The sequence below is a fragment of the Pelophylax lessonae genome, assembly GCF_965119305.1.
Source record: "Pelophylax lessonae genome assembly, chromosome: 3".
Taxonomy (NCBI): domain Eukaryota; kingdom Metazoa; phylum Chordata; class Amphibia; order Anura; family Ranidae; genus Pelophylax; species Pelophylax lessonae.
This window is the reverse complement of record NC_138770.1, coordinates 151,163,943-151,236,031: the sequence shown is the minus strand read 5'-3', so window position 1 is coordinate 151,236,031 and position 72,089 is coordinate 151,163,943.

The following is a 72,089-nucleotide window of genomic DNA, read 5'->3' as shown; positions in this document are numbered from 1 at the left end:
GAAAAAACATCAGAGTGGGCAACGACATGGCAAATTAGGTTTAATAAGGAGACGTGTAAGGTTGTGCACTTGGGGACTAAAAACATAAAAGCACAATACACTTTAGGGAGGGAACCTTTGGGGGAATCAAAAATGGAGAAAGATCTGGGAGTCTTGGTAGAGGATAGACTAAGCAATAGCATGCAATGTCAAGCAGCAGCTGCCAAAGCTGGCAGAATATTAAGAAAGGGATGTATTCCAGAGATAAAACTATAATCCTTCCACTTTATAAAACTCTGAGTATTCTGTCCAGTTCTGGTCGCCAGTCCTCAGGAGGGATGTGTTGGAGCTGGAGAGAGTCCAGAGAAGGGCAACTAAACTAATTAGGGGATTGGAGGACCTTAATTATGAAGAGCGTCTGCAATCACATGATTTATTCTCCCTAGAGAAGAGACGCCTGAGAGGGGACATGATAGCAATTTATAAATATCTCAATGGTGATCTCAGCATAGAAAAAAAGCTATTCAGTCGAAAGGATTACATGAGGACTCAAGGGCATATAATGCGATTAGAGGAGAAGCGTTTTAACCTCAGGCAACGTGGGGGGTTCTTTACTGTTAGGGCTACAAGATTGTGGAATTCTCTACCACAAGAGGTGGTTTCTGCAGGAAGTATGGTGGCTTTCAAAAACCTCTTAGACGTACATCTCAAGGATCAGAACATTCAGGGGTATGAGAGATGACACACACCTACACAGGTTGAACTGAATGGACTATTGTCTTTATTCAACCTCACCTACTATGTAACTATGTAAATAAAATTATAAAAAATAATACAATTAAAATACCGAAAAACAAAAACTACTGACACCAGTGGGTGAATTTTCAGGATTGCAAAGATCACACTCGCGACAGGGCCCTGGCATTCCACCACCGTGGGGAGGCCCCAAAATGGCAAGAAGGGAGCCCACTGCAGAACTTGTGAAAGCGTCCTGCAACGAGAGTAAAGGGCCCCACGATCAGTGGAAAGAGCCCTAGGTTCGAAGGGAAGGGCCCGGCCAGGGGTCCGGGGGGCCCTTCATGGTTTCTTGCACCGGGTCCCTGAAGGTTCTAGTTACGCCTCTGGTATAGAACATCTTAGTATTTACCTCATCTTCTGACTGTGGGATTATTATATTCATTTTTATCTTGCTGTCTCCTCTTTCCAGTCTGACTGAATTGTCTGCTCTCCTACCTGACCATAGGGGCGTTTAGAACTTATATTCTTACTCCCTGCTGTGTGGACCCTCAAAGTATTTGTATGCTTGTATTTCATGTCTGGATTTTTCCACTGTACCACTGCAGACAGTGCAAATACTAATTCATTATATATGTATCCAACTTATGTTTGCATTTAGTTAATGTGGGGCTTCCATCTGGGGAGGTATATGTCTGGGAGGATTTTTTACTCAAATGTGAATTCAGCAGGAGACTTATTATTTTAACTGTTTTTTTATTTTTCGATATGTAATCATTTTGTAATAAACTTTTTTTTTAATCTATTGTTATCATTTTCTAGCACCTCGAAACACAATTTCTTCCTTATTGAAGTTGTGCCCAGTGAAGTGATTACTATCAAGTGACACGCAGAGATTAAACAAATCCTCTTACATAAGTTGTACCTGTTTATCTGCTGCCACCTCCCCTCTACAGCTGTTTAAAATCCAGAACTTACATAGGATCTCTCAACTCTGAAAAGCAGGGGATAAGGATCTGAAGTCTCACAGTGTAGATTTCAGTGAAGAGAGCTATGAGCCCTGACTGGAGGGAAGGCACACCCCTCCCCCTCCTTCTCACAGTACACAGAGAACATGCAGAGCTGAGGATATCAGTCACAGGCTGTGTGCTGGAACTCTCTTGCCCCTTTAACTTTTTATCTCTTGGTGTTGTGAAAGGCTGTCAGAAGTTACTCATGCTGATAGCAAAGGAATGAGGCAGCAGAGAGGAATCACACTCAGTGCTTTGGATAGAGGCAAGTACACCGTATAAAAATATATGCTATGTTCATATATCATGTCTGAGGTTTACAGCCACTTTAAAACAGAAGGCACAAAATGTAAGCAAGTCATTAATATAAAATACATAGCAGAATACTGATACTAGTATGAATTGCCTTATAGGGATCTGGAAGAATTTTTTTCCTCATTTAAGCCTTTTTGGACCATGCTTTTTAAATGTTTTCTTACCATTCTCAAATGATCTAGAGCTTAGGGGTTCGAGGACAGGAGGTGTTTTTTTAACCTGATGGATGTGTATCTTTTTTTAGAATATGTAATTATGCATACATTTAACAATACCTTATGCTTTGTTTCCCTGTGTATTTATTCTGGGCCAACACAATACAATAAGTCTTTTTTTCCTATTTGTTCTTAGGACACAATCAGCACAAAGCATTTCAATTAGTTACCATTGGTTAACTTTTTAATCCATTATATGTCAGCCCTTTCTTTTCTTCTCTTTATATTTTTCATTTCAGTTTATCAGATCCCAGAATCCTAATTATCATTTCTCTCATTCTTTTATCTTGTCACCTATGTGATTCCACTGGAGGCATTTCAACAATTCCGTTTAATAATCTTTGTTAACAATGCAGAACACTATTAGCATAATAAGCTTTTTCCATCTGCACAAATGAGAATCTGTTTAATCAATGGGAAAATTAAGTATCCTCTACCAAAATAAATACATTTCATGTTTAACTTTCAAAGTAGATTAGAGAAGGGCATGTCAATACACTGAATGAGATACTATTTACTAATATTCTCCACCATGTAAATAATAGAGGAAGGTCAATGTATGCAGCTTTATATGGCACTGAATAACAAACAATTTAGTCATTAAGAATTAAAATATCAGTGCTTTCTTTTACTAAGCCTAAACTGGTAAAGTGGCATCATGTCAAAGAACATAAAATACCTGCCATGAATATGTATGTGAAACTACTTATATATGTGCAAAAACAGAGATAGATGACATTTATTTAACTTTGCCATGCAGCGTTTTGTTTTATGCCTAATAGCTGCCGTGTAAGGTAAAAGGAAGCACAAAGTGATATTTAATAGCTATTTTTTATTACAGGTAGAGGATTTCCACTGTGTTTGAATATGGTGTTCCCTTTTATAACACAGTATTGCTAAATATCTCCTGCTTTGATTGTTTTAAATATTTAGATATTAAAAGTGGATTCTTCAGTAATTTGCAGGTTTGTATTAATATGTTCTTGACATATCACAATACACAGCAACAGTAGAATTTTCAAAATGCTGTACTAGGGATAGACCAATATGGTTTTTTCCAGGGCCGATACCGATATATTGGTCACAACGTATCGCTATCGCCCGATATAGGGCCGATATTTTGTACATCCTATGTCAGGGTCCGATACTAGTCTTCTTCTCCAATCATTAGGTGGTGATGCTCATGTAAGGGTAAAATGATGTCACATAGCATAATTCCGTTCACAAATGTTTTTGAAAATGCCACTCAAATATGTACAAATTAAAGATATAAGCAATTCCACATTAGCACGTGACCTCCGAGACGGAGCAGTATCACCCGGGTGTCACTTAGGGCAAGTGGGTGAGAGACAGATTGGTATTGGATGGGTTGGAGATGGAGTGGGTGAGAGACAGAGCAGTATTGAGTGGATGCTGAACAGAGCGGTATCACCCGGGTATCACTTACGGCAAGTGGGTGAGAGACACCGATCTGCCAGCAGATCTGCTAATGTGGAATTGCTTATATCTTTAATTTGTACATATGTAAGTGGGATATTCAATAACATTTGTAAATGGAATTATGCTATGTGACATAATTTTACCCTTACATGAGCAATATTTGGAATATCGGCAATATTGGCCAGTTCCGGGGCCGATACAGATACAGTATATCGGCAAAAGTCAATATCTGCCCTCCGATAATCGGCTTTGCCGACAATCGGTCGATCCCTAAGCTGTACCTTTTATTATTAAAAAGCCATCTTTGAGTTCCAGTCCAATGACTTTGCCCAAGCAGAGAGGATATGATTAGTCTGCCACAGGCAGGAGGAAGAAGGTTCTCCTCTTCCCCCCACCCCCATTGATCATACTGCATCATTGTAGCTTTGTGGCCTAGTCACAAGGGGGTTGATTTAATAAAACTGGAGAGTGCAAAATCTGTTGCAGCTGTTCATCGTACGTATATAATTACATAGTAGGTGAGGTTGAATAAAGACAATAGTCCATCCAGTTCAACCTGTGTAGGTGTGTGTGGCCGTAATCATCTCACATACCCCTGAATGTTCCGATCCTTAAGATGTACGTCTAAGAGTCTTTTGAAAGCCACCATACTTCCCGCAGCAACCACCTCTTGTGGTAGAGAATTCCACAATCTTGTAGCTCCAACAGTTAAGAACCCCCCACGTTGCCTGAGGTTAAAACGCTTCTCCCCTAATCGCAATGTATGCCCTCGAGTCCTCATGCACTCCCTTCGACTGAATAGCTTTTTTTCTATGCCGAGATCACCATTGAGATATTTATAAATTGCTATCATGTCCCCTCTCAGGCGTCTCTTTCCAGGGAGAGTAAATCAAGCGATTGCAGACGCTCTTCATAATTAATTGTCCTCCAATCCCCTAATTAGTTTAGTTGCCCTTCTCTGGATCCTCTCCAGCTCCAACACATCCCTCCTGAGGACTGGCGACCAGAACTGGCAGAATACTCCAGATGTGTTCGGACCAGAGTTTTATAAAGTGGAATACATCCCTTTCTTTATGCATGCTAATATTCTGCTGGCTTTGGCAGCTGCCGCTTGACATTGCATGCTATTGCCTAGTCTATCATCTACCAAGACTCCCAGATCTTAACGTGTATTGTGCTTTTATGTTTTTAGTCCCCAAGTGCAAAACCTTACACTTCTCTACATTAAACCTCATTTGCCATGTCGTAGCCCACTCCGTTATTTTGTCCAGGTCATTCTGTAGGATATCTGCTTCATGCTGTGCAGTTATTGCCCTGCCCAATTTTGTGTCATCTGCAAAAACTGATATAGAACTACTGATCCCGTCCTCAATGCTGTTTATGAATAAATTGAACAAGGTTGGTCCCAGGACTGAGCCTTGGGGGACCCCGCTTACCACCTCAGACCAGTCTGAGTATGCGCTATTTATTACCACCCTTTGGACACGCCCTTTTCGCCAATTCCGTATCCAAGAGCAAACCCTGCGGTCGATACCTGCAGACCATATTTTATAAATTAAGCGCTTGTGGGGAACTGTATCAAATGCCTTCGCGAAATCCAGGTACACCACATCCACTGGTCTGCCCCTATCTAGCTCACAGCTCACCTCCTCGTAGAATGTTAAGAGATTGGCTTGACAACAACGCCCATTTGTAAACCCGTGCTGTTTACTGCTGATGAAGTTGTTGTCTTTAGCAAACTATGATATAGTCCCTTATCATCCCCTCCAGAAGTTTACATACTATCGATGTCAGACTGACTGGCCTATAATTACCCGGGACATGCCTCTGCCCTTTTTTGAATATCGGTATCACGTTAGCTTTCCTCCAATCCCCTGGTACATTTCCTGTCATAATACTGTCAGCAAAGATCAGGAACAGTTGTCTAGATATAACCTTACTGAGTTCTTTGAGTACTCTTGGATGTACGCCATCCGGGTCCGGTGATTTGTTTGTGTTAATTTTATCCAGCCTTTCCCTGATTTCACCCTCTGTTAGCCATAGCGGTAAGTCCTGTGTAAAACTACTGACCATACAGTCAGGGCTGCTGTTAGAAATCGCGGGGCCCCGTACAGACTACCTGACAGAAAATATTAAAGATATATTTTGCTAAAATTACAACAAAATCACTATTATCAGACACAAATATAACATAACTTGCATAATTCCTGCTAAATCTAACAAAAAAAAAAAACTATGTTAAATAAAAAAGAAGTTGAGATGAGAAAAATATACACGCTGGGCAGTTGGAGCTCAGTGATCAGAGAGTCAGAGAGAGAGAAACAAAGTTACAATTTACAAATAAACTCCTGAGCAGAGATACGTGCTGGGAGGGGGGGCACACACAAGGGAGGGGGATTAGTGAGGGACAACTGTCTCTTTCTCAACAGATACAAGCTGATAGCAGGGAGAGGGACAGATCAGATTCAGGTGCTGGAGGAAGATTTCTGTATTTGTTGTCCATCACTAATCCCCCTCTCTGTGTGGGCCCCCCTGTGTGCTTGGGCCCCCTACAAGAGGACTGGTGGTCCCCCCCTATCAGCGGCCCTACATACAGTCATGGTCGGTTTACCCCTCCTTTTCCTGAGTAAAGACTGACGAGAAAAAGACGTTCAGCACGGTTGCCTTTTCAGTGTCCTCTGTAACCATCCCCCCATCTTCGTTTATTATGTGTGCAATATGCTCTGCCCTAGCTTTTTTGCTGTTGATATATTTAAAGAATTTCTTTGGGTTCTTTTTACTATCCTCCGCTATTTGTCTCTCAAAGTTGATTTTAGCCATTTTGATTTTGTATTTACTTTTCTTATTTGCCTCCTTGTATTGCTCGAAAGCCGATACTGTGCCCTCTGATTTATATTTCTTGAAGGCCATTTTTTTTCCCCTAATAAGTTTTTTAACATTACGGTTTAGCCAGCCAGGTTTGGCCTTGTCTCTTCTAAATTTATTTCCCATAGGAATGCACTGCAAGATGCATTTGTTTAATATGTTCCTAAAGCATTCCCATTTTTCCTCCGTAGTCAGTGATCCCAGGGTTTGGTCCCAGTTTACCCTTTCCATCAATGAGCACAATTTTGGAAAGTTTGCTCTTCTGAAGTTTAGGGTTCTTATGTTCCCCACTTAACTTGTTATATTGTTATTTACGCTAAATATGATCATCCTGTGATCGCTAGAGCCCAGGTTGTCCTGGACTCCTACCTCCGAGATTAGGTCTGGGTAATCAATAGATCAAGGACTGCATTTTCTCTAGTAGGAGAATCCACCAACTGTGACATGTAGTTGTCCTGTAAGATTTCCATGAATAGACGGGCCTTTTGTGAGTGTGCAGTCCCCTCTTCCCAGTCAATGTCGGGATAATTGAAGTCCCCCAATATGATGACTGATCCCAGTTTTGCCACCTAACCCATCAGTGATATAAATTCCAGCTATACCTCCTCCCTTTGGTTGGGTGGCCTATAACAAACCCCCACAATTACTTTTCACTTTTCTACTTCCCTATGGAGTTCTACCCACACCGATTCTAACTCCTTACTCATCCCTTCCATAATATCATTCCTCTCTATCACTCTTACATTATCCTTGACATAGAGACATACCACTCCCCCTCTTTTTCCTACCCTGTCCTTCCGGTACACCGAATACCCTTGGATATTGGCAAGCCAGTCATGTGAGGGGTCAAACCAAGTTTCCGTTATTCCCACAAGGTCTATGTCTTCCTCATGTACTAACATTTCCAACGCATCCATTTTATTAGCTAGGCTCCTGGCATTAGCATATACCCCTCTTAGTTTTGTGAAAGTTGATCGTGAATGGTGATTATGTTTATTCCTGTTTGGTCTGATTTTTCCCACACAGACCCCCCAATTGGCGTTATGGAACTACTGTCGCTGCTGACTCTACTACTGCCTTCTGTCCTTTGCTCCCTCCTCACTGACTCTACTTCTGAGCCCTCCCCCCGTCTCCTAGTTTAAAAGCCCCTCCAACTTGGTGGCCATTTTTCTCCCCAAAAGAGCTGTACCGTCCCCATTAAGGTGCAGCCCATCCTTACTAAAGAGCCGGTAGCCGACTGAGAAGTCAGCTTCCTACACCAATTCCTCAGCCACTTGTTAAGTTCCCTAAGCTCCTTCTGCCTTTCCTGTGTGTCTCGAGGTACCAGCAGTATTTCAGAGAAAACCACTTGGAGGTCCTATTCCTCAATCTATTACCTAATTCCCTGAAATCGTTCTTTAGGATCATCCACCTTCCTTTTACTTGGTCATTAGTGCCCACATGCACCATGACCGCTGGGTCATCCCCAGCCCCGCCCAATAATCTGTCAACCGATCCGCGATGTGCCGAACTCGAGCGCCTGGTTAACAACATACTGTTCTGCTACCGCAATCTTTTCGACAGATTGCCCTCTCTATCCTCTTGATAATTGAGTCCCCAACTACCACAGCCTGTCTAACATTTCCTAAGTCACGGCCCCCCTTCTTCCTGGAGCCGCCGCTCCCCTGGGAGTTGGGGGAGGGAGCCTGCTCCAGCACTGCCACCCCTGAGCTGATATCCCCATCAACCTGCAACTTGGCAAATTTGTTAGGGTGTACCAACTCAGGACTGGCCTCCCTGACATTCATCCCAATACCCTTCCTAACGGTCACCCAACTGCCTACCTCTGATGCCCGCGTCTCCTCTACTCCTCCCTCCTCTATGCTGGCCCCTGCCAGCGCCTGATGGGTAATGTCCAAGCTCCTTTCCAGGTTGTTGATGCTACGCAGTGTTGCCACTATGTTTTCTAGATCCAGGATCTGGGCTTCCAGAGAAACAAGTCGCACACATCCTGCACAGCAGTATTCGCCCTTGATTGGTTCATCAAGGAACGCATACATGGTAGCCAAACAGCTTCTAACTTCAGCTTGTTCAATTAAGCTTTGACAAAAAAATCTGAAAGCATATTGGTTTCTATGCAGAGCTACACCATATTTTGCTCTCTCCTTTTTTAGTAAATCAAACCCTAGGTGAGAAGAAGAACTGCACAGGCACTGGGAATTGCATTACATTTTAATTGATAGTGTCATCTCTTAGGCAGGCCATACATTAAACAATTTTCTTGTACAATTTTCCTTTACCAAAACCATATAATATAAGGCCAAACCTAAACACATTCAGTTTGTATGCAATCAGGCATTACCTTGCACTACATAGTTGAAGGTAAAGCTAAAGGAAATTAAACAAGTAAAATGTATAATGTATGGCCAGCTTTAGCCAGGATTTCAGTCCAGGTAGAAAATGGTCATCCTAGGGGTGATACCTAAATAAAGGAAAGCTGATGAAGAGAAGTTCCTATGTTCTCTGGAAAGTAATATGTGTAACTGTGTTAAGCCCGGTACACACTGACAGTTTTTTTCCGCTCAACCCAGCTGGCTGAACAAAAAAAAAAAATGGAGGCGCTGACGAGAAGCTTGCTGTACTAACTATGCAATGTTAGTACAGCAAACTTGCAAATTAACTATTGTGATCTGACAGGGGCACTGCCTCCCCACCAGAACACACCGGACATCGCTCACCGATCAGCTGCTGTTTTTCCAGCATGTCCTTTTCACAGAATCCAGACATTCAGTCGGTTCCTGTCGGACTGGCTGCTGTACACACAGGTCTAAAGTTCAACAGAAACCGGATGAAACCAGCAGATATTTTGCCCATGTGTACCAGACTTTACTCATAACTTAGCAGTAGCACACATGCACAAAACATGGAAAATATATTTGATGCTATGTTCTTTTTAAACTGTTTGCAAAAATCATCTTATAGAAAAAAAAAAAAACTGTTTTATAGACCTTCACTGCATTCAAGGTTACTGTTGAATAATTAATTAAAAGCTTAAAGGTTACTCCATTTTCGTGGTTAAAAAATAGCAAATAAAGAAAAAACAATATAGCGTATACAATTGCGACACAAGTCATATTGTAATTGAATGTTATTAAAAATGACCTTTCCTTTTCAATCTGCAGCTGTTGTAATTTTCTGAAAATGCAATGCAATATGGCTACCTGGAGCTGTTCTGTTCAGAGAATGTATACTGACCACACCCAAAACATAATTTCCTGCTTGTGTGATTGGCTCACCAATTTTCCCAGAAGTCTGCCGAAGATACAAGCCAGATTTCAGGCTTCCTGTGGAACAAAATTGTAATTTTTGGTGGGATACGACCAATTTCCTTATTAGTGCTCTGCCGCTACACAGCTGATTGATAAGTATGAAACTACTCCCATTAGACTCACTTAGCACAGGGGAACAGTGGAACAAACCGTGATTTCCTCAGAATAACAAAAGGTAGGAATCTGCAACAAAGGTTCTTATTTTTTTGGTTCAATAATTTTTATTGGGTTAGATCACATGTGAACAAAGAAATAACATACTAAACAGTGTCTGTTATCCAGTGGTACAAAAAAGTAGAAGGCTCACAAAGTATGAATGTTCAACATCTCGTAAGTAGCATTTGAAAATAATCATGTGATCAATTCTTGGTATCAAATATAGAGTGGTTGGTTTGGCCCGACCTCTCCAGACACCCCGGTTGGGAGCATACTGTGTCCAGAAGGGGAACAACCCAGTCACCCACTATTTCAAGTATATAACTCAGTACAAGATCAACGTATATAAGTGAACATACTTGAGCATGCTACCAAATGAAAGGAAGGAAAGAAGGGAAAAGGAAAAGGAGCAGGGGGGGAAATGAAGAGAAACTCGGTTATGTTGGTACGTTTGAAACTTCGTAGATAATTTCTAATTGCCTAACCAGATACTCCAAGATGTTTGAAAGTGGTTGTAGAACAGAGAGTTATTAGCCAGAGATTCTTCCTACTGGTAGTTTGTGTTGACACAACAACAAAGGTTCTTATAATCCTTGCAAGGTACATACATCACCCAGAGGGGAATGCTTTTTTCTCAACAAAAGTGGAGTTTAATGTGAAATTGTCAGTCATTTTAGGGTAATCGTTGAAAAGGTAAGTCCTGCCTTAAAGAAAGGCTAGAAAAGTTTCTTCACATTTCTCTTTGTTATAGGAGTCTAATTTCTGGGCTTTGCAAAGTGCATCTGTAAACCAGGACAGAAGTGGAGAAGGCCAATGAAATTTCAGGAAGAACTCCATTTTTAAATCAGATCCACCTGAAACAGAAGGACACCCTGAATGTTTTAAATCCTCTAATGCTCTTACTGGTACCCATGACATACTGTAAGCCCACCTTTCCCAAGCAGGACAGGGAATACTCCTCTTGGAGAGGAAAGCCTCTAAGGATGACTTTAGGAAAGATACCACAACAATGCAAAATAAAATGTTTTATTACAGAACACAGGATAAAAAGGTGAAAAAATTAGATACATCTTTGTTGAAAACCATTTTTGCCTGGGGATAAGCTTTAATTTATTTCTCATTCTGGGTTTTTTTTTAAATAAAATCATATTGAATATCCAATTATTTTCCTTAAATCCTATGTACAATTTCCAGTGGTACAAATCTGTGTCTTCCAAAGAGGCTGAAATGTAATTGGCGTGGATTTTATTATCTATTCATAATGATAGCTGAGGGCATTGTAGAAAAAGAAAGGGTTGTAGGCTTTCTGCACAGCAATTAATTCTATTATTAAATGCAAAGAAAAAAAAATGAGGCTGCCAGCTGTAGCGTTATAATGTTTTTTTCAGCAATAACAATGGCAGCGCAGTTATTTTGTTTGTATAATACCCAAATGAAGGAACCTTTTTCACACATATAAGACAACTTATATAATATATGACAATGTTCTAAGCAGCAGCATTGCTTGAGTCCTAAAAAACCCAAGGACATCTTGGCCATTCCTTCTTGGAAGAATGGAGTGCCTCTTAGAGTGCCTCACCAAACACTGCTAATAGCTGTTTCCTTTAGTTTATTTATTTATTTATTTTTTAATTGTAAAAGTTTAATTAACATACGTTGGAAATAATGTTGTTGATCCAAGATGTTAAAATGACAAACCTTTCTACCTTTGCCACCAACCAAACCATCTTTCATGAGCAGTAACAAGAAGATCGGAACAAAGCATTTTCATGCCTCCATATTATCACTTAAGCCGACCATAGATGGAGCCATTTTCTTTCTTGCAATTACAGGTTGCAGGAAAGAAAATCCCTCAATTCCCCCATAAACACAGGCACTACAGAGTCGTTGTGCAATCCCAGCGGCCGCTGGGAGGGGCTAGCGATAATTGCATGTAAAATCCGACAGGCTGGTCGTACCCAAGCTGATCGATCAATCCCCTTGGGTATATTAAGTCTGTCCATACATGGTTCGAATCTCGGCTAGTACATGCTGAACCAGCCAAGACTCAAACCGTCTTTGGCCTGGCTTTAGTTTTTAGCAAAAGTCACCTGCAAAAATCTGACAATAACAGACTGAACAACAAAGAAAGAGAAGTTGTAATTAATCTAAGTTTGCAACATGAGGGGATTTGAATAAAGGCACACATACAGAGAAACTGTCATTTAGGGCAAAGTGACAACATGTTTCTTGAGCCCCCTCCCCATTATACTCGCCTCTCTCTCTTATTCCTCCACTGCTGCCAGATAGAAGATGGCGTTTCTAGGTGTGGGGAACATGTCACCTACCCCCATTGACAATGCACAGGTCTAGCACCCTTTTCACTAGCAGGTATGAGCAAATGTGTTTGGGTTTGGCTCATGGGGGGGGGGGGTCATTAAAGTGATATTAAACCTTCTTTTTTCTTAAATTAAAATTACAAACGTGTTATACTTATAGGCTGTGTGAAATGATTTTGCACTGAGCAGCCTGGATCCTCTTCTTCTAGGGTCCCCCGTCACCTCTCCTAGCCCCTGTTCTTTGGTGAGAAACCCGCTTTCCATGGGGGCGCCCATGTGTGCTTGATCCCAAGCTGCCCTGTCTGTGTCTATTGACACAGAGCGGGCCCTGCCCCCCACCCGCTGCTCCCTTGTCACGACCTTTGATCGACAGCAGCGGGAGCCATATCAATCTGCCCAATAAGTAGAGAGACAGTGACAAGTGACACTGCTCTCATGTACATGGCTGGATAAGAGTGGGCTTAAGCAAGAAAAATGTTTTTCACCCTAATGCATGGAATGCAGAAGGGTAAAAAACCTTAAGGCTTTAGAACTCATTATGAAGTTTAAAAATTGTAAACTTTAAGGCTAAGTTCACCTTTTTTTTTTCTTTCTAAATTCCATCTCCCCTATGTACCAATATACCATTAATGTACTTCTGTTTATCCTACACAGCTCTTGCCTCAGTGTCCAGCTTGTTGTATAAAAAAAAAATTCTTCATAACTTCTACATTACTTCTTTAGAATGTAAAAACTGTTAAGACACATGAAGGAGCTCACCAGCTGACCTGATTAGCACACACTTTACATCTGCCCTCCCGTTCTAGGAGATCGCTCCCATACACCTCCTCAGGTGCATGGTTTTCCAGAGTGATCACAGTGTGCATGAACTGAGGGATCAGATAATAGCCAATGTGGATCAGAGGTGTAGTATTGGTATATACTGGTGTAGCCGGGATTGGGCTACTAAAATATATATACATTTATATGCTTATCGTTACTGTTGGAGTTGTTTGTCTGCCCCTTTAAGACTGCTTTTAGCGGAGGTCAGCCTCTCACAGGAAGTGGAAGAACTGGATTGTGGGAGATTTGGTTCTGACTTAAGAGCAGATTGCTGGGGGAACTGTTCTCCCAAGGAGCAACAGGGAAGCGAAGGACCTTGGGAGAGACTATAAACCTATCTGCTCCACAGTGTGAACACTCTCTTGCTTCCAGGACCCAGTGAGTGTGGATTAGCCTGTTGTGTGCGTACAGGACTGGTGGTGGCTAAGGCCTAGTAAACGAGGCCTAACCCGCGTGTGGAGCTCGTCCTCAGCAGAGCGGATGCTAATAGATACACTGTGGATGCTGTCACAGTGTAGCTGAATAGCCTGACAGCCTGAGGAAGCAGAGTATTACTCACTCCCAGACATCGGAGCGTGGGAGAGCGCATTGCCTGCCTTATAGGACCCTCATGAATGGACATCAGAGAGAGAGAGGGTGCCTGTGTGGAATCCTGACTGCAAGTATAACCTTTCCCATCAACACACTGACCGCAGACACTATTGCACACATCACCTCCCTTGGGATTACAAATGATCACTTTGGACAGTGATAAGAGCTCCAACTGCCGGTGAAGATTTAGCAAGGCCTTGCAAGGGATGGGGGTGTTGACATCTGCTACATCTTAAAGGGGACACATTTGATTTGTTTATAGCATTGCTAGTTAAAACATTAATAACACTAAGATAACTCTAAGTTTTCCTTTAAGCTAACAATTATAGCATTATTATAAAGGCCATCAGTCACTGTTTCAAATCTTAGAGCAGGGATCCTCAAACTACAGCCCTCCAGCTGTTGCGGAACTACACATCCCATGAGGCATTGTAAAGCTCTGACATTCAAAGACATGACTCGGCATAATGGGAATTGTAGTTCCTGAACAACTGGAGGGCCATAGTTTGAAGACCCCTGTCTTAGAGTATTGTTCTACCACTCTTCATTGATATTGTAACTCTTTATTTGTTATTTCTTTATATCAGTCTCGCTGAACCCTGTTGGTTTAAGAGGGATTCGGCTGACTGATAGAGTTGTACCTGTTTATCCTTTAAGTAAACAGCAAAATCTAATTTATCTTGTGTCACTGTGTTCTTAAAGGAATACATATAATGTCAGAACCTAGTGTGTCAGGTGGGTTGGGCAGTTCACTGAGTCACAGGAGTGCTGAGGAATACCCATCAACCAGCAGCCTTCAAGGGGGCAGTGCTACATTGGGTTCTGTAAAACTCAATATACAATTTGATTGTAAAATCAATTTTAGGCCTACTATAAACTATGTAGTGCAAGTGCCTGTCTGACTAGATACAGGGTGATTTAGATAGATGATGTGTACTCCTATTGTATAAATTTGGTAAATCTAAAGGAGATGGTATAGAGATTATACAATCAGATTGTATAGTTTATGGACACCTTTATAAATCTATGTTTAACTAGTTGAGCTTTCAAAGACATTATTTGTAATGGCACCCCTAACAAAGAAACAAACACACAAAAAGAGCGACAAATGCAACAAAAATGCGACAAATGCAAATGAAACACGCCAAAATGTCCCATGTGCTACTTTGCCACGTTAATGCCAGCCCATTGAAGTAGAAAACACTCCAAAACGCCCAAAAAACACATGCGAGAGCTTGAGCTCCTGCTACAGCTGAGAGTCTCTGTCCACTCTGTCCTGCTATGAACTTGTATAAAAACGGCCATACACTGTGCAATCTGATTGTACAATCTCTTTACAATTTCCTTTAGATCTACCAGAACTATGGAATAGGATAATCAACCTGAATAATCCATTCAATTAGTATCAAATCAGGCAGGCAATTGCACTACATAGCTGATGGGATATCCAAAGGAGATTGTACAGACAGTGGGTGGAAAATAAAAGTGGTGGTATAGTAATGAGAGACATGTGGTCCAAAGTGGTTAACATGCCCCTATCAGTAGTGATGGACGAACATCGGCCGGGCGGTTCGCGAACGCCAGCCGCAAATTTTCTCAAAAGTCGGCGAACCACGGTTTGCGGGGGGGGCCCCATTGACTTTAATGGGAGGCGAACTTTAAAAACCTTTAGGTCATATTTGCAGCCACAAAAGACGTACTAGCTGTGCACAAATAGTCCCAGCACATGGATAATGTCATAACAGAAGTATTGCAATTAAAAAAGTTGCCCTCAATTTTTTATTTTTTTTTTTACAGCAAAAAATATATATATATTTTTCATAAATCAGCCAGAACTGACAGCAGCCGGTAAATACATTGTCTAATACATATAGGGTCCATTCATACATCTGTAAAATGGGTCCGCATCCATTCCACAATTTGGCGGAACCTTTACAGACCCATTGTTTTTCATTTCCAGTCTGAAAAATTTGGCATTCACAGGATAAAGAAGTAAGTGTCGGCCATTCCAGGCCCCAAAAATTAGCCCACATGCATATACCTGACAGCTAAGAACGTAGTATTCTGTGGCTGAAGGTACATTAGGCATTCACATGATACAGAAGTAAGTGTCGGCCATAAAAGGCCCCAAAAATTAGCCCACATGGGTTTAACTGACAGCAAAGAACTTTGTTTTTGATGGCTAGAGGTACAGTAGGCGTTCACAGGATATATACGTAAGTGTCGGCCTGTATAGGCTCCAAAAATTAGCTCACAGGGTTTGAACTGACAGCAAAGAACTTCATTTTTGATGTCTAGAGGTACAGTAGGCGTTCACAGTATACAGAAGTAGGTGTCGGCCTGTATATGCTCCAAAAATTAGCTCACATGGTTTGAACTTACAGCAAAGAACTTAGTTTTTGATGGCTAGAGATAGAGTAGGCGTTCACAGGATACATAAGTACGTTTCGGCCTGTATAGGCTCCAAAAATTAGCCCACATGGGTTTACCTGACAGCAAAGAACTTTGTTTTTGATGGCTAGAGGTACAGTAGGCGTTCACAGGATACATACGTAAGTGTCGGCCTGTATAGGCTCCAAAAATTAGCTCACATGGTTTGAACTGACAGCAAAGAACTTAATTTTTGATGGCTAGAGGTACAGTAGGCGTTCACAGTATACAGAAGTAGGTGTCGGCCTCTATATGCTCCAAAAATTAGCTCACATGGTTTGAACTTACAGCAAAGAACTTCGTTTTTGATGGCTAGAGATAGAGTAGGCGTTCACAGGATACATAAGTATGTTTCGGCCTGTATAGGCTCCAAAAGTTAGCCCACATGGGTTTACCTGACAGCTAAGTACGTAGTATTCTGTGGCTGAAGGTACATTAGGCATTCACACAGTATGCAGAAGTAAGTGTCGGCCTGTATAGGCCCCAAAAATTAGCCCACATGGGTTTAACTGACAGCAAAGAACATAGTGTATTTGATGACTGGAGGTACAGTAGGCATTCACAGTATACAGGAGTAAGTGGCGGCCTGTATAGGCTGCAAAAATTAGCTCACATGGGTTGAACTGACAGCAAAGAACGTAGTATTTGATGGCTAGAGGTACAGTAGGCATTCACAGTACACAGAACAGTAAGTGTCGGCCTGTATAGGCTGCAAAAATGAGCTCACATGTGTTGAACTGACAGCAAAGAACTTAGGTTTTGATGGCTAGAGGTACAGTAGGCGTTCACAGTATACAGAAGTGGCGGCCTGTATAGGCGGCAAAAATGAGCTCACATGGGTTAAACTGACAGCAAAGAACTTAGTTTTTGATGGCTAGAGGTACAGTAGGCGTTCACAGTATACAGACGTAAGTGGCGGCCTGTATAGGCGGCAAAAATTAGCTCACATGGGTTGAACTGACAGCAAAAAATGTAGTATATGATGGCTAGAGGTACAGTAGGTATTCACAGTACACAGAACAGTAAGTGTCGGCCTGTATAGGCTGCAAAAATTAACTCACATGGGTTGAACTGACAGCAAATAACGTAGTATATGATGGCTAGAGGTACAGTAGGTATTCACAGTACACAGAACAGTAAGTGTCGGTCTGTATAGGCTGCAAAAATTAACTCACATGGGTTGAATTGACAGCAAAGAACGTAGTGTATTTGATGGCTGGAGGTACAGTAGGCATTCACAGTATACAGAAGTAAGTGTCGGCCTGTATAGGCTGCAAAAATTAGCTTACATGGGTTGAACTGACAGCAAAGAACGTAGTATTTGATGGCTAGAGGTACAGTAGGCATTCATAGTACACAGAACAGTAAGTGTCGGCCTGTATAGGCTGCAAAAATTAGCTCACATGGGTTAAACTGACAGAAAAGAACGTAGTATATGATGACTAGAGGTACAGTAGGCGTTCACACAGTGTACAGAAGTAATTGACGGCCTGTATAGGCGGCAAAAAATGAGCTCACATGGGTTGAACTGACAGCAAAGAACTTCGTTTTTGATGGCTAGAGGTACAGTAGGTGTTCACAGTATACAGAAGTAAGTGTCGGCCTGTATAGGCTGCAAAAATTAGCCATTCAATGGACATGAAATGCCTTTTATGCCGCTGTATTTAGCGAAGACAAGGACCAGGAATTGTTGTGGGTGGATGGCGGTCTGACAGATATTTGTGGCCTGTGATGAGGAATTTCAATGAAACATGATCTACTGGTGGTCACATGTGCTGAATTACTCAGAGATCCATACCTCATTTATTTTTATAAATGTGAGGTGGTCTACACTGTCATGAGCTAGGTGAGTGCGCTTATCGGTCACGATCCCCCCCCCCCTTTCGGACAGGACACTGGACTGGGGGCAAGCCAACAGTTCCATTGCAAATTGTGCAAGCTCTGGCCAGAGGTCAAGCCTGCCCACCCAGTAGTCCAGGGGTTCATCACTCCTCAGAGCATCTACATCGGCCGTTAACCCAATGTAGTTGGACACCTGTCTGACATCTTTTTTTACGCTCCAACATTTGAGCCACAGAAGCCTGCCTTTTTCCAGAACAACGTGACGACGGCATCATGGAAGGTGGAGTGTTGGACAACTGTGAGGAGACAGGAGAAGGAGAAGGAGAAGAGGCTGGACGATGAGAGCATGGAGTGTGGCTTTGTGAGTTCTGACTGTGTTGCTCCCACTGGGCTTGGTGATGGGATTTCAGGTGCCTTCTTAAGGCAGTTGTCCCTAGGTGAGTGTTGGGCTTACCGCGACTTATGCGTTGACTGCAAAGGCTGCAGATGGCAAAACTGGTATCAGCAACGGACACATTAAAAAAAGCCCACACTGCGGAGCCATGTGCCGGTGTCCTGGGAGCGCCAGATGTGACTGTACACGGTTGATGGCTCGCTCCTGATACATTTGCAGTCTGCTTTGTACCTCTTGTGCAATGCAAGTTCTACCTGCCTCTCCTCCCTATCTGCCGGTCCGTCAGTCCGCCAGTTCTACAAATAATTGGCCAGTAACTGTTGTCACTGTGTGTAGCACAGTTAACACAGTAACAGAGGCCAAATTTTTGCAGGACTAAAATACAATCTTAGAAAAGTATACTGTTAAATAACACCTCAATTCAATCTGTGGTAATGGGGGGCCACAGGTTTATCACACCAGTTCTACAAATAATTGGCCAGTAACTATTGTCACTGTGTGTAGCACTGTTTACACAGCAAGAGGCCAAATTTTTGCAGGACTAAAATACACTCTTAGAAAATTATATTGTTAAATAACACCCCACTTCAATATGTGGTATTGGGGGGGGGGGCATTGGTGTATCACACCAGTTGCATAAATTGGCCAGTGAGTTTGGCGCTGTGTGTACCAGACTTCACTCAGCAAATGAGGCAATATTGTTGCATGACACAAATAAACTTGAAAAAGTTTACTCAGATAACACCCCACTTCAATATGTGGTATTGGGGAGGGGGGGGGGGCACAGGTTTATTACACCAGTTCTACAAATAATTGGCCAGTAACTGTTGTCACTGTGTGTAGCACTGTTTACACAGCAAGAGGCCAAATTGTTGCAGGACTAAAATACACTCTTAGAAAATTATACTGTTAAATAATACCCCACTTCAATATGTGGAATTGGGGGGCCACAGGTTTATCACACCAGTTCTACAAATAATTGGCCAGTAACTGTTGTCACTGTGTGTAGCACTGTTTACACAGCAAGAGGCCACATTTTTGCAGGACTAAAATACACTCTTAGAAAACTATACTGTTAAATAACACCCCACTTCAATTTGTGGTATTGGGTGGGGGGCATTGGTGTATCACACCAGTTCAAAAAATTGGCCAGTGAGTTTGGCGCTGTGTGTACCAGACTTCACTCAGCAAACGAGGCAATATTGTTGCATGACACAAATACACTTGAAAAGGTTTACTCAGATAACACCCACTTCAATATGTGGTATTGGGGGGGGGGGGGCATTGGTGTATCACACCAGTTCCAAAAATTGGCCAGTGAGTTTGGCACTGTGTGTACCAGACTTCACTCAGCAAACAAGGCAATATTGTTGCATGACACAAATACACTTGAAAAAGTTTACTCAGATACCACCCCAGTTCAATATGTGGTATTGGGGGGGGGGGCATTGGTGTATCACACCAGTTTCAAAAATTGGCCAGTGAGTTTTGCGCTGTGTGTACCAGACTTCACTCAGCAAACGAGGCAATATTGTTGCATGACACAAATACACTTGAAAAGGTTTACTCAGATAACACCCCACTTCAATATGTGGTATTGGGGAGGGGGGGGCACAGGTTTATTACACCAGTTCTACAAATAATTGGCCAGTAACTGTTGTCACTGTGTGTAGCACTGTTTACACAGCAAGAGGCCAAATTGTTGCAGGACTAAAATACACTCTTAGAAAATTATACTGTTAAATAACACCCCACTTCAATATGTGGAATTGGGGGGCCACAGGTTTATCACACCAGTTCTACAAATAATTGGCCAGTAACTGTTGTCACTGTGTGTAGCACTGTTTACACAGCAAGAGGCCACATTTTTGCAGGACTAAAATACACTCTTAGAAAACTATACTGTTAAATAACACCCCACTTCAATTTGTGGTATTGGGTGGGGGGCATTGGTGTATCACACCAGTTCAAAAAATTGGCCAGTGAGTTTGGCGCTGTGTGTACCATACTTCACTCAGCAAACGAGGCAATATTGTTGCATGACACCAATAAACATGTAAAAGTATACTCAGATAACACCACACTTCAATATGTGGTATTGGGGGGGCAATTGGTCTATCACACCAGTTATAATGCATTATAAGTGCTTTTTTCACTGTGTGTAGTGTTGCTGCAGAAACACCCAGTCTCACCACCACACCTGTCACAATGCTGCACAGTGCACAATAATACTACTAATCCACTATAATATGCTTTCTACAAAGCATATTATACTGTGGATTACCCCCCCCCCCCCTTTTTAGTGCACTGCTCAGCAATACCAAAAAATTTGCAGCCCTTTAAATGACTTTTGTGGACATTAACAGAGCGATTTGTGTCACTGCTGATGATCTCTAACTGCCCCTACAGCAAACACTGGATACCTCTCCCTATACTAAAGAGACTGTAATAGACCCTATAACGACATTGCAGCACTTTAAATGACTTTTGTGGACAATAACAGAGCGATTTGTGTCACTGCTGACGACCTCTAACTGCCCCTACAGAAACCACTGTATACCTCTCCCTATACTAAAGAGACTGTAATAGACCCTATAATGACATTGCAGCACTTTAAACTTTTGTGGACATTAACAGAGCGATTTGTGTCACTGCAGATGACGATCTCTAACTGCCCCTACAGCACAGCCTGAATAACCTGTCCCTATGCTGAAGAGAGACTGGACCTATACCGAAATACCAGCCCTGAAAAGGACTTTTGTGGACATTAACAGAGCGATTTGTGTGACTGCAGCCAATCTCTAACTGCCCCTAAAGCAACCACTGGATACCTCTCCCTAAACGCAAAAGATACTAGTAGACCTATACCAAAAACCAGCCCTGAAAAGGACTTTTGTGGATCTTCACAGCGCTATATGTGTCTAGAAAACTCTCCCTGATGAGCACAGCAGACCTCTCCCTACACTGGCAAAAAGCGGAATGTGAAATGGCCGCCAGGTCAGGTCTATTTATGGGGTAGGGGGACTGTCAATGTGCTGGAATGTTTCAATTGGCTGTCCCGTTCCACGTGATGGCTGTGTCATGGGTCAAAGTTCTCCTAAATGTAAACAAATATGGCCTCCGCGAACAACGCCATGTGTTCGCAAATTTGGCGGGTAGCGAACAAGCAGAATTTGCCACGAACCAAAACACCGGGCGAACTGCAAGGCCATCTCTACCTATCAGGCCCTCTTCTGTGATGCAGCAAGGAAGTGCATGGTGGCATATGAGCTACATGAAGTGATGGAATCAAAAAGCATTTTTAAACATCCATACAGATAGATGAAAGCCTAAATGATAGATTGGCCTAATGCAGCAGCAGCACCCCAATCTAATTCCTTACGGCTTGAAACAAAAAGGTTTTATAGGTAGTTTTGACTGCAGCACCTGATTTTTTTAATAGAACTAAATTGATCAATGGAAGTAGCAGTTAAACAGAACTGAAGCCAATACGAAAGTGTAATCTGAATAAAACAAATGAAATTTTTTAGCCAGTCCTCCAGTAGCAGAATCGTTTTATATAGGAGGAGCCAGTAATGGTGGCAGGAGCTGGTAATGGTGGCTGGCCATCATAGGTGGCAGGAGCTGGTAGTGGCAGCAGGTCAGGTTAGGTGGCAGGAGCTGGTAACAGTGGCAGACCATCATAGGTGGCAGGAGCTGCAGGAGCTGGTAATGGTGGAAGATGCTGGTAATGGTTTTTCTTTTAGGGGAGGGGGCAGAATTAAAAGAAAAAATGTTGTCAAAAACTTTAGCAGTAGGAGTTTTGTAATTTTTTATGATCCAAGATTGGTTAGTTTTTATGAAAGTGAATTACTCCACAGTGTCAGAAGACAGGTGGATTCATCTCTCTGTAACAAACCACCTGCTGTTTTGAAGGTCTTCTCAGACAGCACACTGGCCACAGGGCAATTCAGAAGCTCTGGAGTTTTGTGCAATCTTCAGCATGTACTGTGCAAGCTACAACTATTGGCCCAGCTGGGACATTCAAATGTTTATGGGGTCCACATCAGTCTCAGAACCCAAGTAGTCTGCAATAAAAACAATGTATGCGCTGTCTGTGACTGCTGCCTACTACCAGGTCTGTTTGCTGTGGTTAAAAAAACAACTTATTAGCATTAAGGCAGCCACCAGCATTGCTACTGCCAGAGAGATCATGTTTTAATCCCCACTTCATCACAACTCACTATTCTGGTCGCTTCTTCAAATGGTGACAAATTGTTACAAGCATCTTGAATATGGTGCCACTGATGTAATGAAAAGAACTCTGCCACATATACTTGCTGTTGATGGCCCACTGCTGCTCATGCAGTCACTGCAGTATGGCCAACATCGAGTTCCAGTGTTTGGGTATATCGCATATCAGGTGATTAGCAGGCAAATTTTGTTGCCATCACATTTCAGCCAGGTGAACACTTGCTGTGTCTAAATGGACTGCACTGGCCTACTTCAGGATATACTAGAAGCCAGATACATGCTGGACCATGTGTCAATGGTTATGTGAGTCCTTCGACTGACAGCATGGCCTAAAAACAGTGCAAATTACCTTCCACATGCTAATGGAGGGCGTGGTTCACCTTCTAAATAAAAAAATACCTGCCACTGCTACTCGCAGAACATTCCAGCACCACTGGTTTTTTTGAGCAGCTGAAAAGCCATCAGTTTCGCCAAGCTGGCACTGAGACAGTGGTCATGCATTGATTAAGGAGCATTTTATATTCACTCTAGTAGCAGCAGAACGGACACCAGTCTAGTCAAGGATGCTGTTGATTCCTGACTGGCTGTCACCTATTCCAGACCGGGGACCATGCTGTCTACTTACTCCTTTACCACAATGTCAAAAAAGACAACATTCCTGCTTAGCAAGGCAAGTTAACATGTCCATTCTAGCCCCAATGAGATTTAGGTACTTACCTGAGTCTGACTGTAGTCTCACATCCAGAAAGGAGTCCCATAGTGAATATCAAGCCCATACCTGAGGATTTGCACACCCTCCATCTTTTTTTGCTTTATTGCCTGCATGGACATTTATGAAAACTGTGCTACCTCAAAGTAGGGGAAAACTAGGGAAATGGATAGAACATTAATGATATCAGACTGTTCTGATCTGCAAAATGGGACATGATAGGTATTCCCTCTATCTTCCCTTATCTTTGTTATTACTCTAGAATACTTTCTGTGTCATATCTGGGCCAACTCCAATTACAAGCATCCCTTCCCCATCAGGTGAACATAAGGTAGCGAGATATGCTGATGACTTATTATTTTTCATTACTTGCTCATTTACCAAACTCCTCAACCTTCTCTTCCTCTGCACCATTACAGTAAGCTTCCAAACTTTAAAATAACCCTATAAAAACCAGAAGCCCTGAATACAACATGTTCTCAATTAACTCTCCAAAACACCTTAACCCATTTTCCTTTTCTTTTTTTTTTGAATAAACTTTATTGAAGCAAAGTTACGGTACATGAAAATGTAAGTACAACATTAACCAACACATTTTACATTTTTATGGGAGTCAGAGGCCGAGCAATAGCAGAAGCTCGCAGCTGACTCTAAAAGTAAGGGTATTGTGCATTAAACAAGATACAATCATCAAATACACTAGAAACCTAGTTGGATGGATCTCGCGCATTTATCATAACTGACCAAACAAATATAGAGGGGGGGGGGAGATGGAGGAGCGGAGAGCAAGTGAGTGAGGGCAGACTTTGAAAGAGAAGGGGGGGGGAGCTAACTCCAGAACCATTGCACCCGAGTCTTACCCAGGGAGATGGTATGAGAACGTATCTTCTTGCAGAGTGGTAGTGACATCCTGGGGTAGCGAATCCATAAAGTCCTGCCAAGTGAGATAGTAACGGTTAGCGGATGATGGAAGATGAAAGTCCGTATTAAGTCGATCCTTGGTCATAAGGGTTAGCAATTCCTTATGAACCTGCGAGACTGAAGGAACTACTGTCGTTATCCAGTTTGCCAGTATTACCCTGCGGGCTATCAGCAAACACGTTAGAGTCCATACCCGAGGTTATGGTGGCGGGCGGCTGGACCAAATCTGGAGCTGTTTGTCCCAATGTCCAAAGATTAGTAGAAGGGGATCCTTAGGCAAATGAAGAAGGGTGATCCTTTTAATGAGGAAAAGTACTTGGTCCCAGAACGTGGATATGAACGAGCACGACCAGAACCTATGGAGTAGGTTCGGCCTGACGACCTTGCAGTAAGGACAGAGGCTGGTAGAAGGATCGTCTTTGTTACAAGTGAATGGTATATAAGCCCTATGTAAAATTTTCAGCTGCGTTTCTCTCCACGTTTCACTAGGGGTTATGCGCAAAGTTCTGTTGTATCCCTGAAAGAGTTTGGCAACTATGTCCTCAATAGGAAAGTCTTTCGCCCAGTTAGCCGCCGAGGAACTGGCATGGTGGAAAGAGGAGAGCTTTTGGAAAGGTTTGTATATATCTGAGATGCAATACTTCCCCGCCGCCAGTAAAGGGTCCAGTAGAGGATCAAGAAAGCCTTTGTGTGGGCCTCTGTTAGTTGACTGAAGAAAACTGAGGCATTGTATAACCGAGAAGGTATGTGAGGCCGGTAGCTGGTAGGATTCCAGGATATCACTCATAGACCTTGGCTTTCCTGAAATGGGGTCACAGAGATCCGAAAAGTATTTGAGGCCTTTGCGCTGCCAAATGTCAAAATTACGTGAATGTAGTCCCGGGAGGAAGGCAGGGTTTCCCTTAACCACTTTACTACCAGTCACGTAACCTCTACGTGATCAGACTTTGCGGGGTTATACCGGGATGATGCCTCTAGCTAGAGGCATCATCCCGGTACCGTTGTTTGAAGCCGACGGTCGGCTTTCCGTCGGTAACGATCGATGCGGCTCGGGAGCCGCTCGATCGTTACCCGGGGGGGCGGGAGGGGACGTCCCCCCCCTCCCGCCGCCTTCCGCGGCTTTGCTCGGGGCTACCGTCCCACCGGGAGCCCCGAGCACCCAGCCGGCACGTCCGCCGGCTGGATGGAGTCCCGATGAATGCCGGAAACGGCATCGATCGGGTCTCCGATGACGTAACCCGGAGGCGGCGTCCATGACGTCACGTCCGGGTTACTGTGCTGCAAAAGGCGGCAGATTTGAAAAACGGCTGTATGCAAAAATGCCGTTTTCGGCGTTTTGCATACAGGGAAGTGTAGTGGAGGGGTCCAGGGTCTTTTAGACCCTCGATCCCTCCATAAAGAGTACCTGTCACGACATATTGCTGTCACCAGGGATGTTTACATTGCTTGTGACAGCAATAAAAGTGATCAGATTTTTTTTTTTTTTAAAAACCTGTAATAAAGTTTAAAAAAAAAGAAAAAATAAATAGGAAAAAAAAAAAAAAAAAAAAATTTAGCCGTCCCCGTCACCGTTAGCTCGCGCACAAAAAAAAACGTATACGCAAGTCGAGCCGCAAATGAAATCGCTGTTCAAACCACACATGTGAGGTATCGCCGCGATCGCCAGAGCGTGGGCAATAATTAAAAAAAAAGAGCTACACTCTAACTCTAAACTGGTAACCGTTAAATAAATTTAAAGCGTCGCAGATTGAGATCTCTATTGACCGTAGTTTGTCGCCATCCCACGGGGGGGCGCAATTTTAAACTGTAACATGTTTGGTATCTATTTACTCGGCGTGACATCATCTTTCACAATATACAAAAAAAATGGGCTAACTTTACTGTTTAGTATTTTTTAAATGCAGTGAAATGTGATTTTTCAAATTTTTTCCAAAAAAATGGCGTTTTAAAGACCGCTGCGCAAATACCGCGTGACAAAAAATTTTGCAATGACCGACATTTTATTCTCCAGAGTCTTTGCTAAAAAAATATATATAATGTTTGGGGGTTCTAAGTAGTTTTCTAGGAAAAAATACTGGTTTTAACTTGTGAACAAAAAGTGTCCAAAATAGGGCTGGGGCTAAAGTGGTTAATGGGGAGGTATTTGGATATGGAAAGTGCAAGCTTTAAGCGCTTTCTAGTCTCTCTCCAGGCAATCACTGTGTCTCTCAGAAGAACATTGTGTTGAAGCCTGGGTGGCATACTTTTCCATTTGGCGTGTAGTAACGCCGCCAGCGAGTAGGGAGCAGACATTTGCGTTTCCAGGTCGTAGTTTGAATAGCAGGAAGACTGAGAGAGCCAATCTAAGGATATCCTAAGAAGGCATGATAGGTTGTACATTCTAACGTCAGGCAGGCTAGCACCCCCCTTGCCCCTGGGAAGACAAATTTTACTGAAAGAGATGCGTGGTCGCTTGCCCCGCCAGACAAACCTGGAGATAGCCTTATTAATAAGTTTGGTGTCTGTGTGTTTGATTAACAGAGGGATCGTTTGCAATGGATACAAAAGTCGGGCGAAGCTGACCATTTTGACCAAATGACATCTACCCAGGAGCGAGAGAGGCAGAGCCATCCAACTATCCAATTCCTGTTTGAGCTTCTGAAACAGCGGAGGGTAGTTTAGGGAGTATATTGAAGACGGAATTTTGCCTATCTTAATACCCAAGTATGTAATGTGTGAGGTGGCCAGGGTGAAGGGGGCAGAGGAGGCCCAAGTTGGTTTGTATCTGGTACCTAAGGGAAGTATTTCGCTCTTCGCATAATTAATCCGCAGGCCAGAGCAGAGTTTGAACCTATCAAATGTGGAGATAATGGTGTGCATGTCTGAGGAGGGGTTTTGAGTGAAGATTAGAACATCATCCGCGAAAAGCGATACACGAAGTTCATGGTCACCTATCAGGATACCGTGAAGTGGCGCGGCCTCCAACAGGTATCTGGAAAGAGGTTCTAGAGCCAAATTAAAGAGTAGTGGGGACAAGGGGCATCCCTGTCTCTTTCCCTTGAAGAGTCTAAACTCGTCGGTGAGAGAGCCGGCCACCCAAAGCCTGGCTGCGGGGGAGGTATACATCGCCTTGACAACGTGCATGAAAGGTCCCGAGAAGCCAAAAGAGGACAGAACCTTAGAGAGCCATGCAAAATTCACGTTGTCAAAGGCCTTCTCCGCGTCCAAGGTGATGATCGCCAGATCTTTCTCTGAGTACACCCTAGCATGGTCCAGGGCCAAAAGGACCTTACGTATGTTAGATGCAGCTGATCTGCCCTTGGTAAAACCAGATTGCGCCGGGTGAATCAATGAAGGCATAATCAGGGCAAGCCTGGACGCGAGTATTTTCGATAGGATTTTGACATCCAAATTTAAAAGTGAAATCGGCCTATATGAGCCAGGTTCTAAGGGATCTTTACCTTTTTTCGCCAAGAGCTTTATAATGGCCTGATTACCTGTAGGGGGATAGGGGCCTCCGGACCAAACGGCTGAGTAGACCTCCAGCAGGGTAGGTCCCAACGTCTCTAGAGCACTCTTATAGAATTCTCCTGTAAAGCCGTCTGGGCCGGGGACTTTGTTAGGGGCAAGATGTTTTATGGTATCTTGTACCTCTGAGAGTGTCACCGGGGCGTTTAAGGCCTCCAACTGGGTCGGGGATATCTTGGGTAGTACTACGCTGTTAAGAAAAAAGTCCGCCTGAGTGGCATCATAAGGGTCAGGGGAATAGAGAGATTTATAAAAGTTGCGCATGATGGACTGCACTCCCGCGGGAGTGGACTCCACCCTGCCCAGAGGCGCGCCGGAGAGAAGCTATATGTGTGGGTTTGTAAGGGGCCCTGCAGAGCCGTGCTAGTAGTTTGCCCGCCTTGTTCCCAAACTTATGCATAGTGGCCGTGAAGTGCGCTCTCTTAGTAGATTCCAATTTATCAGCCCAGGAATCAAAGGCTTGTTTCGCAAGGACCCACGCCTATCTGTGAAGGGGGGAGTCAGAGGACAGCAATGTAGTTTGGGCCAAACGAAGGCGCTCACTCGCCCGGATAAAACTCGCCGAGGCGTTCTTCCTATAGGCAGAAGCGTAGGAGATGATTCGTCCGCAAAGGAAGGCTTTACCAGCCTCCCAAAACAGAGTCGGCTGAGAGATGTGGGATACATTGTCTGCCGAGTATTCCTCCCAGGCCCGGGTCAGGAAGACCTGGAAGTCTGAGTTGTTGTGTAAATAGCTCGGGAATCTCCACAGGTGGGAGTCTGCGTTTTTATCCGGGGGATCTAGCGTAATGGAAATAGGGGCGTGGTCAGAGATGACAATGTCATGGATTTCAGGGTCTTCGATCCTATGCGCGGCAGAAGTAGAGGAAAAAAAATAATCTATTCTAGTGAATACATTATGGGGATGGGAGTAGAATGTGTACTCTCTGTCGGTGGGGTGATGGAGTCGCCACACATCCGTCAGATGGAGGGAGTCCACGATACTTGCTAACGGGTTCAGGGTTGGGACATTGGTTCGATGGGACTTAGACTTCACCATGGATCTATCTATGGTAGGGTCCATGATCAAGTTAAAATCGCCGCCAATTAGGTGCGGGACGTGGGGAAATTTAAGCAGATGGTTTGATAGGGCCCTAAAAAATGGTTGATCGGGTACATTGGGGGCATAAACGTTGGTCAGCAGAATTTCCTTGTTGTTCAGTTTCAAGTGCGCCGAGACATAGCGACCGCTATCATCCGTAACTAGGGACAGAAGTTCGCATGATAAATTTTTGTGAATTAAAATCAGCACGCCCGCTTTTCTACCCGCCGCCGCCAAACCGTATACCGTGCCCACCCACATTTTTTTCATACGGGGGAAATCTGCTAGGGGCAGGTGGGATTCCTGAATCAGTGCAATATCAGCCTTAAGTCGTTTGAGGTGTCTAAGGACCTTCATCCGTTTAAAGGGGGAACGTAAACCCCTGACATTCCATGAAATGACTTTCATGGAGGGTCCAGGTGATTTAGGTGTGGTGCAAGAGGTATAAGCAAGACATACTGAGGGGCAGCAAATAGAAGTAGTGTCAAGTATATGGGTGCTACCAGTGGCAGGAACGTGCATGGTACTAGGAGCCTGATTGATCCGGCTCCAACCTTGGAGTCAGTTAGAAACGTGGGGGGGGAATAAGCCAGGGTGGGGAGTGAAAAGACCAAAACAACAAAACATGCAGTGAAAGTAGGGAAAAACATTGTGAACTTCACTTTTTTCCGGATGCTGCAACTGTGGTAGACGGCAAGGTCCTTGGTACAGACCCAAAACAGGTCTATAAACACCTCGGCCCGCCTCGCCCCGAGGGCGCCAGGAAGCGAGTGGTTATCGAGGGTCCAGGACAGATTTACCCAAGTCCTCCACAGTGCCAGCATTGTCAGCGCCGGAATACACATGAAACATAATACGAACCGAACTGTAAAACATAACCAGCGGTCACATAACTACTGAAAGAAAAAAAAATTGCATAATAGCGCAATAGTGCTCTAGTTACTTGTCTGAGGCCTTGCCTCATAGGTAGACCAAAGTGCTAACTCAAAAAGTACGTAGAGAAGAATACTTCACTGTTCAACGCAGCACCTCGGTAAGAGGAGAGTGGAGTGATCCATGGCTGTGGTAGGTCAGCGATGATGGTGAAAGCGACCGCTGACCGCTTCGGGAATATTTCTGTCTTTTGGGTGACTCCTTGCGAGGACTCCTCAGGACCAGAGATCGCTGGACCGGGGGAAGCCTGACGTCCATGTTACTAGAGCCATCATTGTTGAGAGAGCTGATGAAAGAATCCGCTTCCGATGGGTCTTGGAAAGCCAGTTGTTCGCCTGAAGGCGATCGCAGTCGAAGGATAGCTGGGTATGCCAGCGTAAATTTGATCTGGGCTTGATGCAGCTTGGCGCACACCGTCTGGAAAGCTTTTCTCTTTCTGGCCACTTCGACCGAGTAATCCGCAAAGATCAGTATTTTAGTGCCATCAATCTGGAAAGACTTGGCCTGTCTGAACTTTTGAAGAATCGCTGACTTATCGGCGTAGTTCAGATATTTGGCGATAATCGGTCGCGGTGTCGATCGCTCAGAGGAATGAATCCCCATGCGGTGGGCTCGTTCAACAACGCAGGTACCTTGTAGGCCCAGTGCCTCTGGAATTCTCTTAGAGCACAGGTCAGGAATGGCAGATGGTGGCACCGATTCCGGTATCCCTATGAACCTGAGGTTACTCCTGCGCGCTCGATTTTCCAAGTCCTCCAATTTTTGTAATATAAAACGGTTAGTCTTGTCCTGTGTCTCCTCAAAGCTGTGAGAGCTGTATATCTCCTCTTCCACACTGGCTACCCGGGATTCCACTTCCTGCAGCCTGTGGGAATGCTCTGTAAGCTTGTGCTTAATCTCCTGCATGCCTGCTGCTACTGCAGACTGCACTGCTGCGGATATGGTGGGGGATAGGAGAGCCACCACCGTTTGGGCTATGCGGTCCGACTGGGGGTCCCCCAGAGAAGGCACTGGGGAAGCCTGAGGGACGTGGGTGTCCATCTGAGCGGCATCCGCCGCACCAGCGGTACAGGCCGAAGCCGGGGCCTCGATTTGCGGCGCACCCGGCGGAGCGCGCGGGCCGCCTTTCTCCAGGAATTTGTCCATTATATGGATTTATAGGAGCCGATGTAGTGCCCGGAGGTCGGGGAAGTAGCGGACTGCCCGTACGAGGTGATGCGGGGTTTTATATGCTGTGTTTGTGGTCCGACCGCGGGAGCCGAGGAGGGATGCGGTCACAGCATTCGGCGCCGGAACCGGAAGTCCATTTTCCCTTTCAATAGGCACAACAGTACATTGCCAACAGTATCTGGGCATACATTTCATGCGGTCTGTCAAAAAACTCTAACACAAACTTTCTCTACTCTTTACCATGATTGAACATGGCCTGATGACTTGTTCTCCTGGTTCTGAAGGAATGGCATCCTTAAGATGAACGTCTTCTCCAGAGCACTTTACCTCATCCATTCACTACTGGTTAGGGTACCAAGGGCATTTCTTAAACATGTACACCGTAAGTTCAGTAATTTCGATTTGGTGCAGAAATCTCATAGACTAAGTCATGCTCTCTTGACTCCACCTAAGCAGAGAGGAGGGTTAGGTTTCCCTAATCCTTTTAATTATCTCAATGCAGTACACATGGCACGAGTTCTAGAATAGTGCACCCATGGCCTAGACAAGTAATGGCATCAGCTGTAACAAACAGCTACATCTTTAGTGTTTATCTTGTCTTAAAGGGAGATCTCATGGGCTGCACATGCCCATACAATGATTGGTAACACTACCACACTCTTAGGTACAGAGAGGAGTTTTATCTTGAGTGATCCCTCTCCTTCGGCTATGACATCCTTTACAGGACATCCCAATGTCCCTGCAGGTAACTCAGACAAATCATGTCAACCTTTTTTTTTTATAACAGTTTCACCTGAAACATTTCCTAACATTTAATGGTTTTAGGACAATATCGGAAATTCAAACAATGATGGACCCCCACATTGAATCCTGGGGGGCCTTCCAGATTTGTCACTTTCTAACTCAATCATGCAGACAATGTTGCTTCTCCTATTCCTTTCAGGAATTGTGTACAGAATCCTCCTCGGTCCAACATGGACTTTTTAAATCCTATACAATACTCACACATCCCCCAGACCAATATTCCTCTCATACATTGCAAAATGGAAGAATGATCTGGGGCCTGCTTTTTTTAAACCAACAAAAAGACTGAATCCTTTAGTTCATGGAACAGCATTAGTGCCTAACAGAATTCAAGAAACTGGATTTAGGTTAGATTTACAATTATATAGAATCCCATAATCCTACAAAAAGTCTTTCCACAGTGCCCACCCTCTGCTGAAGATGTCAATAACAGGTGGGACCATCTTACTCATCTTTTGAAGCTGTTCACTTCTACAGATTTTTGGAATTACATGAGTGCAATCTTGTTTAAACTCACAGATGTGTAGCTGGGAAATGATCCTGCAGCCTTCCTCCTCCACCTTACACTGCTCTTGCAAAAACCTCAATTAGTGTGTGGCTCAGTAAAGTGAATGAAAGCAAAGCCATGGAAGATTTTATAGCCTCCCCGAACCATAGAGGGGTACAAGTTCATGAAACCTGGTTCTATTGTATGGATTTTACATATACTTTGGAATATATTATGTCTTGTCTGTGATACTTCCACTATCCTCCCCCCTCTCTGACCTTCCTCTCTGGGTGATCTTTACTACTGCTCTCTGTATCTTTCCTACAGAGACCTGGATTGAGATTTGTTTTGACAGATCATACCAGGGTCCTATTCTAGATTCACCCCTAAACATTGGTTTGCTTGCTGGGTTGCTGTTGGTGTACTGCTCTTGTATTGATGTTGAGAATGTATCTGCCTCTCAATATTCTAACTGTCCTACTCCTGTACTCTAACACTACAAAAGACAGTTGGGTCTCACTTGACTAAAATGAATAGAATATACTCATTGTGATATGCATGTATGTTAGTAGAAATGAATGGCAATATGTTTAAAAAAAAAGAGATGGTTGCAGATTCCTACCTTTTTATGTTCTAAAATAGCCGTTTGTTTCCTCATGTCCTTTACAGACTGATTCCTGAATGGGAGGCACAGCTATCATTATACTCACCTGATCAAACAAAAATGTTCTAATGAGGAAAGTTGAAATTTCTGCACCTCTTTACTAAGGAAGCCTTTGGGAGTATCTCAACAAAAATTAAATTCCCATTGCAGGAAATGCCTAAAATTTGACTTATCTTAGTGCTGAATTTTGAGAAAATCAATGAGCAAAACATAGAAGCAGGAAATTACTTATATTAATGGTTTCCTGTACATCAAGGGTGTACAGAATGCCTCCAGACTGCAATATAACATTGAAGTTTTAGCCAGTTTCGGAACATTAAAGTGGCTGCAGACTGAAATGTAAACATGATTTTTCATAACATTAAATTACAAAATTATTTACATAGCAAACTTATATTTGAGTTCTCCTTTAATGTAAAATGTGAAAACCTCCATTTAAAGAGCTGTCCAATTGAACATCATAGAGGTACGATTTACTCACTGTCCCACACCCGCAACCACCCGCACAAGTGTGAACCTAGCCTAAATGAATTGAAACATGCTTAGACAAACATAGATCTATATTTAGAAAAAAAGGTTTAAAAAAAAAAAAAAGGATGCAGACTTGACAGACCACTTTTTCTGCACTCACTCTTCTATTTTTCCATGCAGTTTCCACAATGAAAAATAGGGAAGGATACTACTGGAATCAGAGGGGCAAAGCATTTTCCCTTCTTCGGTCCTTTTTTTTCCCATTTTTTTCAAATGTTTTTTAATATGGGGCATTAGAACACCATATACAATAACTATTTTCTTCCAAAAAATCATTTTTCAGCGTTTTTCCTGAAACTGGACATGTGCTACAGCAATGTAGTCAGTATATTAAAAAAAAGATTTATTTTTTAAAGCATCTTGATTATAATGTATCAGCAGCTGGAATCTGAAAGAATTAATAAGATCAGTGACAAAATAATATCTCTTAGCATTGAGATTTAAACACCAGGTCATGTGCAGCTTCTTTTATTTTTGATGAATTTAAAAACATAATATAATTTTTCATGAATTAATACTTGAACATCTCTTGTGCATCAGAATTGTACCAAAAAAAAGTTTTCTTTTTCTTTTTGTCTCTTTTTCTTTTACCTTCACATTCTGGTGTTTGAAGTAGGCATTGTCGGGAAAAAGCTCGCTTCTGGACTGTCAGATAAACATAGGGAAGACTCCGTGTTTTGTCAGTGATAAACCAAATGTAACAAAGGTGTTTGAAGAACTATAATTGCCAAAAAGCAGAAGAATAAACGCTTGGACAGGAGATGAAATGTGGAAGCGTTCTCCTGTATATGTGTCCTGCAGATATCATTGTCTGCTCTCAGGCTTGGTTTTAATGTCACATTTTACTTTATGTAGCAGAAATCAGACATGATGGAATTCACATTTCAAGAGCAATTCAAGCTGTGTCAGGGAATTCTAGCGGATCCACAGCTCCGTTTAAAATCCGTTGCTATTAATAATGAATGTTAAAAAAAAAGAAAAGATACAAAAACAAAAAAAAGTCTACATTTATTTTGGCTACTGTCCATTATATTTTTGGCTGCCAGTTATATTCCCAATAGTTTAATCTATTCACATAAAGCAACTCTGTCATTATTTAATCACTTGCCTAATAGCACCATTTACAAACAGATACTGGTAGCACATCCTTTTAAATGGGTGTTCCCAGGTGCTATAGCAGCCACAACTGTGTCCATTACTAGTAAGCTGACTGCTGGATATGATTGGGTGGCTTTAACATCACCTGATCACTTCCACGCTGCAGAAAAATACTGCAGGAAAATACCTGGCCCACCTGATTACACCCAACATGTTTTCCAGGTTCCATTGCGCCGGCTGTACACACACTACACTCCTGTAGTGGATGGCGGATGCGAGGGAAAGGAGCGCACGGTTCTCACAGACTGAGACAGCTGAGTCAGGAGGACACCGACCGTAAGAAAGGAAAGGAGAGCGGCAGACAGCAGCAGCTCAGGAAGCAGACAAGCACAGGACATCCGACAGAACAGGTACTTTTTGCGGGGCGAAGACACAGCCAGAACTTACAGGTACATACACTGAGTATAAGCTACACTGTCAGCAGGACCATTGTACCTTACAAAGTCCCCCAGAAACCCTGGCACCATACCAGTGCAATTGCATACACACCAGCCACTCAGCTGCTCACTGTCGCCGCAATGCATGCATACACCCTCTAGGCATTCCCCACATACCAGGACACCCAACCGCTATACAGCCCAGCCCTGGTAGGCAATGCAGAGGAATATGCAAAAGGATTAACTATCCCTCCAGCATATCCTCCATCCGGATCAAACTCCTCTCCAATTAACCCCCGTCTTACCGGATCAGCCCCTCTGCACCATACATTGAGTGATATCGCTCCACCCATCGCACCCGAGCTTCCACAAGGAACTTATCAGGCCATACACAATTATGTGAGAGGAACAAGCTCAAGATTGAGACACTCCATGTGAACTTCCCACATCCCCTATTTTTCACCCTGATAAGTCATTTTTTGTACCGGCCGGTTTTTGAATTTTTGTTACATGTTGTCCGTCTTGTTTTCTGTTTATCGTTGAAACATCATGACTTGTACTGCACAGTGTGCATTTCACACAAAATTATCATAATAAATTGACCTATTATCACATCATTTATGTTTTACCTTGTGCATCATTCACCCTCCATATAACCAACTTTTTTCTGCGACCTATGCAGAACACTTTTCCCATGTATGCTATTTTGGTTTAGACGGTGAATACAATACTTACTGAATACACTTAGGTGTATACACAGACACAGGTATTTTATCCTAGGTCCGCACCAACCCCAACAACCACAATTTTTGACATCCGATGCCCCTTATGTTGGCCCAGGAAGGACATGTTGGATGTTGGTGAGCTGAATGGGGGGGGGGTATTAGTGGACATTTGATCATCAATACCCCCTTCCCAGTGAATATACCTGGAAGTAACAAGCATTTAGCTTTTTTTCCAGGGTCAGAGCTATTATCCTCTGATTGTTGTGGCCAGGGAAGAAGTTGATCAAACATATTCTGTGCATGATAAGCTTCATGGGCTCCATAGATGATTTTGGGGGTCTAATAGACTACTGATGTCTCCTGTAGAGAACCTGTGCTAGCACCCTGGCTTGCTGGGGACCCTTAGACCGTGCTCCATCAGAGACCCTATTACTATCTTCTGATACCAAGTATTGGCATTCCCATATGGGAATTTATTTCTACATATGCATTTCTTTCTTGTTTTATATATGTCACATATGGGAATTGTTCCCCTTTGATGTACATTTTTTTATCTTTTTTTCTTTTGTTCCATAAATCATTTTTTTTTTATCTAATATGTGTACAATAAAGATGTGTTTTAGACAAATTGTGTGATATATGTGATCCTCCTCCTCCCATTGGCCTCGGAAGCCCCATCTTCCTCTCTTATTTTGTTATCACATAGCAATAAAAAGAAAAGTAAAAAAAAAATGAAAACAACATACAGTAAATAAAAACAAAACAAAAAAATTGAAAGCCCCCTGCCCACATGTACATGCATATATGTACAAAAACGTGCATGTCAGGTGCACTTATGGACAAAACATTGATTGCGTTAAACATACTAGGTACTGTCATGCATGCCAAAGTGAGAACGTTAATTTTAGCATCAGAATTTATCGTTTACCCTAAATTGATATCATGCAAAGGCTTTTAAAGCATCACCTATGAACAATTTTGAATACTGAAGTTTGTCCATTTCACAGGTGCGCAGAATTTTATGGCTTTGGAATCTTTTATATTGGGCCAAAGATTTGGACAGTATATTGTGTTTGTGTGCACTAAAGTTTTTCTTCATTTATTTTTTTACTGAAAACATGGGTTTTATAACCATGTGTGCTAATGTCGTGTGACATAAAACATTGCAACTACAACCATTATTAAGAAAATAATGTTTCAGGTCTTAGCTAATTTTCAGGTCTAAATTGTACATTTTATCATGTGTGCAATAAATGAAAAAAATGTCTCTGACAGACAAGTAGTTATACAACATAATAAAAAAAAAATAAAAAAAAAAATATATATATATATATACAGTGGGTACGGAAAGTATTCAGACCCCCTTAAATTTTTCACTCTTTGTTATATTGCAGCCATTTGCTAAAATCATTTAAGTTCATTCTTCTTCCTCATGAATGTACACATAGCACCCCATACTGACAGAAAAACACAGAATTGTTGACATTGTTGCAGATTTATTAAAAAAGAAAAACTGAAATATCACATGGTCCTAAGTAGAGTTGAGCGGACACCTGGATGTCCGTGTTCGGCGGGTTCGGCCGAACTTTAAAAAAAAGTCCGGGTCCGTGTCCCGGACTTTTGCCGAACTTTTCCCGGACACCGAACCCCTTTAAAGTCAATGGGGACCCGAACTTTCAGGCACTAAAATGGCTCTAAAACACCAATGGAAAGGGCTAGAGTGCTGCAAATGGCAGCAAAACGTAGTTAAGACCATGGCGAGTGTGGATAGGGAAATAACTTAAAACAACAAAAAAAAAACCAGAAAAATAAAACAATGTTCTTCATCTCTGAAGGACGAGGCCCATATGGAGTAGGAGGGAGGTTGAGGTGGTGGTGGATGTGGCGGTGTCATAGGCGTGCGCACAGGGTGTGCCGGGTGTACCTGGGCACACCCTAATCACCTAGGGCACAAAGCATTATCGCTCTGTTTGCCAGTGAGGAGATGGGAAAGATCTCCCTCGGACCTGCTCTGCTCTATTTCTCTTTGCCAGCAGGGAGAGTAATGTATCGGGGCCATGTACATGTAGGCAAACACATGCATGTGTATTTAAACTTTGGGGTGCACACCCTAATGCAATAGGCTGCGCACACCTATGGGCGGTGTAGGTGGAAGCAGCGGTGGAGAAGGAGGAGGACGAGGTAGCCAACACTGCTTTTTTTCAGAAATTTTAAATGAGGGTACACCCCAAAAGAGTGAGAAAGAGCAAAAATAGAACAATGGCTGGGTAAGGTCGGTATCCATCGCAATTCTGCACAAGGTACGGAAAAGTCCCGTGGGATCCATGTCTGGTTTATTTTAATGAACGTGAGCTTGTCCACATTGTCTCTGGACAGGCGGCTGCGCTTGTCTGTGATAACGCCCCCAGCCGTGCTAAATACCCGTTCAGATAATACACTGGCTGCAGGGCACGCCAGCACCTCCAAGGCATAAAGGGCAAGCTCAGGCCATGTGCCCAACTTGGAGACCCAGAAGTTGAAGAGGGCAGACCCGTCATTCAGTACGTCTAGGCGTGTGCACACATACTGCTCCACCATGTTGGTGAAATGCTGCCTCCTGCTAAGACGTTCCATATGAGCTGCTGGTGCTGCTGTTTGTTGTGGCGTGCTGACAAAGCTTTTCCACATTTCAGCCATGCTAACCCTGCCTTCTGAGGTGCTGGCGGTGCCCTGGTTGCGTTGGCGACCTCTTCGTCCTCCTCCTCCTCCTCAGTCCTCTGCCTTGTGCTTCCACTGTGGCCCCGCTGCCAGGTGGGAATGCCAGCAGCATCGCGTCTACCAGCATGAGCTTGTGCTCGCGCATCTTGCGATCGCTCTCCAGTGAGTGAATTAAGGACGGTACGTTGTCCTTGTAACGGGGATCCAGCAGCGTGGCCACCCAGTAATCAGCACAAGTTAGAATGTGGGTAACTCGGCGGTCGTTGTGGAGACACTGCAGCATGTAATCGCTCATGTGTGCCAGGCTGCCCAGAGGCAACGAAAGGCTGTCCTCTGTGGGAGGTGTGCCACCCTGCTGTGAACATGGTTCCATCTCCTCCTCCAGCTCCTCCTCCTCATCCTCCTCATCCTCCAGAACTGTGCCCCTGCTGGACAATTGTGTCCCTGGCGTTTGTGTGTGCAGGAACCCACCCTCGGAGCCCCTTGTGAATGACTGCCCTGAAAGCCTTGGAAATGTTACCTCTTCATCCTCCTCCTCCTCCTCCTCCTCCTCATCCTGTGCCACATCCTCTTCCATCATCACCCGAATTGTTTTTTCAAGGAGGGATAGAAGTGGGATAGTTAAGCTGACAACGGCGTCATCGGCACTGGCGTCATCGGCAGCTGAAACTCCACTATGGCCTGCTGCTTTCCAGTCTTTCCAGCATGTGCAAGGTGGAGTTCCACCTTGTGGGCACGTCACATATGAGGCGGTGAGCGGGAAGGCCGAAGTTACCCTGCAGCGCTGACAGGCGAGCAGCAGCAGGGTGAGAACGCCGAAAGTGCGCACAGACGGCCCGCACTTTCTGCAGCAGCTCTGACATATCGGGGTAGTTTTTAAGGAACCTCTGCACCACCAAATTCAGCACATGCGCCAGGCAAGGGATGTGCGTCAAACCGGCTAGGCCCAGAGCTGCTATGAGATTTCGCCCGTTATCGCACACCACCAGGCCGGGCTTGAGGCTCGCTGGCAGCAACCAATCATTTGTCTGCTGTTCCATGCTCCTCCACAACTCCTGCGCGGTGTGTGGTTTTTCCCCCAAAGAGGCAAGTTTTAAAACTGCCTGCTGTCGTTTACCCCTGGCCGTGCTGAAGTTGGTGGTGAAGGTGTTACGCTGTCCGGATGAGGAGGCGGTAGAGGATGAGGAAGCGAATTAGGAGGAGTTAGGAACAGGAGGCAAACTGAAGCGCCCTGCAATCCTCGGTGGTGGAAGGACATGCGCCAAATTGCTATCCGCCTCAGGCCCATCCGCCACTGCATTTACCCAGTGTGCCGTTAGGGAGATATAATGCCCCTGACCGTGCTTACTGGTCCATGTATCGGTAGTTAGGTGAGCCTTGGCACAGATGGCGTTGCGCAGTGCACACCTGATTTTTTCCCCCACTTGGTTGTGCAGGGAAGGGATGGCTTGCCTGGAAAAGTAGTGGCGGCTGGGCACGACGTACTGTGGGACAGCCACCGACATAAGGTTTTTAAAACTGCGTTTCCACCAGACGGAATGACAGCATTTCAAAGGCCAAGAATTTTGAAATGCTGGCATTCAGGGCCAGGGATCGTGGGTGGGTAGGGGGGTACTTCCTCTTCCTCTCAAGTGTTTGGGAGATGGAAAGCTGAACGCTTCCACGGGACATTGTGGAGATGGTTGGTGACCCAGGTGGTGGTGCTGCTGACAGATCGTCTGTTTGCGGGGTGGCAGGTGCTGGTATCACTACAGATGTGGATGGAGCGGCCAAGACTGCAGCAGAAGAGGAAGCAGGATGAGCCAGAGACGTTTCCTGGTTTTGAAGGTGTCTACTCCACTGCAGCTCGTGCTTTGCACTTAGATGCCTGATCATGCAGGTTGTGCTCAGGTTGAGAAGGTTTATGCCTCGCTTCAGGCTCTTATTGCACAGGGTGCAAACCACTCGTGTCCTGTCATCAGCACATTTTCTAAAGAACTTCCAGGCTAGAGAACTCCTTGGAGCTGACTTTGGTGCGCTCGTTCCCTTGCTGCGTTGGGCAGTAGCAGGCGTAGTGTCTAGGGCACGGCCGCTCCACTTCTGCACCCTGCTCCCTCTTCTGCTGTGCTGGTGGCTCTGTGCGACCACCGCCTCTTCCTCCAAACTACTCAGGTCACCTGCATGACCTTCATTCCATGTGGGGTCGAGGACCTCATCGTCCTCCACATCATCTTCCACCCAGTCTTCACGCCTGCCCTCCTTGTCGGTCTCCACAATTCTGAGTGCCGCAGCAGTTGGCACCTGCATTTCGTCATCATCGGAGACGTGCTGCGATGGTCCTTGCATGTACTCATCTTGAGAAATAAGTGGTTGGGCATCGCTGCACTCAATCTCTTCCACTTCTGGGGCAGGGCTAGTTGGATGGCCCTGGGAAACCCTGCTGACAGAGTCATCAAAAAGAAGAAGAGACTGCTGTATGGCTTGGGGCTCAGACTGCTTGCCTGATTTGCAAGGGGTGAGGTGAAAGACGGTTGGACATCGGCTGCAGGTGCCAACTCTGACCTTTCTGCAGTAGACTGGGTGGGAGACGATGTGAAGGAACTGGAGGCACTGTCAGCAGCAAATCAATCTACTATCGCCTCTACGTGTTCTGGCATTATCACTTCCAGAGGCGTATGATGCCCTACCAAATACTGATGCAGGTTCTGTCGCCTACTAACACTTGAGGAAGGTGTTTCACTTGTGCGTGTAGCTGGCACAGATCGACCACGTCCTCTCCTTGCAACAGGATCTCTACCAGCAGCACCACGACCCAGGCCACGGCCCCTATTTGACGGTCTCCTCATATTTCTGTAATTTAAGATCTTGCCCTAGAAAGGTGTTTATTGAATAGCAGAACAAAACAACAACAGTATCGCACGGGTGTATCTCACAGTCAAATATGCAAACTATGCCGCAATTTAATGTTTTTTACCCCAAAAGAGTGTATATTGAATAGCGGAATAGGATAAAAAACGGTGTATCTCACACGTACAAACACAGACTAGGCCCCGATTAAAATTTTTTGTACCCTAAAGGGAGGATGAGGAAGAGGAGTAGGAGGAGTTGGAAACAGGAGGCAAACTGAAGCGCCCTGCAATCCTTTGCGGTAGAAGGAGATGCGCCAAACCAATTTAAAAGGTGTATCTCACACGTACCGATACAGACTATGCCGTAATTTAATTTTTTACACTCCAAAAGGGTATATATTGAATAGCGGAATAGGAAAAATTTTATAATACGGTGTATCTCACACGTACAAACACAGACTAGGCCCCGATTACAATTTTTTGTACCCTAAAGGCAGGATGAGGAAGAGGAGTAGGAGGAGTTGGGAACAGGAGGCAAAATGAAGCGCCCTGCAATCCTCGGCGGTAGAAGGAGATGCGCCAAACAAATTTAAAAAGGGGTGTCTCACATGTACCGATACAGACTTTCGCGCAATTTAATTTTTTACACTCAAACAGGGTGTATATTGAATAGCGGAAAAGGACAAATTTTACAAAATGGTGTATCTCACACGTACAAACACAAACTAGGCCCCGATTACAATTTTTTGTACCCTAAAGGCAGGATGAGGAGTAGGAGGAGTTCGGAACAGGCAGGAGGCAGACTGAAGCACCCTCAAATCCTCGGCAGTATGAGATGCGCCCCAAAAATTGGAAAGGTGTATCTCACAAGTACCGACACAGACTATCCCGCAATTTAATTGTTTATACCCAAAGGTTTTTTATTGAATAGCGGAATAGAAAATATTATCAAAAGAAGTGTATGTATCTCACACGTACAGAACCACACTAGGCCCCAATTACTATTTTTTATACCCCTAAAGGCAGGATGAGGAGTAGGAGGAGTACGGAACAGGCAGCACCCTCAAATCTTCAGAAGTATGAGATGAACCCCATAAATTGGAAAGGTGTATCTCACACGTACCAACACAGACTATCCCGCAATTTAATTGTTTATACCCAAAGGTTTTTATTGAATAGCAGAATAGAAAATATTATCAAAAAAAGTGTATGTATCTCACAAGTACAGAACCACACTAGGCCCCAATTACTATTTTTTGTACCCCTAAAAGGCAGGATGAGGAGTAGGAGGAGTTTGGATCAGGCAGCACCCTCAAATCTTCAGAAGTATGAGATGAACCCCAAAAATTGGAAAGGTGTATCTCACACGTACCAACACAGACTATCCCGCAATTTAATTGTTTATACCCAAAGGTTTTTATTGAATAGCGGAATAGAAAATATGATCAAAAAAAGTGTATGTATCTCACACGTACAGAACCACACTAGGCCCCAATTACTATTTTTTGTACCCCTAAAAGGCAGGATGAGGAGTAGGAGGAGTTTGGAACAGGCAGCACCCTCAAATCTTCAGAAGTATGAGATGAACCCCAAAAATTGGAAAGGTGTATCTCACACGTACCAACACAGACTATCCCGCAATTTAATTGTTTATACCCAAAGCTTTTTATTGAATAGCGGAATAGAAAATATGATCAAAAAAAGTGTATGTATCTCACACGTACAGAACCACACTAGGCCCCAATTACTATTTTTTGTACCCCTAAAAGGGAGGATGAGGAGTAGGAGGAGTTTGGAACAGGCAGCACCCTCAAATCTTCAGAAGTATGAGATGAACCCTAAAAATTGGAAAGGTGTATCTCACACGTACCAACACAGACTATCCCGCAATTTAATTGTTTATACCCAAAGGTTTTTATTGAATAGCGGAATAGAAAATATGATCAAAAAAAGTGTATGTATCTCACACGTACAGAACCACACTAGGCCCCAATTACTATTTTTTGTACCCCTAAAGGCAGGATGAGGAGTAGGAGGAGTACGGAACAGGCAGCACCCTCAAATCTTCAGAAGTATGAGATGAACCCCAAAAATTGGAAAGGTGTATATCACACGTACCAACACAGACTATCCTGCAATTTAATTGTTTATACCCAAAGGTTTTTATTGAATAGCGGAATAGAAAATATGATCAAAAAAAGTGTATGTATCTCACACGTACAGAACCACACTAGGCCCCAATTACTATTTTTTGTACCCCTAAAAGGGAGGATGAGGAGTAGGAGGAGTTTGGAACAGGCAGCACCCTCAAATCTTCAGAAGTATGAGATGAACCCCAAAAATTGGAAAGGTGTATCTCACACGTACCAACACAGACTATCCCGCAATTTAATTGTTTATACCCAAAGGTTTTTATTGAATAGCGGAATAGAAAATATTATCAAAAAAAGTGTATGTATCTCACACGTACAGAACCACATTAGGCCCCAATTACTATTTTTTGTACCCCTAAAAGGCAGGATGAGGAGTAGGAGGAGTTTGGAACAGGCAGCACCCTCAAATCTTCAGAAGTATGAGATGAACCCCAAAAATTGGAAAGGTGAATCTCACACGTACCAACACAGGCTATCCCGCAATTTAATTGTTTATACCCAAAGGTTTTTATTGAATAGCGGAATAGAAAATATGGTCAAAAAAAGTGTATGTATCTCACACGTACAGAACCACACTAGGCCCCAATTACTATTTTTTGTACCCCTAAAAGGCAGGATGAGGAGTAGGAGGAGTTTGGAACAGGCAGCACCCTCAAATCTTCAGAAGTATGAGATGAACCCCAAAAATTGGAAAGGTGTATCTCACACGTACCAACACAGACTATCCCGCAATTTAATTGTTTATACCCAAAGCTTTTTATTGAATAGCGGAATAGAAAATATGATCAAAAAAAGTGTATGTATCTCACACGTACAGAACCACACTAGGCCCCAATTACTATTTTTTGTACCCCTAAAGGCAGGATGAGGAGTAGGAGGAGTACGGAACAGGCAGCACCCTCAAATCTTCAGAAGTATGAGATGAACCCCAAAAATTGGAAAGGTGTATCTCACACGTACCAACACAGACTATCCCGCAATTTAATTGTTTATAACCAAAGGTTTTTATTGAATAGCGGAATAGAAAATATTATCAAAAAAAGTGTATGTATCTCACACGTACAGAACCACATTAGGCCCCAATTACTATTTTTTGTACCCCTAAAAGGCAGGATGAGGAGTAGGAGGAGTTTGGAACAGGCAGCACACTCAAATCTTCAGAAGTATGAGATGAACCCCAAAAATTGGAAAGGTGTATCTCACACGTACCAACACAGACTATCCCGCAATTTAATTGTTTATACCCAAAGGTTTTTATTGAATAGCGGAATAGAAAATATGGTCAAAAAAAGTGTATGTATCTCACACGTACAGAACCACACTAGGCCCCAATTACTATTTTTTGTACCCCTAAAAGGCAGGATGAGGAGTAGGAGGAGTTTGGAACAGGCAGCACCCTCAAATCTTCAGAAGTATGAGATGAACCCCAAAAATTGGAAAGGTGTATCTCACACGTACCAACACAGACTATCCCGCAATTTAATTGTTTATACCCAAAGGTTTTTATTGAATAGGGGAATAGAAAATATGATCAAAAAAAGTGTATGTATCTCACACGTACAGAACCACACTAGGCCCCAATTACTATTTTTTGTACCCCTAAAAGGCAGGACGAGGAGTAGGAGGAGTTTGGAACAGGCAGCACCCTCAAATCTTCAGAAGTATGAGATGAACCCCGAAAATTGGAAAGGTGTATCTCACACGTACCAACACAGACTATCCCGCAATTTAATTGTTTATACCCAAAGCTTTTTATTGAATAGCGGAATAGAAAATATGATCAAAAAAAGTGTATGTATCTCACACGTACAGAACCACACTAGGCCCCAATTACTATTTTTTGTACCCCTAAAGGCAGGATGAGGAGTAGGAGGAGTACGGAACAGGGAGCACCCTCAAATCTTCAGAAGTATGAGATGAACCCCGAAAATTGGAAAGGTGTATCTCACACGTACCAACACAGACTATCCCGCAATTTAATTGTTTATACCCAAAGCTTTTTATTGAATAGCGGAATAGAAAATATGATCAAAAAAAGTGTATGTATCTCACACGTACAGAACCACACTAGGCCCCAATTACTATTTTTTGTACCCCTAAAAGGCAGGATGAGGAATAGGAGGAGTTTGGAACAGGCAGCACCCTCAAATCTTCAGAAGTATGAGATGAACCCCAAAAATTGGAGAGGTGTATCTCACACGTACCAACACAGACTATCCCGCAATTTAATTGTTTATACCCAAAGGTTTTTATTGAATAGCGGAATAGAAAATATTATCAAAAAAAGTGTATGTATCTCACACGTACAGAACCACATTAGACCCCAATTACTATTTTTTGTACCCCTAAAAGGCAGGATGAGGAGTAGGAGGAGTTTGGAACAGGCAGCACACTCAAATCTTCAGAAGTATGAGATGAACCCCAAAAATTGGAAAGGTGTATCTCACACGTACCAACACAGACTATCCCGCAATTTAATTGTTTATACCCAAAGGTTTTTATTGAATAGCGGAATAGAAAATATGGTCAAAAAAAGTGTATGTATCTCACACGTACAGAACCACACTAGGCCCCAATTACTATTTTTTGTACCCCTAAAAGGCAGGATGAGGAGTAGGAGGAGTTTGGAACAGGCAGCACCCTCAAATCTTCAGAAGTATGAGATGAACCCCAAAAATTGGAAAGGTGTATCTCACACGTACCAACACAGACTATCCCGCAATTTAATTGTTTATACCCAAAGGTTTTTATTGAATAGGGGAATAGAAAATATGATCAAAAAAAGTGTATGTATCTCACACGTACAGAACCACACTAGGCCCCAATTACTATTTTTTGTACCCCTAAAAGGCAGGATGAGGAGTAGGAGGAGTTTGGAACAGGCAGCACCCTCAAATCTTCAGAAGTATGAGATGAACCCCAAAAATTGGAAAGGTGTATCTCACACGTACCAACACAGACTATCCCGCAATTTAATTGTTTATACCCAAAGGTTTTTATTGAATAGCGGAATAGAAAATATGATCAAAAAAAGTGTATGTATCTCACACGTACAGAACCACACTAGGCCCCAATTACTATTTTTTGTACCCCTAAAAGGCAGGATGAGGAGTAGGAGGAGTTTGGAACAGGCAGCACCCTTAAATCTTCAGAAGTATGAGATGAACCCCAAAAATTGGAAAGGTGTATCTCACACGTACCAACACAGACTATCCCGCAATTTAATTGTTTATACCCAAAGGTTTTTATTGAATAGCGGAATAGAAAATATGATCAAAAAAAGTGTATGTATCTCACACGTACAGAACCACACTAGGCCCCAATTACTATTTTTTGTACCCCTAAAAGGCAGGATGAGGAGTAGGAGGAGTTTGGAACAGGCAGCACCCTCAAATCTTCAGAAGTATGAGATGAACCCCAAAAATTGGAAAGGTGTATCTCACACGTACCAACACAGACTATCCCGCAATTTAATTGTTTATACCCAAAGGTTTTTATTGAATAGCGTAATAGAAAATATGATATAAATTTGGTGTGATTCATCAATAGCACATGTGAACAGCAGTGTCTTATATCATTCAGCTCTGCTGCAGGCCACAATTTAATTTTTTTAACCCCATGCTGTATATCGAATATTGGAATAAAAAAAAGTGTATGATTTTTGAAACCACTCAATAATAGCACATGTGAACACTGAACACAGCAGTGTATGATCAGAGTCAGCACAGCACAGCTGAAGGAAAAACGCTGCACACAGTGACTGATAGAAAAAGACTTTTCTCCCTCCTCCTCTGTGGGCAAAATAGATTGTGTTCACTGCACCCCACACACAGCAAAATCGATGTGGACCACTGACACCTGCCTATCTCCAGCCTCTCCCTAAAAGGATTGATAAGATCGGTCACTGCAACCCCCCCCCCCCACACAGCAATATTGATTGTAGAACACACTGTCTGACCCTAAAAATCAGCAGCCTCTCCCTAAAAGGATTGATAAGATCGGTCACTGCAAACCTCCCCCACACAGCAATATCGATTGTAGAACACACTGTCTGACCCTAAAAATCAGCAGCCTCTCCCTAAAAGGATTGATAAGATCGGTCACTGCAAACCCCCCCCACACAGCAATATCGATTGTAGAACACACTGTCTGACCCTAAAAATCAGCAGCCTCTCCCTAAAAGGATTGATAAGATCGGTCACTGCAAACCCCACCCCACACAGCAATATCGATTGTAGAACACACTGTCTGACCCTAAAAATCAGCAGCCTCTCCCTAAAAGGATTGATAAGATCGGTCACTGCAAAATCGATTGTAAAAAACTGACCCTAAAAATCAGCAGCCTCTCCCTAAAATGCCCTACAACTCGCCCTGCCTAACACACTCCGACCTGTCCCTCAATTCTATGCGGACACAAATGAGGTTTGCCTGTCTGTCCCTAATCAGCAGCCAGCACGTATGATGTGTGCTCTGTCCCTGAACTAACACAGCAGAATGACGCAGCGGCGCTCGGTCTCGAACTTAAAGACTTGGTCACATGCTTCAGATGGCCAATCACAGCTACTAATACATTTGTAGGCATGGCTGGGATGGCTTAAGGCACACCAGTTAAACGCTTGTTGATTGGCTGTTGAAAGCCCGCCATGAAAAGCGCGCCAATGCATACAAAACCCGGAAATAAAACGAGCGAACACGGATTTTTACCCGAATATACAGTAAAGTTTTCGGGTCCATGTTCGGGTAACAAAAATCCAATTATTCGGTACGAACAGGAATAATACAGTCCGTGTTCGCTCAACCCTAGTCCTAAGTATTCAGACCCTTTGCTCAGTATTTAGTAGAAGCCCCCTTTTGATCTAATACAGCCAGGAGTCTTTTTGGGAAAGATGCAACAAGTCTTTCACACCTGGATTTAGGGAACCTCAGCCATTCCTCCTTGCAGATCCTCTCCAGTTCTGTCAGGTTGGATGGTAAACGTTGGTGGACAGCTATTTTTAGGTCTCTCCAGAGATGCTTAATTGGGTTTAAGTCAGGGCTCTGGCTGGGCCATTCAAGAACAGTCACGGAGTTGTTGTGAAGCCACTCCTTCGTTATTTTAGCTGTGTGCTTAGGGTCATTGTCTTGTTGGAAGGTAAACCTTCGGCCCAGTCTGAGGTCCAGAGCACTCTGGAGAAGGTTTTTGTCCAGGATATCCCTGTACTTGGCCGCATTCATCCTTCCCTCGATTGCAACCAGTCGTCCTGTCCCTGCAGCTGAAAAACACCCCCACAGCATGATGCTGCCACCACCATGCTTCACTGTTGGGACTGTATTGGACAAGTGATGAGCAGTGCCTGGTTTTCTCCACACATACCGCTTAGAATTAAGGCCAAAAAGTTCTATTTTGGTCTCATCAGACCAGAGAATCTTATTTCTCACCATCTTGGAGTCCTTCAGGTGTTTTTTTAGCAAACTCCATGTGGGCTTTCATGTGTCTTACACTGAGGAGAGGCTTCCGTCGGGCCACTCTGCCATAAAGCCCCGACTGGTGGAGGGCTGCAGTGATGGTTGACTTTCTACAACTTTCTCCCATCTCCTGACTGCATCTCTGGAGCTCAGCCACAGTGATCTTTGGGCTCTTCTTTACCTCTCTCACCAAGGCTCTTCTCCCCCGATAGCTCAGTTTGGCCGGACGGCCAGCTCTAGGAAGGGTTCTGGTCGTCCCAAACGTCTTCCCTTTGAGGATTATGGAGGCCACTGTGCTCTTAGGAACCTTAAGTGCAGCAGAAATCTTTTTGTAACCTTCGCCAGATCTGTGCCTTGCCACAATTCTGTCTCTGAGCTCTTCAGGCAGTTCCTTTGACCTCATGATTCTCATTTGCTCTGACATGCATTGTGATCTGGAAGGTCTTATATAGACAGGTGTGTGGCTTTCCTAATCAAGTCCAATCAGTATAATCAAACACAGCTGGACTAAAATGAAGGTGTAGAACCATCTCAAGGATGATCAGAAGAAGAGGAAAGCACCTGAGTTAAATATATGAGTGTCACAGCAAAGGGTCTGAATACTTAGGACCATGTGATATTTCAGTTTTTCTTTTTTAATAAATCTGCAACAATGTCAACAATTCTGTGTTTTTCTGTCAGTATGGGGTGCTATGTGTACATTCATGAGGAAGAAGAATGAACTTAAATGATTTTAGCAAATGGCTGCAATATAACAAAGAGTGAAAAATTTAAGGGGGTCTGAATACTTTCCGTACCCACTGTATATATATATATATATATATATATATATATATATATATATATATATATATATATATATATATACATATATATATATTTAAAGAAAGAACTAGAAGGTAATACTTACCCCTACTGTCACCAATGATACCAATCTCTGCTGTGTTCAGCTGGCTTAAAAAAATCTTCTGCATCTGAGACTTGTGGGATTGTTGGATGCCAGATCTCTGTGGTTCCTTCTGCTGACCCCAACATTACTACTATGTTCTGGAGTTTTTGTAAGGGCCAGGATTCACAATGCGCAGCAGGAGACCTGGCAACTAATACACCTGAAAGCGTGTTCAGTGCAGAAAGCAGTGTAACCCTTAAAGCCAGCAGAGATAATTCAGCAGTAAGGGAAAGCGGTAACCTTTCTCCATGCAGAAGTGAAGAGAAAGACAGGCGCCACTGTAGTTAGCCAAAAAGTTTTATTGCACAACATACATAATCACTTACACATAGGTAAGCTCCAGTCCGTATGGCAGCGTCTCCAAGCGCACGATCCGGCCGTCCACCGGTCCGGAGGTGACGTCACAGGAAGCTGGTCGGGGAACTGGTTACACAGGAAGCCGCAATGGAACGCAGGCTCCCGGAAATGACGCAACGCGTTTCGGAGCATGCGCACTCGGCTCCTTTCTCAAGTGTAAGTGACCGCCACCTAAAGCCAGGTTTAAGTACAGCAGTCTACAATCAATTATCATGGAAATCAAGACAAGGGGCGGCGCAATACTCTGCAGTACCAGCTACACAGCCAGCATTCCAGAGAGTACGCACAGTACTTAAGATAATACAATGGATTTTTGGTACTGGGGCTTATTAGTGTACAAACAACATTTAGCAAACAATAATACACTTCAAACATATATACGTCATCCACGATAGATGCATTAAAACATGATTTTTATCGGAGCCCTGTTATCTATGCAACAGAACTAGGAGGGGGATAAAATTAAGAAAATTATATATATGTATATATACAGTGGGTATGGAAAGTATTCAGACCCCCTTAAATTTTTCACTCTTTGTTATATTGCAGCCATTTGCTAAAATCATTTAAGTTCATTCTTCTTCCTCATGAATGTACACATAGCACCCCATACTGACAGAAAAACACAGAATTGTTGACATTGTTGCAGATTTATTAAAAAAGAAAAACTGAAATATCACATGGTCCTAAGTATTCAGACCCTTTGCTCAGTATTTAGTAGAAGCCCCCTTTTGATCTAATACAGCCAGGAGTCTTTTTGGGAAAGATGCAACAAGTCTTTCACACCTGGATTTGGGGATCCTCTGCCATTCCTCCTTGCAGATCCTCTCCAGTTCTGTCAGGTTGGATGGTAAACGTTGGTGGACAGCCATTTTTAAGTCTCTCCAGATGCTCAATTGGGTTTAAGTCAGGGCTCTGGCTGGGCCATTCAAGAACAGTCACGGAGTTGTTGTGAAGCCACTCCTTCGTTATTTTAGCTGTGTGCTTAGGGTCATTGTCTTGTTGGAAGGTAAACCTTCGGCCCAGTCTGAGGTCCAGAGCACTCTGGAGAAGGTTTTTGTCCAGGATATCCCTGTACTTGGCCGCATTCATCTTTCCCTCGATTGCAACCAGTCGTCCTGTCCCTGCAGCTGAAAAACACCCCCACGGCATGATGCTGCCACCACCATGCTTCACTGTTGGGACTGTATTGGACAGGTGATGAGCAGTGCCTGGTTTTCTCCACACATACCGCTTAGAATTAAGGCCAAAAAGTTCTATTTTGGTCTCATCAGACCAGAGAATCTTATTTCTCACCATCTTGGAGTTCTTCAGGTGTTTTTTTAGCAAACTCCATGCGGGCTTTCATGTGTCTTACACTGAGGGGAGGCTTCCGTCGGGCCACTCTACCATAAAGCCCCGACTGGTGGAGGGCTGCAGTGATGGTTGACTTTCTACAACTTTCTCCCATCTCCTGACTGCATCTCTGGAGCTCAGCCACAGTGATCTTTGGGTTCTTCTTTACCTCTCTCACCAAGGCTCTTCTCCCCCGATAGCTCAGTTTGGCCGGACGGCCAGCTCTAGGAAGGGTTCTGGTCATCCCAAACGTCTTCCATTTGAGGATTATGGAGGCCACTGTGCTCTTAGGAACCTTAAGTGCAGCAGAAATCTTTTTGTAACCTTGGCCAGATCTGTGCCTTGCCACAATTCTGTCTCTGAGCTCTTCAGGCAGTTCCTTTGACCTCATGATTCTCATTTGCTCTGACATGCATTGTGATCTGGAAGGTCTTATATAGACAGGTGTGTGGCTTTCCTAATCAAGTCCTATCAGTATAATCAAACACAGCTGGACTCAAATGAAGGTGTAGAACCATCTCAAGGATGATCAGAAGAAATGGAAAGCACCTGAGTTAAATATATGAGTGTCACAGCAAAGGGTCTGAATACTTAGGACCATGTGATATTTCAGTTTTTCTTTTTTAATAAATTTGCAACAATGTCAACAATTCTGTGTTTTTCTGTCATTATGGGGTGCTATGTGTACATTCATGAGGAAGAAGAATGAACTTAAATGATTTTAGCAAATGGCTGCAATATAACAAAGTGTGAAAAATTTAAGGGGGTCTGAATACTTTCCGTACCCACTGTATATCTCTGTATATGGGCACGGGAAACACACACATACATATAAATATGAAAAAAGGGCTACCTCATAGATAAGAAGACCATGGGCTCATGAGTAAATCCGCAAATCATGTGCTAACAAAGAAAATTCATTATTCATGATCCATAGGGAATTATTAAATATAAGCACTTATTAACCACTTGCCGACCGAGTACGGTAATAGTACTGCGGCAAAGTGGTTCGTTATCGTCTGACGACGTAGTATTAACGTCGTCAGACACTCCCCCTTCTGGGCGGCGCTTGCGCGCCGCCGGAGGCTCGCTCCCGCTGTTTTCATTCACAGCGGGAGTCGGGCCAGGGGAGGAGCAGCGGCGATCGCCGCTGCTCTGCCCCGATCGCCGCGGATCTAGTGTGGAGATCCGCCCGCTGTGTGTAAACACAGCGGGCGGATCTCCATAGTGACAGGGAGTGACAGATCGGACTGTTCAGCATAGCTGGACATCCGATCTGTCCATGACTCACTCAGTCACCTCCCCCCACACACGTTAGTAAGCACCAGGAATACATTAACCCCTCCCTCTCCAATAAAATTAACCCCTTCCCTGCCAGTGTCATTTTTACAGTAACAGTGCATATATATAGCACTGATTACTGCAGTAATGTCACTGGTAACCCCAAAAGTGTCAAAAATGTCAGTCAAGGGTCCGATCTGTCCGCCGCAATGTCGCAGTCCTACAAAAAAAATCGCAGATCGCCGCCATTACGCGTTAAAAAAAAAAACACCAAAAATGACAGAAATCTTTCCCTTTGTTAGTAAACGCAATAACTTTTGCGCAAACCAATCAAAATACGCTTATTGTGATTTTTTTTACCAAACATAGGTAGCATAAAACAAATTGGCCAAAAATTTTTTAAAAAATTGTTTTTTACATCATTTTTGGGGGGAATTTCATATAAAAAAATGTTAAAAATATTGTTATTTTTTCAAAATAAACGCTCTTTTTTTGTTTATAGCGCAAAAAGTAAAAATCGCACAGGTGATCAAATACCACCAAAAGAAAGCTCTGTTTGTGGGAAAAAAAGGACGTAAATTTCGTTTGGGTACGGCGTTGCACGACCGCGCAATTGTCAGTTGAAGTCGCACAGCGCCGAATCGCAAAAAGTGGCCTGGACGGAAGACAGCAAAATCCTCCGGTGGTAAAGTGGTTAAATATAAGCACAAAGATGTGCCGTGTGACTATGAAAAAAGCACTTGTGCTCGATTTACTTAAAAGAAGACAAAATTCTAAAAATTTAAAAACTAGTAAAAAACTTTTAAAATTATATGTGTATATATATACAGTGGGTACGGAAAGTATTCAGACCCCCTTAAATTTTTCACTCTTTGTTATATTGCAGCCATTTGCTAAAATCATTTAAGTTCATTCTTCTTCCTCATGAATGTACACATAGCACCCCATACTGACAGAAAAACACAGAATTGTTGACATTGTTGCAGATTTATTAAAAAAGAAAAACTGAAATATCACATGGTCCTAAGTATTCAGACCCTTTGCTGTGACACTCATATATTTAACTCAGGTGCTTTCCATTTCTTCTGATCATCCTTGAGATGGTTCTACACCTTCATTTGAGTCCAGCTGTGTTTGATTATACTGATTGGACTTGATTAAGAAAGCCACACACCTGTCTATATAAGACCTTCCAGATCAAAATGCATGTCAGAGCAAATGAGAATCATGAGGTCAAAGGAACTGCCTGAAGAGCTCAGAGACAGAATTGTGGCAAGGCACAGATCTGGCCAAGGTTACAAAAAGATTTCTGCTGCACTTAAGGTTCCTAAGAGCACAGTGGCCTCCATAATCCTCAAATGGAAGACGTTTGGGACGACCAGAACCCTTCCTAGAGCTGGCCGTCCGGCCAAACTGAGCTATCGGGGGAGAAGAGCCTTGGTGAGAGAGGTAAAGAAGAACCCAAAGATCACTTTGGCTGAGCTCCAGAGATGCAGTCAGGAGATGGGAGAAAGTTGTAGAAAGTCAACCATCACTGCAGACCTCCACCAGTCGGGGCTTTATGGCAGAGCGGCCTGACGGAAGCCTCTCCTCAGTGTTAGACACATGAAAGCCCGCATGGAGTTTGCTAAAAAACACCTGAAGGACTCCAAGATGGTGAGAAATAAGATTCTCTGGTCTGATGAGACCAAAAAAGAACTTTTTGGCCTTAATTCTAAGCGGTATGTGTGGAGAAAACCAGGCACTGCTCATCACCTGTCCAATACAGTCCCAACAGTGAAGCATGGTGGTGGCAGCATCATGCTGTGGGGGTGTTTTTCAGCTGCAGGGACAGGACGACTGGTTGCAATCGAGGGAAAGATGAATGCGGCCAAGTACAGGGATATCCTGGACAAATACCTTCTCCAGAGTGCTCTGGACCTCAGACTGGGCCGAAGGTTTACCTTCCAACAAGACAATGACCCTAAGCACACAGCTAAAATAACGAAGGAGTGGCTTCACAACAACTCCGTGACTGTTCTTGAATGGCCCAGCTAGAGCCCTGACTTAAACCCAATTAAGCATCTCTGGAGAGACCTAAAAATGGCTGTCCACCAACGTTTACCATCCAACCTGACAGAACTGGAGAGGATCTGCAAGGAGGAATGGCAGAGGATCCCCAAATCCAGGTGTGAAAGACTTGTTGCATCTTTCCCAAAAAGACTCCTGGCTGTATTAGATCAAAAGGGGGCTTCTACTAAATACTGAGCAAAGGGTCTGAATACTTAGGACCATGTGATATTTCAGTTTTTCTTTTTTAATAAATCTGCAACAATGTCAACAATTCTGTGTTTTTCTGTCAGTATGGGGTGCTATGTGTACATTCATGAGGAAGAAGAATAAACCTAAATGATTTTGGCAAAGGGCTGCAATATAACAAAGAGTGAAAAATGTAAGGGGGTCTGAATACTTTCCGTACCCACTGTATATATATATATATATATATACATACATATATGTGTGTACCTATACAGAAGGGGTAACTGGGAAGGGAAGAAGGGAGGGGGGGGGGAAGAAATAGGGATAATAAAAATACACTAGCTCACAGGATAGTATTAATATCTAGTTCCTCGTTCAGTCCCCCGGGCGCCAGAACATTCAGGGCGTATATCCAGTAGGTTTCCCTACTGCACAGACGCCTGAACCTCTCTGCCTCAGAGGGACCTTTTGGGATAGCCTCAATCACCCAGACATATAATCCCTCGGTAGACTTATCATGGTGATGGAGGAAATGTCTGGGGACGCTATGGTGGTCTTTGCCCTCCTGAATATAGCGTCGGTGCTGACCAAAATGTGCTCTGAGGGTCCGTATGGTCCTGCCAACATAGTGCAGGCCACACGGACATACCAAGCAGTATACCTCAAATTCCGACGAACAGGTATGGAATTCATTAATTCCATACCTGTTGCCTCCAATCACAAAATCCTTCTGTCCATGCTTAACATATTGGCATGTCAAGCATTGTATTTTGCGACACTGGTACATACCAGTGACGTTAAAGAAAGTTAGAGAAGGGGAAGCATATTTTTTGGATTTAAGCTTGCTGGGTGCGATTTTTGTTTTTATGTTAGGGGCCTTTCTATATGAGAAGCGGGGTTTGTCCGGAAGTCCCCTAACATAAAAACAAAAATCGCACCCAGCAAGCTTAAATCCAAAAAATATGTGATTGGAGGCAACAGGTATGGAATTAATGAATTCCATACCTGTTCGTCGGAATTTGTGGTATACTGCTTGGTATGTCCGTGTGGCCTGCACTATGTTGGCAGGACCATACGGACCCTCAGAGCACGTTTTGGTCAGCACCGACGCTATATTCAGGAGGGCAAAGACCACCATAGCGTCCCCAGACATTTCCTCCATCACCATGATAAGTCTACCGAGGGATTATATGTCTGGGTGATTGAGGCTATCCCAAAAGGTCCCTCTGAGGCCGAGAGGTTCAGGCGTCTGTGCAGTAGGGAAACCTACTGGATATACGCCCTGAATGTTCTGGCGCCCGGGGGACTGAACAAGGAACTAGATATTAATACTATCCTGTGAGCTAGTGTATTTTTATTATCCCTATTTCTTCCCCCCCCTTTCCCTCCCTTCTTCCCTTCCCAGTTACCCCTTCTGTATAGGTACACACATATATGTATGTATATATATATATATATATATATATATATATATATATATATATATACATATAATTTTAAAAGTTTTTTACTAGTTTTTAAATTTTTAGAATTTTGTCTTTTTTTAAGTAAATCGAGCACAAGTGCTTTTTTCATAGTCACACGGCACATCTTTGTGCTTATATTTAATAAGTGCTTATATTTAATAATTCCCTATGGATCATGAATAATGAATTTTCTTTGTAAGCACATGATTTGCAGATTTACTCATGAGCCCATGGTCTTCTTATCTATGAGGTAGCCCTTTGTTCATATTTATATGTATGTGTGTGTTTCCCGTACCCATATACAGAGATATATATATACATATATATAATTTTCTTAATTTTATCCCCCTCCTAGTTCTGTTGCATAGATAACAGGGCTCCGATAAAAATCATGTTTTAATGCATCTATCGTGGATGACGTATATATATGTTTGAAGTGTATTATTGTTTGCTAAATGTTGTTTGTACACTAATAAGCCCCAGTACCAAAAATCCATTGTATTATCTTAAGTACTGTGCATACTCTCCGGAATGCTGGCTGTGTAGCTGGTACTGCAGAGTATTGCGCCGCCCCTTGTCTTGATTTCCATGATAATTGATTGTAGACTGCTGTACTTAAACCTGGCTTTAGGTGGCGGTCACTTACGCTTGAGAAAGGAGCCGAGTGCGCATGCTCCGAAACGCGTTGCGTCATTTCCGGGAGCCTGCGTTCCATTGCTGCTTCCTGTGTAACCAGTTCCCCGACCAGCTTCCTGTGACGTCACCTCCGGACCGGTGGACGGCCGGATCGTGCGCTTGGAGACGCTGCCATATGGACTGGAGCTTACCTATGTGTAAGTGATTATGTATGTTGTGCAATAAACCTTTTTGGCTAACTACAGTGGCGCCTGCCTTTCTCTTCACTTCTGCATGGAGAAAGGTTACTGCTTTCCCTTACTGCTGAATTATCTCTGCTGGCTTTAAGGGTTACACTGCTTTCTGCACTGAACACGCTTTCAGGTGTATTAGTTGCCAGGTCTCCTGCTGCGCATTGTGAATCCTGGCCCTTACAAAAACTCCAGAACATAGTAGTAATGTTGGGGTCAGCAGAAGGAACCACAGAGATCTGGCATCCAACAATCCCACAAGTCTCAGATGCAGAAGATTTTTTTAAGCCAGCTGAACACAGCAGAGATTGGTATCATTGGTGACAGTAGGGGTAAGTATTACCTTCTAGTTCTTTCTTTAAATATAAATTCAATAAAACTTTTTGGCTAACTACAGTGGCGCCTGTCTTTCTCTTCACTTCTGCCAGCGGATTCTTCGGAGTTATTCCCGCCAGCGCTGCCTTGTACCCAGCCATTCGGGACAGTTTGTAATAAGAATTTGGAGGCATCCCCTGCGCCCCTCTTACAGCGGTGGACTTCTTCCCTTCTTACTTGGTCAGAAGCGCCCAACAACTACTCTCTTTTCTCCATGCAGGGAAACTACTCTCAACACTCTGTTTAAAGCTGAAAACCCAATACATTTTTTAAGTATATAAATAGTAAGAAGTTGAGGCCATAACATATTGGCCCCATAAAAGATGATAAAGGCAATCTGGCTAAAAAAGGACAGAGAGAAGGCAAAAGTTCTGAATAAATTATTTTCCCCAGTCTTAACAAGGGAAAGGGGGGAATACAATAACCTAAACTGTAATATTAAAATTAATTACACATCACAGCAAGCACCCTCGTAGTTAACAAAAGATAGACTCAGAACTAGACTTGAAAAACGTAACATAAATAAGTCACCAGGACCAGACGGCTTACACCCAAAGGTCCTTATGGAACTCAGCCAGCTGATAGCCAGACCATTGTTCCAAATTTTTATGGACAGTCTACTGACGGGAATGGTACCAGCTGATTGAAGAAAAGCCAACGTGGCACCAATATTTTCAAAAGGGCCGAGATATATCCCTGGGAAGTACAGGCCGGTTAGCCTAACATCAATACAATGCAAGCTTTTGGAGGGGATGATAAGAGACTATATACAAGATTTTAGTAACAAAAACTGTATCATTAGTAATCAGCATGGATTCATGAAGAATCATTATTGCCAGACAAATCTATTAACCTTCTATGAAGAAGTGAGCTGCCATCTAGAAGGAAGGAAGGCATGTAGATGTGGTGTATCTGAACTTTGCAAAGGCATTTGATACAGTTCCCCACAAACGCTTACTGTACAAACTAAGGTACATAGGTATGGACGAGAGGGTGAGTACCTGGATTAAAAAATGGCTTCAGGGGTGAGACCAGAGGGTGGTGATAAATGGTGAGTACTCGGATTGGTCTGGTGTGGAAAGTGGGGTTCCCTCAAGGATCTGTCCTGGGACCAATCCTGTTTAATTTATTCATAAACAATCTAGAGTCTCAGTATTTGTGGACGCTAAGCAGGGCAATAACTTCTACACAGGATGTGGAAACCTTACAAGACGACCTGAACAAAATAATGGGGTGAGCAACTACATGGCAAATTAGGTTTAATGTTGAAAAATGTGAGGTAATGTGTTTGGGTGCAAGAAATACGAATGCAAGTTAATCGCTAGGGGGAGAACCTCTGGGGGAATCTAAGATGGAAAAGGCTCTAGTAGACGACAAGCTCAGCAATGGTATGCAATGCCAAACTGCTACAAGCAAAGCCAACAGAATACCGGTATGTATAAAAAAAGGGACTTCACTCCAGAGAAAAAAAATGATAATTCTTCCACTCTACAGGACTCTGGTCTGGCCGCATCTCGAGTATGCCATCCAGTTCTGGGCAACGGTTCTCAGGAAGGATGTGCTGGAACTGGAGAGAGTCCAGAGAAGGGCAACAAAGCTAATAAAGGGAATAAGGAAATCCTACAAGCATTGAACTTATTCTCTCTGAACAGGAGACGGTTGAGAAGGAATATGATATCAATGTACAAATACTGTACTGGTGACTAGGGAACAAACTTTTCAGCGAAAAGGAATTTAAAAAGAAAGGCTATTCACTAAAACTAGAAGAGAAACTGTTTAACCTTAAACTGCGTAAAGGGTTCTTTACTGTCAAACCGGTAAGGATGTGGAATTCACTTCCACAAGCAGTGGTATCAGTAGGGAGCATCGATAGTTTCAAAAAACTATTAGATGGGCACCTTAACAACCACAACATACAGGGGTATACAATGTACTATTAGCCGCAAATGCACACACACACTCATCATAGGTTGAACTGGATGGACTGGTGTCTTTTTTCAACCTCACTAACTATGTAACTATGTAAAGCTGCATTCATTTTTGTCTTTTATATCTGCCTGGAGTTCAGCTTTAGGTAGGGACAGACTCGATTTTATAGAGGGATACAAATAAATGTCCACTTTTCATAATTATATGAAAATAGTTAAAATGGCCTTTTTAAATTAAAAAATTGAATATTGATACAAGCATATAGAAATAAGCCAGAACAGGTCTGCATACTTAGAGGTACTGTCTAATACAGGGGTTCCTACTCTAGCACCCTACAAGGTAGGTGCTAGGCAAAGTATAGTGGGCCTTAGCTGCCTAACAGCAGGGCCATGATTTTCAGCTGGGCTGTCATGTCTCCCAGGTGTAGCTGTTGAGACTGGGGAGTCTCCCCAGTGTGCTCCATGAGAGGGTTCTCATTGGGCAGTGGAGGAAACCCAGCCAATGGCACACTCAGGCCTGTAGCTACCCCAGAAAGACAGATGCTGCCACACAGGATTCTGGGAGTGGGTATAAGTTTGAGTGGAGCTGTAACGCTCCTGCGTTTCATGTATGGTGTGGATTTTCAGCTGCAGAAATATTCCACTTCAGTAGTCATGTAAGAGAGATGCTGAGATACCATTCCCAACCTCAATGACTCATCATGTGTGGAAGGTCTTAATTCAGCTAGTAAATACACACACTCAACAAGCTGGTTCCTAGAGTGACTTTATGTTTGTAGTAACACAGTGATGAAGATTTAAGAGACAGGTTGAGTGGAGGTGGTAGGTGACAGACACTTGAAGGTAAGACAGTAGCAGATGGATGCAGGTAGGTTTAGCAATCATGTATGGTAGCAGATGACAGAGTAGCAGGTGGACATACAAGAGAGATCAACCCAGTGCAGGAATAAGTAGCAGTAGTCTTAAGAGCTAGCAATCTAGATATGCAGATGTGATAAATAGTCTTTACTATGCAGAGCTAGATAGTGTAAGCTTAGTATAAGTTTATAGAGGGTTCCCCTGCGGGGTACTTAGCACTAATAGCAATACAGCCGAAGGTTGGTTCAGGAGGAGCGGATGATCCGGAAGCGGGATGCAGGGATCAGCGCAGCGAGGTTCCGTCAGCGAGGTATGCTTGCAAGCACGAAAGCTTCAAGCCAAGTTAGCATCCAGGTAAGGGTGTTTGAACGAACACATGTGAGTGAGAACCGGCGATTTAAATAGCCATCTAGTCCGGCGCTGAGTGATGACAGCTTCAGTCTTAAAGGTGTATGCGCACCTTTCCAAAAGAGAATGGTGGGGCGCATACACTTGTGAAAAGAGTAATTTAGGGTACCAAAGGTACCGGAACATTACAATACCCCCCCCTTAAGGCCGGCTCCTGAAGGCCTCTGGAGCTGGTTTGTCTGGGTATCTCGCATGAAAATTGCGGATTAATCTAGGGGCATGTATTTCAGAGGTGTTTAGCCAGGTGTCGTCTTGGGGCCCATAGTTCTTCCATCTAACCAAGTACTGAAGTCTTCTTCTGTAGATACGAGAATCCAGAATCTCTTTTATCTCGTATTCTTCTCCACCTTCAACTTGTACCGGAGGCGGAGGTGGAGTATTAGGCCTTATTCCTTGGTCCGGAACATGGGGCTTCAGTAGCGACACATGGAAAATGGGATGGATTTTTAGGTCTATTGGCAATGTAAGCTGTACTGCAGCTTTTCCAATAAGTTTTTTGATTGGGAAAGGTCCCAAGAACAGAGGTCCAAGCTTTTTTCTAGGGATCTTCAGTCTTAAATTTTTTGTTGTGAGCCAAACGAGGTCCCCGATAGTGTACTGTGGAGAAGGTCTTCTGCGAAGATCATAGTACTTCTTTTGTTGACTGTGAGCGTGTGCAATGGTAGTATTTAATAAACCCAGAGAATCCTTTATTTGGGTAAGATAGTCTGAGGCTACTGGGTTGTTTGAAGGAAGGATGCGTGGTGGAAGAATAGAGGGATGAAACCCATAGTTCAAGTAGAACGGACTCTGCTTGGTTGTACTGTGGGTTGCGTTGTTGTAGGCAAATTCTGCCAGAGGGAGAAGATCCACCCAATCATCCTGTTGGTAAGAAGTGTAACAACGTAAATACTGCTCGATGCATTGGTTGACTCTTTCAGTCTGTCCGTTGGTCTGCGGATGGTAAGGAGAAGTGAGCTTCCGCTCGATCCGTAGTATGTGACATAGTTCTTGCCAGAACTTAGAAATAAATTGGGATCCACGGTCAGACAGAAGAGTTTTTGGGATACCATGTAATCTAAAGACATGTTTCATCAGGAGTTCTGCCGTTTGTTTGGACGAAGGTAGTCTGCGAATAGCAATGAAATGTGCCATCTTTGTCAGAGGGTCCACTGACACCAAGATGGTATTAAATCCTTTGGAAAGAGGCAATTCTACGATGAAGTCCAAGGACAAAACTTCCCATGGAGTTTGGGGTATTGGTAGACTGCATAGTAGACCGGATGGTCTCGTAGTGTCAATTTTGGACCTGGCACAGACATTGCATGAAGAGACGAATTTTTGTATAGATGTTTTCATGTCAGGCCACCGGAATTGCCGGGAAATCAAATTAAGAGTCTTTGTCATACCCATATGTCCTGCCATAGGCACATCATGAGATAATTCCAAGATCTTGGTGCGTAGGGTAGGTGGTATGTAAAGTTTGTCGTTGTAGTAGAGGAAGCCTTCTGCATCAGTATTTAGTTGTGGTGGGGGTGAATCCAAACTTATACCATGCAAAACCTCTTCCTTTAAGGAACGGACAACTCCAATAATGCGTTTGTGAGGTATTATAGGAACGGAAGGGATTTCAAAGTAGTTTTCTTCAGTTAGTCGTGATAGTGCATCCGCCTTTTTGTTCTTATCTGCAGGTGTGTAAGTCACTAGGAAGTTAAACCTTAGAAAGAATAGTGACCATCGTACCTGTCGGTGCGAGAGAGTTTTGCTAGTCTGAAGATATTGGAGGTTTTTATGGTTCGTGTATATAATTATTGGTAATTGGGTGCCTTCGAGTAAATGTCGCCAATTCTCCAGAGCCAATTTTATAGCAAGCAGTTCCTTTTCACCCACGGGGTAATTTATCTCGGGACTGCTTAGGGATTTAGAAAAAAAGGCGACTGGATGAAGTGGTGAAGTGTGGGTTGGTCGTTGGGAGAGTATTGCTCCTACTGCCATGTTTGACGCATCTACCTCCAGAATGTATTGGAGGGATGGGTCTGGATGGCGTAATATGGGAGCGGAAGTAAACCTTGTCTTTAAAAAGTGAAAAGCTTTATTGGCTTCTTCTGACCATTTGATGGGTTTTTTATGCTAGTGAGCTGTGTGAGGGGTCTCACAATAGCAGAAAAGTTTTTAATGAACTTCCTGTAGAAATTTGAAAATCCTAGGAATCGCTGTAGCGCCTTGCGTGTGGTTGGTGTAGGCCAATCCTGAATGCAGGATATTTTACTCATGTCCATCTCGATTCTTGTTTTGGATATGATGTAGCCTAGAAAGAGTACCTCGTCTTTATGAAACAAGCATTTCTTCAGTTTCACATAAAGGTTATGTGCAAGCAATCTCGATAGTACAAGTCTTACATGTCTTATGTGTTCGGACAGGGATCGTGAATATATAAGTATATCGTCCAGATATACCACAACACAGACATCTAGTAAGTCTTTAAAAATATCGTTTATAAATCGTTGGAAAACTGCAGGGGCGTTGCATAGCCCGAATGGCATCACAAGATATTCGAACAATCCGTATCTGGTTCTGAATGCAGTCTTCCACTCGTGTCCATCACGGATTCGAATGAGATTGTATGCTCCTTTCAGGTCCAATTTTGAAAAATAGTTAGCTCCACGCACCTGCTCAATGAGCTCAGGGATAAGCGGTAGAGGATAGCGATCTTTTATTGTGATAGCATTCAATTTCCTGTAGTCGATGATAGGTCTGAGACTTGAGTCCTTATTGCGAACAAAAAAGAGTCCTGCTGCTGTGGAAGAAGTGGAAGGTCTAATAAAACCTTTTTCCAAATTCTCATCCAAATAGGTTTTGAGATGGGAAAGTTCATCCTGTGAAAGAGGATAAACATGACCGAACGGCAATTTGCTATTTGGGAGTAGATCAATGCTACAATCATAGTCTCGATGAGGTGGTAATGCTGAGCATTTTTCTCAAGAAAAACCTCAGAAAGATCTTGATAACATAGTGGTGCAATCTCATCTGTCACCATAGACAGAATCTTCCCGGAAGACGGGAGGTTACACGTATCCTGGCAATAGCAAGAGAGGAAGGCCAAGGACCGTTCCTTCAAATCCATGGTTGGTTGGTGTGTGTGTAACCAGGGAAGTCCCAACACAATGGGAAAGTGGGGTGAAGGTATTAAATCGAAGGTAGTAGTCTCCCTATGAGACTCGTTAATAGTGACTAGAAGTGCTTGTGTCTGATCGGTGATCGGACCAGAGGATAACGGAACACCGGTAATAAGACTTACTGAGACAGGTTTAAGTTTAGAAATAATAGGAATTTTATTTGAAGCAGCAAAACATATATCAATATAATTTCCACAAGATCCTGTGTCAATCATGGCCTTAGTAGTAATCCTGTTCTGGTCCCACTGTAATGTCAAACAAACAAAAATGTAAGGGTTAGTGAATGAAGTTGTCAATCCCCCTAGGAGGACATGTGAACACTCACCCTTCTTTTTGTTGACTAGGGGACAGACATTTATCTTGTGATCCGGGGATGCACAGTACAAGCAGAGATTTTCATATCGTCTTTTGGCTTTTTCCATAGTTGATAGCGGTGGGCGTATGGTTCCTACCTCCATAGGAACGGGGTTAACGGCCAGAATCCGAGAGGAAACGGATAATGGCATTCCCATTTTCTCAGCCTTTCTTTCTCGTAGTCTTCTATCTATGGTAATACTGAGTTGTATTAATGCATCCAGGGTTTTTGGTAGATCCGCTCGGGCGAGCTCGTCCTTAACGGCTTCTAATAGGCCAAGCCTAAATTGGGTTTTCAGAGATGCATCATTCCATTCTGAATCAAGGGTCCATCTCTTGAATTCCGCGACAAAGTCTTCTACAGGCCTCCTTCCTTGTTTCAAGGATCTTAATTGAAGATCGGCAGTACTCTGCCTATTGGGGTCATCATATAGGCTAGTGAGTTCTGCTAGGAACAAGGCATAGGAGTTGAGAAGCTGGTCGTTTTTCTCAAAAAGAGAGTCTGCCCAGGCTCGAGGATCGCCTGTTAGGTAAGAAATAATAGTACAAACCTTAATGTGATCAGTAAGGTAGGTACGAGGTTTTAGCAAAAAAAGTAACTCACATGCGTTTTTAAATTCGCGAAATTTTTTGCGATCGCCTGTAAATACCAAAGGGGGATTTATCTTGGGTTCAGGGGACTGAGCAGAGGTAAGTTGTGTCAGTCTAATTACCTGCTGCGACAGAGCCTGATTGTCTTCTTTTAATTCAGCAAGTGCGTGTATTAACGCAGTTACTTGCTGTTTTAATTGTGTCACCTGAGTGGTTATTTCTGCTGAATCCATTTGTGGGTTCGTTCAATCTGTAACGCTCCTGCGTTTCATGTATGGTGTGGATTTTCAGCTGCAGAAATATTCCACTTCAGTAGTCATGTAAGAGAGATGCTGAGATACCATTCCCAACCTCAATGACTCATCATGTGTGGAAGGTCTTAATTCAGCTAGTAAATACACACACTCAACAAGCTGGTTCCTAGAGTGACTTTATGTATGTAGTAACACAGTGATGAAGATTTAAGAGACAGGTTGAGTGGAGGTGGTAGGTGACAGACACTTGAAGGTAAGACAGTAGCAGATGGATGCAGGTAGGTTTAGCAATCATGTATGGTAGCAGATGACAGAGTAGCAGGTGGACATACAAGAGAGATCAACCCAGTGCAGGAATAAGTAGCAGTAGTCTTAAGAGCTAGCAATCTAGATATGCAGATGTGATAAATAGTCTTTACTATGCAGAGCTAGATAGTGTAAGCTTAGTATAAGTTTATAGAGGGTTCCCCTGCGGGGTACTTAGCACTAATAGCAATACAGCCGAAGGTTGGTTCAGGAGGAGCGGATGATCCGGAAGCGGGATGCAGGGATCAGCGCAGCGAGGTTCCGTCAGCGAGGTATGCTTGCGAGCACGAAAGCTTCAAGCCAAGTTAGCATCCAGGTAAGGGTGTTTGAACGAACACATGTGAGTGAGAACCGGCGATTTAAATAGCCATCTAGTCCGGCGCTGAGTGATGACAGCTTCAGTCTTAAAGGTGTATGCGCACCTTTCCAAAAGAGAATGGTGGGGCGCATACACTTGTGAAAAGAGTAATTTAGGGTACCAAAGGTACCGGAACATTACAGGAGCGCATGACGCAGCATCTTTGGCGGGAAGCAGTGTCCCAGGAGTGAGAGTATGGCTGTCTCTCCTCCTGTCAGCAGGATCGGGTGTCCCGGGCGGCTTGCCTGAGAGGACGGAGTGAGCTGAGCTGAGCTGCAGAGAGGATCCGGTGTGCCGAGGACCAGCAGAGCAGAGAGGGTCCAGTTTCAGGAAAGCATTCCCAGTTCATGAGTAGTGTAAACTACCCCTGGTGGTCTGCCTAGCAGAGGGGACCACTCTGGTGAAGGTCCAAGGGATCCAGGAGCCAGCTAGTGGTAAAGGGGGTGCCAGTGAGGACCCTGAAGTGTAGAGGGGGTGCCTAGTGAGAGGACCCTGAAGTTCAGAGGGGGTGCCTAGTGAGAGGACCCTGAAGTTCAGAGGGGGTGCCTAGTGAGAGGATCCTGGAGTGTAAAGGGGGCGCCAGCAGTTGGGCCCTGAAGAGTTAAAGTGTACAGCGTGCAGTGTGCAGTGTACAGTGTTGAGAGTTGCAGCAGCACAAGCAGTTTCAAAGAGCTACTTCTGTCATTGAAGGGCTGGAGGGAGCTGTTTACAGGACTTTTCAGCTAACCAGAGTGTCAAGAGTCAAGTCTCAATACAGTCCAGGACTTTTTGAGCTAACCAGAGTGTCAAAAGTCAAGTTCAAGCACAAGTTCAGCAAGTCAGTATTTTACAAGTGCCAGCAAGCGCTAGTCGGCATTCAGCTGGCGTCAAGACAGCGTTAATAGGCATTTTTCTGCAAGGTGTCCCAGTTGTACCTAATTGAGCCAGAGGAGTATCCCACTCATTGCCTTCTCCCATCCCTATATCAAATAAACAAAACAAACCAAAGATGCCAGAGTGGTTATTGTCTCCAATCTCACACTTGGGCATTCAGCTTAAATGGGCTGAAGGTGTCACCGGTAACAATGGCAGACCCACATCAGTCCCAATGCCTGGAAAACCTGCTACACTACCATTTTTACTTTACATATGCATAACTACAAACAAAACAGCTGAAATACAGGTGTTATCATATTTATGTATATTAAAAGTGAATAAGAAATATGCAAGCTAGCTTCAACTAGTGGTATTTCTCTGTGTTTTTTTTTCCAAGTTCAACAATGCAGAAAGCCCTTTTTTATGTATATAATTCAGAGATCCAGTCCATTTCTATCATTTTCTTCCAATTCACCAGCGAGGTATGGATATAACAGCCTCTGGTCTATTACAACAAATGCATAAAGCTTACTATCTTATTTGTTGAACTCACTGACAAAGAGTTAGGGTGCAGCTCTGCATGTCAGCCAATTCGCTTCTAGCCTCAGCGTGTTCAATTAGGCTTTGACAATATAACCTGGAAGCTGATTGGTTTCTATGCAGAGCTGCACCAGATTTTGCACTCTCCAGTTTTAGTCAATCAACCCCTTAGTATGTGAACCATTTTGACTACCGTAACTATTTTTAGGAGCCGCTTGGATATTGGTTTTCTCAGGCCTCCCACTGATTACTCTTCAGCCAGATACAGAGTATTTTCACACAGCCAGGTGCACACACTCTTCCACTCGTTATCTTCAATGACCAGCCTAGGGGATTTGTTTTTGTGTTTTATTTGGAGAACTTGGATAGGGGAAGGAATTTAGTAGGATACTCCAAAATGAACTATTCACAGGTGAGGACAACTCTCTCAATAGAACTGTATAACAGATTATCTACAGGACCATAAAGCACCTGTATAGAATGAACAAGTCCTTTGGAGCTGAAGGAACTCAGTGAACTTTGCATCTTCAAGACACTAGCAAGTGTCTCCTTTAGCTTGCACCCAGTAACTGACTTCTAGCACTCAGAGGGGGATCTAAGAGCACAAGTCCCAAGTATCCCCTGTGGGGGTCTGTACTCACAAGGCTCCTGAAGAACACACAGCAGCCTTCCTGAGTAGTACGAGACAGGGTCCGCAGACATCCTCCCTCAGTCAGCTTTCATAAAAACCATGAGTTTCAACTTCAATGTTTCAGGCCCTCGGGTCAACCACCTGAGGCCGCACGACAGCCTGTGCTGGGGAGAGGCAGCCGTCCCCTCCCCACCTGGACCTCTCCCTGTAGAGGTAGACTGGACCATAAGCCCATGTGCTCTTTAGATATAAATACAGGTACCAAGCATACCTTGGGGCACATCCTTGTCTAATTGGCCAGGGCTGTACAGACATCCATCTGCTAGGTTTCCACTCACTGTCCAATATACTCCATAGCTATTGGTTCAGTGTGAAACTTCAAGACAGCCTGAGCAGCACAAGAGCACACTGAGCAGACCTCACGAAGCAATCACAGCTCTCTGTTAAGCAGACAGCACATACATTTGCCTAGCTGTCTCCCTGTTAACAAAGAAACCAAAAACTATATACACTCACTCTAGCACCTACCTAGGAGGGCGTTATATTAGTCAAATCCCAATCCTAGTCAAAAAGTTTGGCCAAAATGTTTGATTGAAATGATTCCTTGTTTCATGGACTTTGATAATGTCTTAAAAAAAACTCTCCCAAAAGTTGACACATTGTCAATGCTATGCATACTGTGAAAGAGAAAATAACTAAGTAAAAGAAAGTTAGGCATATACCAGTTTGCCTTTTTATCCATGATTAGAACTATCCTGCTACTGGTCAATTTTACACTGCTGCATCCTCTGCAGTATTTTAATTCTTGATTTAAACAATTTATTATATTACAGCTTACCAATTTTTAGATGTGATGGCTGCATTCGTTGCCCTCGTTATGCTTTTTTTCTTCTATTTTCATCTGCTGTAGCTTATTACTCAGTATTAGCTGGAGTTTGGCTTCAAATTGTTGCTGTATTTAAATCTGCAAGCACATCTAACAACCCCCCTCCCCCAGACTGACAAAGCTGCAGTCTAAATTTGCCCTCTGTGCTCATTCATCCAGAGTGGTGTCTCTCTAATACAGGAGGTGTATTACTGGCCAGATCACCACAGCCAAATAGATGGGAAAAAAGTGTAGCACTACCACTGAAGGAGCCGCTGGATAATTTGGGTTCTCCGTTCTGTGCCTCGACTCCAAGAACAATCTTAGCCCCTCTGACACACTTGGTTGAAGGAAAGTGACTGCAAGCACTTATAAAAACACAAGCATAGATTCCTTTAACTTGGTTGTGAGCTGATATCAGGAATTAGACCCAAGACCATTTAGTAGTAATTTAACTTAGTGTATTAGTACAGTTAAGGGTATTTAATGGTATGAGCATAAATGAACACACATAAGATAGATTCAGATCCAGTTTGATAAACAATGGGATCTCTAGGCCAAAGTAACTTAGGTTGGAGTTCTGTACCACCAGGCTGAAATCAACTTCTAAGTCAGCAATATAAGCATCAACTGTGATGTGAATAATAATACTATACCTAGTCTAGTGTGCACTCTAGAGGTGATTAGACTATGGCCCAGGTCTACCGCAGAGCTACTCCTACAAGCAATACCAGGAGTCCTTGTAGGGCAGCTTATTTAAATAGATAGTCCTTTACCCTACCCTCTAGTTGTCTGATGTTGGGGCCCATCTTGCCATTGGTATACATAAGCATATACCCCATGGACAATATTATAGGATATTGGGTGAAAGCATAATCGCCTTAAGCTTAGTTTTTGATAGGAGCAGCAGGTTCTGACCACAAGGCCCTCTTACCAAACCAGCGATACAGCCACAGTCTCTGCACTCCTCGATCTTCACTCTCACTCTCACTATCACTCTTCAGCGGCAGGACAGTTTTGCATCAGCCAGGACAAGGACAGTCACAGTAAATTGGACAATTACTAGTTCTCATTTAACCACTTCCCCCAAACCGACGTACCTGTACGCCAGCTTGAAGACGTGGTTGTACCAGGTAGAGGCATCACCATTGCAGCTAGAGGCATCACCCCAGGACTGTTTTTTAGAGCCGGCGGTCAGGTTTTTGGTGATAACAACTGATGCGGCTCAGCAGCCACTCAGCCCTTATCACAGGGAGCGGGAGGGGACATCCCCCGCTCTGCCGGGGTCTCCCGTCCCACCAGGAGACTCGAGGGACCAGCCGACACATCTGCTGGCTGGTCAGAGTCTGGAACGAAGCTGGATACAACTTCGATTGGGTCTCCGATGAAGTAACCTGGACGCAAAAGTCCCTTCCGGTTTATTCGGCTGACAATGGCGCCCGATTTTAAAAAAGTGACAGTATTCAAAAATGCAGATTTTGGCATTTTGAATACTTTTAAGTGCAAAGGAGGGATTTGGGGTCTTTTAGACCCCCAGATTCCTCCATAAAGAGTACCTGTCATTGCCTATTACTGTCACAAGGGATGTTTACATTCCTTGTGACAGCAATAAAAGTGAGCACATTTATTTTTTTTTTTTAAAGGAACATATAAAAAAAAAAAAAAAAATAATAGGAAAAACGCATACATAAGTCGGGCCTGCAAATGTAAACGGTGTTCAAATCACACATGTTAGGTATCGCTACGATCGCCAGAGCGAGAGCAATAATTCTAGCAAAAGATCTCCTCTGTAACATCTGTAAAATTTTAAAGCGTCGCCTATGGAGATTTTTAAGTACCCTAGTTTCTCGCTATTCCACGAGTGTGCAAAATTTTAAACCGTAACATGTTAGGTATCTATTTACTCGGCGTGACATCATCTTTCACAAGCTACAGAAAATCAGGCTAACTTTACTGTTCAGTTTTTTTTTTTTAATTCAGTGAAATTCATTTTTTCCCAAAAAAATTGTGTTTTAAAGACCGCTGCTCAAATACCGTGTGACATAAAATATTGCAACAACCGCCATTTTCTTCTTCAGAGTCTTTGCTAAAAGAAAAAAAAAAAAAAATATATATATATATATATATATATATATATAATTTTTGGGGGTTCTGAGTAATTTTCTAGCAGAAAATACTGATTTTAACTTGTAAACAACATGTGTCAGAAATAGGCTTGGTTCTTAAGTGGTTAAAGTGGGTGTGTTACTGTTTTAATGAAAAAAGCATGTATCACAGTTAAAGCTACCTGAAAAAAAAGCTTTTTTTCAAACTAAAATAAGTAAGACTGATGTGATGATGCTGTATGTCAGCCAAGTCAAAGTATAAAATAATTAATAATCAATTACAAAGCATAATACAGTATGTGAGTGTACGCTGTCACTGAGGCTGTCTGTGAAAAGTGCAATGTTCTGTAACACCACATGCAACTTTAAGACATTCTCAAGCTTATTATTAAAGTGTTTGTTTAATTTTAATGATACCCTCTAAGCCAATGAAGGCCCTCTGTGCTGTATGATATTTATGCCCTATTTTGACAGTAGTTTTCTTAACATTCCTAAAAATGGCCAAGATTTCCTGAACCCATGGCAAATTGAACCTGGGTAGATTTTCTCTTCACTATTGTAGGTTACATGGAGAATAGATGTATGGGTGCACACTTTTTAAAATTATTTATGTAAATTATTATTGCAAAAATTATGTATTCTAGTAATAGATAGAAATACATATAATATATAAGCATCGGGGCGCATGGTGTATGACAATATTAGGCCTATAACAGCCACAGCAAAGGTGAGAATGGCAGACGTTGTATCTTGGGGATTAAATTCCCCTTACAGACCCCCTAGTGATGGGTGACTACACAGACATCACTTGAAATGCAGTAATTCAATCATTAAATAACTGTCTGCAGTATTATTTACTCCATAAGAGAAAATCATTTTGTTGTATTTAATGAAACATTTATGTATATAATCAGTAATGTATTTATTTTTATTTTGCAGAAAGCTTAACCTACATTATTTCCTTTAAACTGATAAATGCCAGTTCTCCAATGGGCAGCAATGCTAAGCCCATCTAATGCCCTCAGATGATAGTTTAAGCTATCTGCTTGTCTGTTTTAGTCCTCCAGGTGAAAAATAATACTTCCAATTACATTAAAAGAGAAAAAAAAATAGCAAGACTCAACTCAACATCTGCTCCTATTCTCTCCTTTCAAAGATAGGAAGGACAGAA